Source organism: Camarhynchus parvulus, chromosome 2 (assembly GCF_901933205.1).
Source record: "Camarhynchus parvulus chromosome 2, STF_HiC, whole genome shotgun sequence".
In the NCBI taxonomy this organism is placed as follows: Eukaryota; Metazoa; Chordata; class Aves; order Passeriformes; family Thraupidae; genus Camarhynchus; species Camarhynchus parvulus.
The window spans coordinates 120,613,744-120,685,832 of NC_044572.1; the positions used below are offsets into that span (position 1 = coordinate 120,613,744).

The window sequence follows — 72,089 nt, forward strand, 5'->3', positions numbered from 1 at the left end:
CTTTCATATAAAAATCCTTTCCTATTTTCAGTTTTGGAAAATTTTTTTTAGGACGTTATATTTAAGTGGCTGTAATCAGCAGCTCTGATTACTTGAAATTGTCCCTTCCACTATCACTGACCCTGAATTTTTTTTCCAACATTAACATATCACTGAATTGCCAAATTACCCATATATCTTAGTTTCTGTAACAGTGCTCATAGTAAATCATATAATCTGCATAATTTCCATTTTGCTTAGTAAGGTCTTAATGAATTTTAGAAATTATGTAGTCAGGTCTGATCATGTAGGAGAAAAAGCATCAATTATGTGAAAAATTCTGAAATTTAATATGGAAAAAAAAAAAAAAAAAAAAAAACAACAAGGAAAGAATTCATAGATTATGCAGTTTGAATTCTGTGCTACAAGCTCATGATCCCCACCAAAATCTCAGGGACAATCTTGCCCAAGGCAAGACAAGGCCCTAAAATGCTGTTGCTGTAAGAGATATATTAACTATCTCCATTCAGGCATGATTTCTTTAAGAATACTTGCAGATAATCCATGGTAGTCTGTGGAGGACAAGCTGGAAATGTTACAAAACTAGTGTCTTTTCTCAGGGAAAATAGTGAAAGTAGCTCAGGTGCTAAATTCATACCCATGGGATTTGCTAAACATTATCAGGCTACTCCAGAGAGGGAAGACCTAATGAGGACCCTGACAATGAAAGGGATATATCTTTACCCTTACACATAAAACTAGAATGGCTGTTTCTCTTTATCTATGTTATCTAATCAGTTATTGCCAGCAAGCATTTGGGCTGCTATGCAGTATCTGTGAAATTATCCATAAATTTCAAAAGTTCACAGTGGAAGTACATTATTATTGGTTTGCATTCATGTTGAGCATCTATTTAAAATGTTTGTTATCCATTTAATCAGGAAGCAAACCTCCCTCCTGATCTGTGAATTACTCATTGGTCAAATGCCAAATCACCATCAAGAGCCAACAGCAAATAATCTACATTATTATCTTTTAGCATTTCAGGGAGTGGGTTTTGATCTCAAACAGTGAGTGCCATATGGCTCACTGCCTTGTTGTACGATTCCTGGAGTGCTTTTCAGAAATTAGCATTACATTATATTTTTATGAGACAATTACTTTCTCTATTTTTTTTTCTCCTAATTCTTAGGTATCTAAACATTATTGCATACTATGCAGAACATAAAGAACAGAGAGATAGATCTACTTCATTGCTACCTCTCTGTAAATAGCCAGCATGGGTGCTTCAGGAGGAACAAAAGAGCAAGGCACCTGTATATACTTCTGAATATAATTTCCCAGGTTTTGGCCACCTGTATCTCATGGGGTTCCACAGACATGAGAGATGTATTAGCATTTGATCTCTTTTGATATTATTTTCCTCTGTGAATTTGTCAACTCTTTTTTTGAGCCCATAACAGCACTTGTCTGGAGGTGTTAAATTTTTTTTTTTTTTTTTTTTTTTTTATGATGATGATGATGATGGTGATGATTATCCAGGGTGGAGTGTGCCATTTCCTTCGGATCATAAAGAAACTACATATATATATAAATTCAGCTTGAGTGAATGCTGTACAGGTTGAGAAAAAAATATATAAATCAGAGAGAGGTATGTCTTTATCAAAACATAAAAAATAACTAGTTTGAACTAAGCTTAAAAAGTCCTAGCTGTATCAGCGACTAAGAAAATTTGGTTAAAGAATAACAGTAAATCTATTGCTCAATAGTTCTGCTAAAGGAACATTTAAAGTCCTTTCAAAACTGATGTAATTCTATATTTGCATTTGCAGTTTTATCAAGAAATTAATAAATGGAAATACTATTTTGGTGCAATACATTTTCCCTTTGCAGAATCTAGAAGTTTAACACTGTGCTTTGAGTTTTCTTGGTTACAGATGCTGATGTACACAAGTAAAATGTAACCTCTGTATATGTATTTTTACTTCACTACCCTCCATGTTCCCATCCCACCCACACAACAACTCTTAAAGCTCAGGCTAAATGCCTTGTATATTTACAGACTAAGTAACCAAAACATCAAAATAATACAGGAAAATGTTCTTAGCAAAAAATAATTTTTGTAACCACAAATTAAAACAGAAGAGTAGAAATAAGGCTCAAAATCTATATCAATTTAGTAGGCTTTTCCCCAAAGGCTTATTGCTCTACTCCTTTGTCAGAAATTCTCTACATGGAGATATATATATATATATATATATATATTAGAGAGAAAAAAAGACAGTAAGAAATCTTAAATCTTATTTCCTTATGTGATGACTATACAACATGTTTTGGGCATGAGAAAAAATTACACTGAAAAATTAACGGTTATGTTTAAAAATATGTCTTATATTGCCTTCTTGAAAAGCAGATGATGCTGTGGTAATGGACAAAATAATGAAAACCACTGATTTTTGGTGTGAGAAACACCTGTCTGATTTTCTTCTCATGTTTATCTTCTATGATGACATTCTACATTGGATACTGTATCGCCAATTCTTCTCTCATCCCCAATAGCACATCCCTGTGCAGGTGGTGCCTGGATGGGTCAGTCACCCAGCTGTAATTCTGTCCCAGAGACAGTGTCTCAGGATAAGAGACAATGTGATGCTAAAACATGCCTGACATTATACACAGCCAAGGAACTTGGAGGATCCTGTGTTCCTGTCATTGTAACTGATACACCACCCAGCGTGCCCAGTCTTATACATAGGAACCTCTGGGAAAGTGAGAACACTACAGAATAAATAAGTAAAGTGCAGATGCTTCTCTGGGAAACTTTGTTTTTCTCAGACACAGCAATTAAATACCACTCGTCTTCTCAATATTCCGTTTTCTACATCTGTCTTTGAGTGAATGTCAATGGGGCTGTCCTCTGACGCTGTAGGCCATAAAATGTCATGTCATCACAGTATTTTATCTGCAGAGATATCGCTGCTACCTCCTGTGGAACCAGGGTGAAAATGTGCTCTTACTTATATTTAACAACTCCATCTGAAAAGTCTTTTTTTCCAGTGTAGGCAGCTTTTTGTATATAGTTCCTTATTTTATGAATGCTAGTTTTGTGGTTGTGCCACTGTGGGGCTGTGGCTGCTGTGGTGATGCCTGTTTGTCCTCAGTGTCCTGTGTGTCTACTTTACCACTTACACAGGCAGCCTGATGTTGTGGTGGGGATAGCAGCCAAAGGCTGGTGTGTGACATCCAGTACACAGAGGGCAATTCTGTGTAACTGCTCCTTAACGTATTAACCTATAATTAGTCCAGAGCCAGTAAGCTACAGAAGAAGAGAAGCTTGAAACAGAGCATTGAGTCAGATGGAAAGGATAGTTCAAAGCTCCAATAACCTCTCTGGAAAAGTTCATCTTTCCCTTCATGCAAGCACTGAAATAGTTTGTTTTCCAAATAATTTCCTTTTGTATACCCATCCACTTACTACTCAGCAATTTTTCACTGGTGTGAGCTACTTTTACACTTCACTCTACAGACTGTTTTGGTTTGGATTACAACTGTAAAGCTGCTGATGGTACCTGAGCTCAGTGTTTGTTTGGCAGAAGTGTGTCTATGCCTTCCACACAGAGCCCTTCAGGCTTGTGTTGCAGCCTCTTTGAAAGCAAGAGATTCTTACTTGTAAATTACCTTGAGTGCTCTCCTTCCTTTCAGACTGATGTTACCCAGCAAGCCACGGTGATCCTGGCAGCCATTGGAATCATAGCTTATCAGTAGTCATGTGACAGATGATAGCCTCCAAGATTTCCTGTAACCTTAACTAGGCCACATGACTGAAGCCAAGTCATCTTTTACTTTTACTCTTCTTTATCATGGCATAATGAAGAACTAGAAGTAAGCTGTCTTTGCCAATACCAAAAAGAAGAAATGATGTTGCTTAAATTGCTCACTGCATGCAGCAGCTATCAGAAAACCAAAGGAAGTATACAAAATAGAGGTGCTTTCACATTTTATTTGTTAAATGTTTTCTGAAGGAAATTGTAGATAATATAATCTACTGTTATTTATAAGGGTAAGAGTGAAAGTGCTAGAAATTAGTCCACTGGCCAGAAGATAAGAAAGAAGAAATAGAAGACAAGAAGATAAGAAATCAAGGCAAAGAACAAAAAATGAGTCTTTTCTTCTTACTCGTGAAGGCAAATTTACAAGAAATGTAGCAGCCAGTACAAAATATGGATTGAGGTTTAAAGATAACAGAAGTTTGGAAGTATCACCATAAAACTACTCCATGAGAACATGGCTAAAAGAAGAAATATAAAGTGTCTTTGTCAATACTTTGTTAAATGAGATTTGGAGATTTGCAGAGACATGGAGAAGAGGTTATTTGCACTGCCTGACTTCAGGCACCTAGATTAGAAGTCTGAGCTCCTGTAGAGTCAGTGTAGGCTGCTTTAGAGGGCTGGCCAGAATGAGAAGGTTAACTTTGATGTTTAAAGTTTCCTTCACAATGGATATATAGGAAGACCATCTTTACTAAGCTACCTACCTCAAGTGCTCCTAGCAAGAAGTTGTAAATAATTTCTATCAGACGCTGTCACATTATTAGTCAGCACATTTGCTAATGAAGCAGAAGCCACATTCCAGGTATGACCATTTGACCTTGTGTTAGGAATATGTGTTCTGAAATTGTCACTTCAGCTCACATAATTAACAAATGGATTATTTGTGTTATTGCTGATAACTAGGTCTAAATAAGGTTATTGAAATAAATTGACTCTGCTGTGTGAGGAGAGTAAAAATGATGCTTGCCAGTGAAAACATTAATAAGTAATGAAAGAACAGAATAAGATTTAATTAAAAAGGCATATAAAAGAAGCCAGAATAAAAGGACAGAGAAGTAGCACTAACTAATAAATACAAATGAGGTGTTGTATTCAGCAGTCCAGGAAGGAAAAGAGACAGACAGAGACAAGAGTGTTTCACTTACTTTCAACGACAAAGAATTACCAACTATAGTACAGCCCTGACATGGAGTAAAATATTTTTTGTTGTAGGTAAGATGATGATGCAAATCAGGGTTCTCCATTAAATTGGTTAAAAATTGGCAAACTGTAAGTCCAGATTCTCTTAATAGTTTTCTGATATGTCCAATTAATTCCCAAAAATCAAGTATCTGTCTAAAACTAGATCTGCAGAGACCTAGGATAGTCTTTAAGTAAGAGGATTATTTTGCTAACATAATATTATTATAGATTTTCTTTTAATGGGGAAAGGCAATGAGGTTCATTAAAATCACTTTCCTCATGTGGAGATCTTGGGTTACAAATCATGTAATTTTATTGGGTTTATGGGTTGTTATCATCAACTTCTTTTTCATTAGCTCATGAATTTACCTGTGCCACATAGGCATTTCTTTTAGTGGATTGAAATGCTTACCAAAGAATTTCTTTTTTTATCAATCATGTTTTTAGAGCCCGATAAGACATCTAGGGATTTTCTTCAAAAAAAAAATCAGATTTGAAATGGTTGCAATTAAATGGCATACCTGGAACTCAAAACAGTAGAAATGTTATATATATAACAAGCATATTAGTTTGTAACTTTCTGTGTATGATAACTGAAGATACTTTCAGACAATGAAGAGAAAACATGAGAAAAACCAAGGTAGACTACATTTTCCAGCTCCTTACAGAGAAGTTAAATGCTTGCTGTAGTTCTTGAATCCCTGATATTCCATAGTATGTTTAATAACCACAAGTTAACTAATTAATCAATAAATCAGTCAATCAATCAAGGACATTGAAGTTAGGGGGTGGGTCATGCTTTCCGAATATCCTTTTTTTTGTTTGGTCTGTGAGCATCCCAGGAAAGCTGAGACCTTAGTGGCTGACCAGTCTGTCTGTGTCCCACTAAAGGCACACTGCTGGTGGATCAGAGGGTGGTTTGACTAATATGTTCAGAGTCACAGCATAAGAGGCACCCCTATGGTCCCCACTCTTTGTTGAGTGTGTCACCCACTGCCAGCGACTGCCGTGAACACTCAGTGTGTGTGGAATAACACACTTTATTTATATACACACTGTTAACAGGAAAGTGTGACAGGTTAAGGTTTGAAAATTTTAAAATCTGAAAATCTGGAAAGGCTTGAATAGGTTTGAAAAGGTGATAGTATCTGACTGCAAAAATGTATTCAAAGACATGCTGTAATCACCAATAAAAGTTAGCTCAAGGTAATAATTTAGCAAGCACAGAATATGGTTCTTACTCAATAGGCATCCCAGTAAGGGGGAAGACAGGTTCAGCCCATCAACTGATCCCAGAAGTTACAAGGGAGTCTTCCCTAACTTCTCCCCATTCTTAACTTACTCTTATACTATGTTTTTATGTTTAGTTGGAAGTTGAGTGGCTCTAGTCATGCATACCTTTGTTAATGATGGTTGTAAAATCCTCTCGCTTCACTATTAAAATGATAATCAATAAAATATAGAGCACTTGCTCAGTGAAATGTGGTTGTACCTCCAAGACATGTCATTTGGGATGTGTGTTAGTTTAACAATTAGATTATAATGAACCTAGTTCATCCAAGGAGAGCCATATCACCCTAGTTGCTGGTTCAGCTCCATACCCTCCCTACATGCTATGCAGCTTCTACTTCTTCTCTATTAACTATTTTGTAGCACTGATATTAAATTGATATTGTACTGCATTGCTACTCGAAGGGTAAAGATAAAAGCAGACGGAAAAAAGAAAATATACTTGCCATTTAATAATCAAACTTTTTCTGAAAATCTGATCTGTGCAACAGGACCCAGCTGTCTTCTATTATTGCTGTATTTGGCATTTATAGCAAGAGAAGACAGATTTTCCTATGTCTCATCCAATGGTATAGCCTGACCTACCATATCAGGCTGGTGGAGTATGAGGAAAAGACAGATGGAGAGAAGATGAAAAAATGAATTCAAAGAAAGGGAAAACAACTGTTGAGGAGTTGATGGAATAGAGACAAAGAAACAGATGTCTGCTCTGTTCCAAGAATGAAAAGAAAAAGACAGTGAACATAAGAAAGGTGACAGGGAAGAGTTCAGGCTTGTAAAACAAACTGTGGAATGAAAGAGACTGAGAAAAATCATTCTAGCAGGCAAGAACTGGCTGGAACAATATTGTGGTGAGCAAAGAGTGGGAAATATTTTAAAAGGGCTAACTGGAGAAAAATATGGAATGTGAACAAAAATGGTTGTAAGTGCACAAAGTATAGGGTATAGTGTTGAATGTTGCACACACAAAACAATCAATACATTCCGGTAAAACCCAGTGGATTCTTTGTATTCAGTAGATGGTATGTAGGTGTTTATGAGTTATTTATACAAGCCCTCTGGAAAGGCTTCAAAATGTATTAGTCCTGATTAGACTTATTTTAGGCTCTATCAAGGACAGATGGTTGTCCACAAGACCGGAACTGGCAGCTGGCCTTCCTGGGGGTTCTCCAGGACAACCTGATACTTTCTGCTTTCCTAGGAAATGCAGTTGCTGGAGGCAGTGTGCAGCTTGCCTTGTCTTGTGTTAACAAATGTACCCTGAGATCAGGGAAAATGTTGAACCACCACAGATCCAAAGCATGGTTTGAAGAATATCTGCAGTCCAAGGAGGAATCAAGGCTTCCCAAAGAGATTTGGGAGCAGCATCTCATGCAGAAGAAAAGGCTGGGTGCAGACATGGAGGTATTTCTATGATCTGACAAAGGCACTGTACTGAGAGCAGCAGCCTGGAAGGGTATGAAAGTTGAATAAGGAGTTGGTTGTGGGAAATGTGAAAAAATAATAGAAATATTTTCACTGTGATATTTTAAATAACTCTTCTACACAAGAAAATATATACATTATAATTAAAGCTACTTATTATGAGCTTTATAATTAGGAGGATTTTGGGCTTTAGTTTCCTTACAGAAATCCCTATAGACATTACCATTCCAAAACACCTTTCTGCACTTAATGCTGTTTACATTACGTGCCTTTGTACCTTAAATCGTCTTAAATGTTGGAAGAAATTGCTTTCTTAGCATTTTTTAAAGAAGCATGATATTTGTTATACATCTGGAAATAATGCATTATATAGCTCCCTCAGAACATTTTTTCTAAAGTGTATTTTGGGAACCTTAGAAATTTCAGTTATTTTTATCATTATTAGTTAAGTATAGATGTTGAGTCTTGCTGACAGGTCATTTTTCAAAACCTTATCATATGTCAATGAGTGGGTGGTCCCAATGTCAGGAAGTGATTGTGGAGGGAAAAGTGGCTGAGGTGAGAAACATGTAGAGTTAAAATCTGCCCAGAGGCAGGTGGGTCACCACATTTATGCTGTATGACCTTTTATTATGACAGTAATATTTTGAGTACATGATACACTATCATTCATATATAGTAATTCCATTGAAAATTCAAGTGATATGAAATATTCAGGAGAAAAAAGGCCACAATACATAAATATCATCCACAAGTTTTCACCAAAACCACAAGGATCAGTTTTCACAATCTTCTGAAAAAACTTTCAGCTTCTGAGAATTTTCTGAGAAGTATTTACCCCAGGCATAAGCACCTTTTAAGAAAACCTTCTTAATATGCACCCTGACAACTTTGCACATAAGTGGCAGCATATTACCATTTCTACTGTTTTTCAAAGTGTTATGATGAGACTTAAAAAAACATAAGCCCAAACCAAACTGCTGCACACCTCTTGCAGAATATAGTACAAACTCCCAAGTATTAAAATGTCGCTTTCCTTATAACAGATCAGAGACCAGAAATTTTGTGCTATCTTATTATGAGACTGACAAGCAATACCAAAGGACAAACACAGCAGTATTTTGATTTTCTAGCTGCAAAGGACATACAGACTATCAACAATATGTGAAGGATAGCTCCTTTTTCCCCTCCATTACTGAGTCAATATGATTTGCACAGAGGAAATGAAGAAATCAAACTTTCCCCCTTTAGCCATGCACTCATATGTGGGGAAGTTGCACATCTGGTGATAACAGCAACAGACAGTGATATCTTTCCCAAGCAGCCCAAATGTCCCACTCCATGACATTTCCAGGTACACATCTCCGTAGCACAATCATACTGTGACAGCCACAGGCACATCAGCATCCCCTTTGATATGTGCCAAAAGGATGATGTGAAAAAACCTTTCAAACACCTGCAAGACGCAGACCATAAGTCCTACTGCAGTTTGAACAATTCACACCTCCTCTCTCAAATAATACAAACTAATTAAAATAAAGCCACATCAAATTTCTTTCCCAAAGGAAACAGGCTTCGAGTAAATGTTGTTAGGTTGCTTCCACTTGGCTGCACTGAATTTTCTATCATCCTTAGGAGGATCATTTGCAAAAGACCACATGGCTCACAAAGTTTTTCCTCAGATTGGTCAGGTACTACTGCAAAGATGCCAATATCCCAAAACTCTCCTCATCAGGAAAGACCTGTCCCTTTTCCCCTTTTTCAGGGCAAGAAGGATCTGTGGTGTGTAAATATTGCAGTCCATACCCTCTGTAACACGTCTTGTTTGCACATATGAATACTGCTTCTTTAAGAAAAACGGACACTGGCAGCAGTGTAAGAATGTATGTTTTAATACTTGCACAAATACAGATATCGGTCTGTTTAGAGCAAAAAGGCTGAAGAACAGGCACACACAACTGGCACAAAAGGGGAGCTGACCTTTCAGTGTTTACCCTGGTGGTGTTTGCAGTGGCACCTACCGGGCTGACGTTGGCGACGCCGTTTTGGAAAGCGCCAATCTACTTTGCAAACCTGAAAGCTTCTTTGCAAAGCTTGTACTCCACTGCTTGCTTGAACTTCCTCTGCTGGGGCCCCACATTCTGTAAGCAACTAATTATGTTTTATAACATAAACAGGTCAGTATTTTGATGTGTATATCCTGCACTCCTTTAAAGGTTCTATTCCTTCAAAGCAGCAACTCAAATCCTCACATACCCTCTTGTTGCTGTAGCAGTAGCTGTGTGAATTTGCCTTCCACTGCAGCCACTGTGGATGCAGCATTTTCCCCAATCGTGGAAATGATGGCTGTGGTGCTCTGTTTTAACAGTGGGTTTGAGGAAAGAGGAAGTTTGGATTATGGGATGCAGAACATCAGAATATGGAAGACTGATGAAATGGGAGATTCCTAGCAAAAAGCAGCTCTGTAATAAACATCCCTTTATATTTTTCAGCCATCTGTATACCCAGGCCCATATCGTTTCTGAATGTAGGATTTTTTAATGCACAGACTTGCTATGCAGGCAAAAAAGGTGGTAAATAAATGACATATCTATTTAGAAATGTGCACAGTTATTCTGAGTGGTGAGGTAGGAAGTTAAGGAACTGTAAAGACATTGCTCCTGAGGAGTAGTCCGATTTCCCAATATGAGGCAGGTAAGTAAATGCAGTAACAAAGTTGAAGAGGCATAAAACAAGGGACTGAGTCTTGTTGTGAGAGTACAGAATCTGGTTGCTTGTAGGTGGAAGACACAGCACACCTGTGGAGGGAGGGGGAAGTGTGGGACTGGGACAGAAGGAAGTAGAGTGGAGGACTGGCTGATTTCCTTCTATTAACATTTGACACTGTTTAGTTTAAAGGATAAATGAGGGAAATTCTTCCTGCACCACCTGCACTAGAGGCACAGAGCTGAAAGTTGCTGCCAAGGGTTGCAGCCCATCCACATCATGGTATCCTTGCAATGGTTTTAGTCTTCTATGTTCATATCTGTATCTCCTTGAGACAACCAAATGTGCCACATGGATCAATTCCCAAAGCCATCATTGCCTCAAAAAAGGCACTGCAGCAGACAATTTTTCCTGATGCTGGAAAATAATTTAGCCGGCATGAGGAATGAGTATTTAGAGGTGCTAACAGTCAAGGCTACGCACTGAATTGTAAATGACTGGCAAATAAGCTATTAATTAAAATAGAAATTGATTCCATCTTGTGGGATTTAAGGAGAAATAAGATTCTCACAAGGTCTCTTTTGAGTGCTCTTTTAGTACAGCTGAAGGCAGTATTTTAATTTTCAAATAATCCAACCCCATAATTAAAGTTACATTTTTTGCCACAAATTTTAAAATATTAATGAAACTTGAATAAGTCTGGCTGAAGTGCTCCCAGGCAAAATATACAAATATGCTAATGACCACCTTCTTCAAAGATGTGCTTTGAAAGAGCCATATTCCTTTATGAAAGAGCCATATGCCTACTGACAAAGTTCATTGCTTTCATTGTCCTTCATAATTCTAATTAAAACTTCCTTTATGAATCAATTTTTAAACCATTCTTTCCTTTCATGAGCTTTTGGAAACTTATATTTAATTATACTTATCCGGAAATTTACAGGGAATACAATAATAGCAAAGATTAATAATATTAAAATCTTTGTTTTAAACATTGTGTTGATATTTTGTCATTTAGAATGAGTTGGTATTGAAAACTGAGGTGATATGTAGGATGACATAAATTAATTCTTAATAGGTTGACCATAACTGCTCATACTGGTATAATTTATAAAGACCCTGTTTTGCACAGCAGGGTATGAGTGCTTTATATATATATATATAAAGGATTACTAACAACCCATAATAGTAGAATTAGCCTGCTTATTCTTGCCCAGATTGAAAAGATGTGGTTAAGACCAAGCAAGGCTTGAGACTTGTAAATCATACTGGTTTTTACTGCCTGATCTGACGATGAATATCTGCACCTACAGAAATGTGCTGGATGTATGAGATCTCTAGAAGGCTGCTGCCAAACAGACACTTACTAGGGTGGCCTGGATGGTGTGAGATGTCACAGGTGCTAATGCAGATGGTTCTGTATTGGCATCTGAACAAGTTTCCCACATGAAGAGCCTCTGCTGGTGTCACTGTCAGCCTAGTTTGCTGTTCTCTTTCAGTGGTATGAAGTTTGACCTAAGCAAGTAGGCTGGCTCTTCTCCACTTCCCATCCTCACCATGGCGCACAGATTTTAAGAACCAGGATGATGAAGATGAATCCAAGATCAGGGCACAGACATGGCAGAGTCTCTCCTAGGGAAAAAATGTGTTCTTTAGAGAAAGATTACTCCTGACTAGTCAAGACATCTAAAATCCTCTGATTATGCTGCAGGAAATTGCAAGTAAAGAAGAGCAGACCATGTAGAAGCAGTTCCCCAGGTCCTTTTCCATATGTGTTTGATTTTAAAACCAAACAAATGACACTTAGGGACATGTTCTAGTGGTGGACTTGGCAGTGCAACATTAACAGTTGGCTCAATGATCATAAGAATCTTCCCCAACCAATTCCATGATTCTATAAATGTGTACATAACAGGCACAAGACAGACCCAAGTATTTCTGCCAGCAGGAAACATTTATGCCTTGAACAGTTTTTAGCTCTGGAGCTGGGCAGTGCTATTTCCTATACGTCTCATCACCTCACCCATGCATCTCTCCCAGCTTACGTACAAGAGCTCTGAACCTGCAGGGTTTGGAGCACTGATATCAGTTCAAGGTACCTCACAGTGCTGGTCCTTCCAGTGCTGTGTAACCGCTGCTTTTGCCAGAGACAGGGTGATAATGCTGCTGAAATCTGACAAATTCACATGAAGTTATACTTTGTAACCATCTGCCTTACTGCTACCATGAAGGACAAAGCACACACAAAAAAAATAAAAGGACATCAAGTCTGACAATGCATCTTCACCTTCCTTCCAGATAGCAAAATGCATAATTCACATGCAGTTGCACAGTAAAGGACAGCCTGGAATTTGCTGGCAATATAATATTTGGAATCCTAAGATAGTGGCTTCTAGATATCCACAGCATCTTCCTCACCGTCAGTGGGGACCTCTGATTTGTTCAGTGGTTGAAGCAGCTCAGCACAGATGCCGGTATAATTTTTCCCACACAGTAAAGATCACCAGCCATTTTTCCTCCAACATTCCCAACCATTTTCAACATGGAGTAGAGATGAGGTGTAACACCTGTGAGGTGTTACATCACCATGGGTAACGTGTGAGGCTGATACTTGCAGGCTGTGTGTGCCACAGCTGTGCACAGTTTGAGCTGTAGAGGTCATGCTGGAAGTCTCCCCAAAGAGGCCACATCTCTCCCTGGCAAGTTGCTCTTGCAGAACTGCTCACTGGGTTGAGCGCTAGCTCCCTTCACAGGTAATATAAAATATAAGGAAAATAATGAAATCTGATACTAGGTTTTGTTCCAAACTTATCCTGACAAAACTTCTCTCTTGAAGTACAAGTTAGTTTTGGGCAAAATGCTCAAGTCTTGTCTCTGCAGCAACACTGTACACAAGAGCAACACTTAATTCAGTTAATTTTACAGTACAAATAGCTGGAGACAATAACCTCCAACAAAGTTCTCAGTTGTATTCCAAATCAATCACTGGCAAAGGGATTTAGAACAAAGTGTTTCTGCGCTTAAGGCTTGAATTTATTGGAGCTGTCTGGGTATATCTGTCTGGGCAGAAAAAACAACATGCTTATAAGTACCCTATTCCCCCAAAACAAAAAAAGCATATGGTTGTGAGCTTGAGAGTAAGCATAAATGTGAGACTACATCAATAAGAATATATATGGTACCATAAACCTGCCACAATTAGTTCTTTATTTCACATAGATTAAATGTAAATATTGGTTTTCTGTGTGACTCATCACTCGGTTACAGAAATGTTACTACACATCCTTCTGGCTCAAAGTATACTTGATTATTTTGTGAAATAGAAGTGACAGAGAGAATGTGGTTCTGACTCACTCTAATGTACAGGTTGGGGAAATTAATCATGGGCAATCAGGCTCAAATTCCTTTAGAGAGGGGTGGAAATGGAAACCTATTCCTTCAGATGCTGGCTGATTATGTCTTGTGATGTTGTGCAAAGGAAAAGGCAGTATGTGTCTTCTGTTTTATTTTACAAACAGCCATATTGAAATAATGATTCTGTGTACTAAAATCTAACGTCAGAGACTATTTCGAAGGAGTCCAATTGTTCTTTATTTCAAGAGCTTTTTGTTTGGTAAACAAAATACTTTTTGATCTTGGTGCACTTAAGAGGCAAATGGAATAAATTAACCAGTTACATAATAAACTACAGTTCAGAAATCAGAACAATTTCCTGTATCTTTCTTTTAAAATGTATCTTCAGAGTAATTTAAATTATGACATTTTTCTTTTTAATGATATCCTGCCTTCCATTCACACCAGCTCCCCAGTGGCCTGCAGCTCTGACATTTCCTCATTGGTTAAAATCTTTATTGGATTTCATACCAGTTGAAGAATGTTAATTGATGATAACTTTTGTTCATTGTTGATCTCAAACAAAATCAAACTACAAAAATAAACAGTTCTTAGTCTCAATTAGAAGCAGAGTAGAAGCTCCCCTTAGTAGAAATAATTGCTTCCAATCCCTGTAAATACACAAGAATGCCTTTTTTAAAGTAATACAATGATATAAAATAATAGTTCTGTCCTCAAGCAATCACTGTATTAAAATTTTAAAATGAAATTTTTTAAGCTAGTAACAAAAAAGTAAAAGCTTAATTCCATCTATTCATAACAAGTATAAAAACTTATGTTCCACTAATTGCTCTAGGAATCATTGCATGACTTTATTTCATAGATTTATATATCTTTATATAGCAATCTATATTGATATATATATTTCTATAGCAATTTATACTTGACTATTTACAGACTTTCATTATTACTTTTTCAGTTACTTCTGTGAAATAGCTAGTGAGGGTGGTGCAGAAAAACATTTCTGCCAATCTTGCTCTTTATCTTAGCAATGGATAGTACATAATACCAGACATGGCTACTTTTCCTGAAGGCCAGGAACTGTGATGTGGTACAACTATCTGTTAGATGCTGTTCTTTTAAATATTTTTCTGAGATATGGATGGTAAATATGATCTTTGGGAACTCTGCTCGTATACCACCAAAAGCAATGGATAAAAATTTTTCTCTATGATGCTACAATGTCTAAAGATGATCAACACTTGAACGAACATCATGTAGCACAAACTTCACTAGGGAATGTACAGTAGTACCGAAAGAAAAGGCATGGATGATAAAGAAAAATAAATGGAAATGCTCCCTGGTAAATGCAATTTGTCCAGGTACAACTGCTGATAGGTTGTGCAGGATCTTAATGAATCTTTTTCTCTGGTAAATCTAGCCGAAGGAAAGCTATTCCTCATTGTTTCGTTGTGGTTGTTTTGGTTGTTTTTTTTCTCTCTGTGTGGATGTGTGTGTGTGGTTTTTCCCCCTGAGTTGTGTCTCTGAATTACCAGTAAAGCTGTGCTTCTCAAGGAGAAGTCAGTTCACAAAGTCCTCAACAATGATGTGTCCAAGATATTTGTGGCTGAAATAATCCATCTATCAAAAGATTTTGCAGCACTGCTATAATCTTGCACAGTATTATAACCACCCCCAGAAGAGTAGGGATACTGACACCCATCATCTCTTTTGGTTATTTGTTGTCCTCCCAAGAAGACTTTTGCTTTTTCTTTTTTTTTATATAATCTGAGCAGAAAGAAAAAAACAAAAAAACCAACCAACCAAACAAACAAACCGCCCACAAAAACAACAAAACAAAACAATTTTGGACAGTTTGGGTAAAACCTTAAAGCAAGGCTTTAAGCAGAGTTCATCCATTTCAGTCAGCAACTTTCTCATGGATATATTTACCTTCTCTAGCTCTATGTATTGTGAAAAATTGTGAAAAAAAAAAAAAAGAACAGATTAAACAAGAGTTACCAAAATCAAAGTCAATTCAGACCACTCAGCAACATATTAGATCTCAGCAAAGGCAGGCACATTAGATCTCAGCAAAGGAGCATTCAAGAACCTGCTCCACATTAGGAAGAGACTAAATCTGAAAACTGGTCTCTCACTGTACAGACATCTCTCTTGAAATGTGTCCTGCTTGGCCATTTTTGTGTGAGTCTGAAACAATTGGCCACATTCTTAGTACAGACAGGCAGATGAGGATCCTGATTTGGGAGTCACTGGAGTTTATGTGTCTGACAGCAGGTTTGTGATAAACTCAGTAATGTACACCTCCAGGGGTTAAACTTCAGGTGTACAGCAGGTCTTTCTGGCAAAAAAAAATGTTCCTGTGATTATTAGTTGCCTTTTTAGTCACCGTCAGGATCAGGTAACAACTAAACACTGTTTTTGTGAGTCTAATTTTTGGGTAAAAAACAAGATGTTCCCAAATTGCTGTAACGGATCAGACTTTTTAATGGCTATTTTAGTCAATACAGTGCTGTGATGTTATAACATCAAGCAGAAAATCACAAGGTGGATTAACTAAAAACACTTAAAATCAACCGAAAAATGGCCTGGATTTGGATTCTTCCTTGTGTTTTAAATTAAATTCCAGCTCTTATAATTCAGCATATTTGTTAAATATTCTTTATATGTATCACAGTCTTTCCTTGTCTTCCTTAATTGGCAGTGTCACTCTTTCTTGGCCCAATTATCCATATTTGCATACTCCATGTATTCTTCTATTAGGAACGCAAATTGATGGTGAAGAAAAGTATCTTTTATTCATACCCTTGTTTATTTACAATGACTGCTGGAACTTGCTGTCATCAAATGCAGGCAGATTCAGTCAGCAGAAGATACATTTTCCCTCTCACACTTTAAATCTCTTTTAGCCAAAGTTCAGGCTAAAATCTCCCTTTCCAGAATTTTCTTAGTGCCATATTGTCTGTGTTTGTGCAGCATGTACCTGGTGATCTCTTACTAAATTCTTTCAAGTGGGCTTTTGGTTGCAATTTTTGTTGTTGCTGTTACAGCAATTCAGAAAACAGTCAGTCCATCTGTTTGCATATGCACTGTCTGCATGTGCCTTTGGTAAGGAAAGATACTTACTTTTAGTTTCAAGAGATGTAATGATGCTTAACTGTTTATTATAATAATTTTAAATTGGAGGTGGCAGTTATGTATCCAGTGACAGAGGTTTAAAAAAAAAAAAAAAAAGAGAAAAAGGCACTCCCATTCTGATTAAGAAAAGAGATCCAGCAATGTTTAATTATATTATACACAAAAATTAGTGGATGTGTCAAAATATTGTTTGTCAAAATCATAATACTTTTATGTGGCCACATACCATACAACCATAAATCACACCCAGAGGGCCCAGTCATGGGTTTAATCATTTGTTGAAAAATTGATAACCAAAAAAAACCCCAAAATCCCTCAATTTCAATGAGGCTGATCTCTTTTTTGCATTAGTATTGATTTTAATGAACCTGAAACGTGCATCATAAAACAATATCTTCAATTTGATAAAAACCAAATATGATCAAGTGCTTTCAGGAAAAGTATGGTGAATAACCAAATATGATCAAGTGCTTTCAGGAAAAGTATGGTGAATACTCAAAATCAAAGACAGTAAGTGATATTTGATCTATATTCTGTTTGAAACCCAGCAAGTATCCAGTGATGATGGAAAGGGGTGACTACTGCAATTTACAGGTGATGTGAACCTCATAAATATCCTCACTCTCTTAAAATTTTTCAGTTTCTTATGTGCAAGCATTACCGGGTCTAATAATACAGCTTTTCTGCTGCTTTATAATGAAATAATACTTGTGCCAGTACACAGAACAGAATCTGCATCCTGGCCTCCAGAGACCTAAAGAGGATGGAAACAAGATATAGAAATACAAAAGTGATGTGAATGTTAAAAAAAAAATCCAGATGTGACATATAGACTCCAGCAAATGCTTCTAATATTTTGTTTCCTTCCTGTTTCTTTAAACTCTTCTGCATGGCCAGAAGTAAGTATGTAAGTATGTAAGTAAGTATTTGGCTCATTCTGTAAGTATGGTTAATTCTTCTGTACCCAAAATGACAAGTGATAAGTAATCCTGGTACATAAACACTGAAAAATCTTGCATCTAGTCTGTGTATGCAGCTGCAGAGTGGCGATTTTACCTCACACAGTTCTGCTATAAAAAAAGTTTAGAGCCCAATACTTGAGCACAGAAATCCAATTCCAGGATTGCAAGAAAAAAAAGGTATAGAGATCAACCAATATGGAGCATAAGAACTTTTGAATGTGTCTGTAAGTGTACAAGTAAAAGTGTGTAAGTAAAAGACTACTTATAGCATCCTGCACTTCGTTCCAAAGTCCTTAGGGAAATTAAAACTGAGAGAGCACAAGAAGGAGTGTGTTATTTGCATGCCATTGTTTCTCTTGGGCCCATGAAATTTGGAAGCATTTATAGACCTGGTCAGAAGCCAGTTGGATTCTGATGAATTTTAACCTCAGCCTCTCAGTTTCTGAAAATGAAAATACAGAAAAGTTTTGGAAGCTGATACAGCAGTCCTGTGAAGACTGGAAGTTGGTCAATCCGGCCGTTAGCTCAATGTAACAAATTATACTAAGTAAATGAAATGTCAACCCCATCAGTATGTATCTAATGCCTATTCTTGCTTGGCACAGAAATGAGTGCTTAAAAACTTTTGAATTCTACTTCATAAAGAGAAGTCTCATGTGGCTGGTTTGAATCCACAATAAAATTCCTGTCCTGATACCTCCAGCCATATTCACATGTTCTGGACTTCTGTGGAGCTCACAGCCTTTACTCTTTCCTGTGCCTCAGCAGGAGCAGGCCGACTTAGCATCCTCTTTGCCTGCTGCCAAGGATGGAGGCGGCTGGGGACGGGGCCCCTCTCGACTTTTCTGGGCGACCGCTTTTGCAGGACCGCGGCCAGCTTCTGCTTGAGGCTGCGGTGCCAGCCAGCCAGCCCTTGCTGCCCGCCGGACTCCAGGAATCGCCCCGGGAGCTGTTGCGGGTTCCGCCGCCCCCGGGTGCCGATGCCGATGCCGGTGCCGGGGTGCGGGGGCCGGGGCCGGGGGCGGGCGCGGTGCCCGGAGCGCGGCCGTCCCGCCCCGCGGGATGCCGGGGAGGGGTGTCCGCCGCACGTCACCGCCGCCTGCGATAAATGCCCGGCGGGGCGGGAGCCGTGGGGAGAAGCGTGGAGCGACTCGGGGCGGTGGTGGCGACCCGGAGGCGGGCGGGGGAGGCTGCGGCGGCGGCTGAGCTCGGCGGCTGCCCCGCGCCGCGGCTCCGCTGCTGGACACGTCCGCGCCCGCCGCGCCGCTCTCAGCGCCGCTCCGCCGCAGCCGGCGGGGCGAGGCCGTGCCCGCGCCCCCCGGCCCCAGGCGGGCGTGGCGAGGAGGCGGCGGCGGAGCGAAGCTGGCTGCGGGGAGAGCAGGCAGCCGCCGCCGGAGCGGTAAGGGCACTGGCGGGGGGCAGCATCCTCCCCGCAGCATCCTCCCGCGGCGGCGGCAGGCCCGGCGGCCGGGGCGCTCCGGCCGGGTCGGCTGCCCCGCCGAGAGCGGGGCCGGGCGCGGGCGGCGCTGGGGAGCGCTCGGCTCTGCCCGGGCGCCTCTTTGTGTTTCCCTCCCGTCCGCCGGGTCCGGTGTGGCGGGATTCGCGCGTGCTCGCCCAGGGAGAACGAGCGACCTCGGATTTGCTGCCTAAAGCACTCAGCCGTGTAGTAGGCGTTGTTAGAATGTCGCATTCTTGGAAGTCGTGCTACTTTTTCTGCGAGTTTTCAGTCCTTCCTTATGCTTGGTGACTAGAAAAATGCCGTCTCCCCCGTTTTCGTGTCCGAGTTGAATACCTTTAGTTTCATTAGGGTTTTGGAAATCGTAAAGCAAAAGCTTTAATCGATGTCATATTTTGAAATGCACTAAGAGGGGATACTTTGTATCAAGTTAATTGTGGATTTCAGTTTACGCTTTGGCAATGACTGCAAGCCTTTAACCTTTTGTTAAGTTCCAATACTGGAAGACCTTATCTACAGTCTAATCTTCATTGATGTCCGGCTCCTTTCAAGTAAATATGAAAAGCATGCTTTTTGCATGCAGGCACTGAAATGTGCATGTCAATGTAATATATAAAACCACTTGAACAAACTGAAGTTCATAAGGCTGAAGATAAGCTTTCTTCCCAAATCAACAGTGTGAACTTTTAGAGTAAAAAATGCAGCATCCTGCCTTCTCTCCCTAGAACAACACTTACAAAATCTGTACAAACTAAAGATTTTGTTACTTAATAAGTCCATACAGTCCAGTCCTTCAGTCTACAAATTATATTACTCTCTCTTATGCATTTACAGCCAGCAAACCTGGAAGAAAGACTTTGTCTTGGAGCTAACTCCTGAGCATTTTGAGATCATTCATCATGAAGTATGTAATACAGGAATGGCTCAGAGTAACTACCTTGCTATTCATAGCTCAAGCAGTTTCTGCAATGGTTCTTCCCAATGCCACGCTCTTAGAGGAACTTTTGGAAAAGTACATGGATGAAGATGGTGAGTGGTGGATCGCCAAGCAGAGAGGGAAAAGGGCTATCACAGACAGTGATATGCAAAGTATCTTGGATCTTCATAATAAATTACGGGGTCAGGTGTATCCACCAGCTTCCAATATGGAATATATGGTAAGGAAAAACAGATAGTGATGTGCAGAAAAAAATTTTTTTAGAATAGTTGCTATCACTTTATAAAACAGCATACTTTCAGTCTTAGCTTGCTTGTTTTCTCATTTAAAGTACTTGTCACTTGTTTGTCTTTATTTTTTTTTGTACAGGTATGAATTGTGAGATAAAAATGCCTGTTAGTGGATCAAGTGTCATGCTCTACTTACATTAATGTGTTTAATCTCTCATAGCTCTGCTAAATTTAAGTGGCAGTTCCTCAGTGTTAGGGGCCAATTTCCAAAATTGCAGTACTCTAATAAAGTTGATTGTAATTGTGGCCTAAAAAGTTAGGATCTGAGAAGAGTACTGAGCAATGAAGTTTCAAGATAGCATGCATGTATTCTTTCCCATGCTTCTAGGTTGGATGGCATTTCTGAACAAAATGAGGACCTTACAACAAGAAAGTCTTCTATTTAAGTTGGCACCTGTTACTGGAGGGCTGTATATTTCTGTGTTCAAGTTAATAATGTAATTTCTGTTTATTTTTTTTTTCCTTCAGAAGCCTCTATATTTGGACTATTATTAGTAGCAGTAAGTTTCATGTTTCTGAACTTTGTTTTTATGCCATAGTTCAAGGCTAATTCTATCTCTCCTTGCTAAGTAGATGAAATCAGGTCATTAGAGCTTTTAAGAAGTCTAGAGCTTTAACAAAAATGGGCAACTTTTCTTTTTTTCTGCACCTTTTTCCTGTGTCCACATGGTATATTGTTGACTTATCTGTTCATGCACCAGAGAAAGAGCATTGGTATGGGTTGAGTTGTTTATATCATATATTTTACAGATTTGTTGTCACTTTCCATGACAGAGGTTTATATTAACACATTTCCAGATAAAAATATCTTTCCTAGACTGGAGTGGCGTCTTTCAGGTTGGAGATCTGTTTGAACTGAGTAAATATGGGTCCTGTAGAAGCCATGCTTGCTTAAACCATCAGTAGAATCATAGGATGGTTTGGGCTGGAGGAGACCTTTAAATGTTCTCTGGTCCATTCCCCATTAAAGTCAGTTTAACTTAAGTTTACCTATGTGAATGTTATTGTATTAGACTAAGAGCCATCAGGAATGGAATCACAGGATATACTGCCACATATCATCTCCAAACAAAGGGATGATAATACCTGAAACCCCTTTAACCCATTGAGTTACAATTGTCTGCACATATTCATAAACTTTGTTTTCTGTTGCGACTTTTCCAGACCTTGCTATAATAGAGGTTAACATTTTGCTCCCAGTCACTCAGGCCAACTTTTTTTCTGGAAAGCTCAAAAACAAGCTATTAAGTTTTTTTTGCAAAAGAAGAATTGGGAAGACTGTTGCTTTCCCTTGTTAAAATACTGCAAGCGTTTTTCTTGAGATTCTCTGAAAGCATAGGTATTTGTAGTTATGTGGCTTTTTCCATTCCTAATGCCATACTACATTTGCCTGTCTTATATATCTTGGAAAGGACAATTTGGATATAACTCACAGAAGTAAGGTTTTTGACAGCTTTATTCAAAGATTCCTCCAGCACTGCACACACTTGGGCTTAAACTCTGTGTTGGGTCTACATCTGGAACAAGTTTTTCTGGTTTTGTTGTTTTTTCTGTGCTCTCCAATGATGTCTGTGCCAGAGAGTACAACTAGCATGGAAAAGCAATTACCCAGTTTTGACATCAAGGATGTTACTCTGAACAGGGCAGCAGCTTTCAAGAGAGTGGGATTCAATTTTGGCATAATATCCTAGGGAATGAGGGATTAGGATAGACAAGGGTTAGAGACCTGTGAAAGGGTCTGTGTAAAGTGTGTGGTCAGAGGGATAGATACCTGTGGAGGGTATGAGAAGGGTGTGGAGAGAGCCTGAGTGATCAAGCAGATGTTGAGAAATCATTGTAATGGAGAGAAAGATTAACCATATCCATTCCTCAAATGCTCTAAGACCTGTGACTGTGATTTGGATCAGAAGTTTATGGAAGGAGGTTAAGAGCACAGACATTTGCTAAGAGAGGCTATTTGAAAAGTCTAAACCTATTAGTAAGTGGGGAGGAGGATTGCATCTGGAGGAAACAGGTGAGAGTTGATATTGGGAATGGGGACAAGAGGGTTCAGAAGACAGTGGGAACCACATGTTGCTTGAGCAGAATGAGGAAAGGACAGGACTGCTGATTGTTTGCACATATATATTTTTATGGTACTCTTAGAGATTTTCCTCTCAATGTCTTAACAAAGATAATTATTAGTGCTCCAGAAGAGGGAAACCATCCATCTAAATGCTTGCCTGATGTTTAGCAAGATAAATGAGTGCAGCTGAAATACTTTTTGTGTACTTTTGGTGTGGTTTATTAATATAGACATGCTGGCAAACATGTCTCCTGCTATTGGCACACTCGTGTCCCTGTAAACTGCCCTTTGTATTAGCAAAGCCTCTCCTTGTGAATAGAGCTAGTTCTGCTTGGGGGAGTGAAGTTTTATGTCTCACTGAACCTGAATGGAGATGAGCAAGGTCCAGGTGCCACCCTGATAAACTTGTATCTCTATAAATGTGTGGTAATAATTGAGAAATTTAAGATATCCAAGAGTGCTTGGAGCTGGGAGAAGTATGTGGGGGCTGCATGCTCTCACTGGACTGTTAGGTTACCTGAGATGTTCCAGACTAAAAGGCAGCTCTGGGTGAAGTGCCTCTGTCCTGTTCCTACCAGTGGAATGCACCTGAGTTGATGATGAGACTGATCCAAGTACTTAAAGAATCAGATTTAATTTAAAAAAATGTAATTTTAAGGGTTTTTATTCACTCTCAGTCATGACACTATCTCCCTGTGGGGCAGAATCAGATGAGTACCAGTGCTGATAAAAGAGCATTGGAATGAATAACTAAGGAACGGGTGGGATTGAGAACCACGTTGGGTAGGAGGTATTGGTTTTTTTACTCATTTACAAAGTCCAGCTTTACCTTTGAGATAAGGCGTGCAGCATAAGATCTTGGTTCTATTACAAACAAAACAAACCAAACAAAAAAAAAAACCAAAAAAAACAACAAAAAAATCCCCCAAAAAACCCCCAACAAACAAACCCAAAAAAAAAAAAACCAAAAAAAACCCCAAGAAACAAAAAATCCCATGGAAAATGAAAAAGTTGCATTACTGAACTGTACACTCTTTCCATATGCTTTGAAAAAGCAAACATTACTGGGCTGTCATAGTTCAGAGACCTAAAGTTACAGTGCAGGAAGATTCACAGCAGCTAGGTCTAATGAACAAAGTGTTCTCATGGTTGTCTGGCTGAACTTACTGGATGAAAAGTTCATCTTCCCAAGTACTGTGGCTTTGGTGGTGAGCAGTAATGGATTCCTAAGATAAGAGGATAAGAATAAAGCATGTGAAAAGAGAAAATTCTGCAATGAAGCGTCCCAGCTTCCAGCAAACAGCAGCTTAGAGACTTCCTCAATCTGCTGTTGTACTTTTTGCATCAGGTGGAATAGTCTCACTTGGAATTTTCTTTATTAATCTGAAAGCTTCTGATTCCACTTGAATTTTTTGAATCCATGGCATCAATTTGCAGAGCTCTATAAATTTAATTATGTAGTGGGTGAAAAAGTACATTTGTTTTCCTTTAAACTTCTTCTATTTTATGCCTTACTTTTCTTTATTGTGAGAAATAGTAATTTCCTCAGTGATCACAAGGCTTTCAGCTGAAGAATCCTAATTCCTTTACTTGAAAACTGTTCTATGTGAAAAGCTGTTCCATTTTGCAATGGTTGTCCTGTTTTCCTTCTAATGCAAAAGGGACAAACCAAACTGTGGATAGTTATGGCATACTGCAAATTGTTATAGTTGTATTTATTTTCTTCACTTCCTAATAATTTCTAACATTCTTTTACTTTTTGACTTAGTGTCCTACAGCTGGCATGTTTCATAGAGCTATTCACAATGACTTCAAGATCTTTCTAATGTGCTAAGAGGTCATCTCTACACCACTGTGTATATACAGTTGGCTGTTATCTCCAGCAATGTCCTTATTACTTTGTATTCATTCACATTGAATGCTATACATCATTTTGTTGTCCAATCACTTAGCATTAATGAGTCTTCTGTCTTTATCTTTTATTTTTCCTATCCTGTTTTTACCTATCTTAAATAGTGAACACTATATTGCGGTCTCTTGGGCTTTTGTGGAGAAGATGCGCTGCAGAGACCATGAACACATCTTGCGGGGAATCTGAAAATTATTTTGTATTCTTAAATCCCTTCTCTGTCATTTTTTTTACTTCTTCCTTTTCCTTATGATAACTTAATTTTGTTTATTTGTTATTTTTAAGTAACTTAGGAACTCTGTGGAAAACTTCACTGCACTTACATGTCTGTGGTTTCTCAGGACCTTCTACAACCTTTTTAAAATATTATCAACCATGTGCTGGTTTTTGTTAATGTGGTAACAAGAGAGATAATATACTGCACAGTAATCAGAAGTTTAATGAGCAAGTTCTTCCAGGTTCTTGAGGGATATTGTTTGGTCCTGGCAATTTGATGCCGTCAGTATTTTCAGTTTTGGCTATTGTTTCTTAAGGCTGATTTGGATCCTCCATCTCACCTTCTGTCTCTTTTCCCGTATGGAAGAATTCTGGTGTGGGAATGTGCATGAGCTCCTCTGTAGGGAACAGTATTGCAAAAATTCATTAAACTCCTCTGCAGTGGCCTTATATGACCTTATGACTGCATGTTAGATCATTCTTTCCTAGACCTCCTCCTTCAAAGCTTAGAGTTTTTGGGTTGTTGACATTATGACTTAAATAGAAAAAGAAAAATCTTTTTTTGAGGTTATGATGAACAGTGTGTTATGAAAATGCATGGCAAATGCATGTTGTATATTTTTTTATTTGGATTGCTTCCTTTTAAAGAAAGGTGTAAGGAACATTTTCTCTTTGCTGCGCACATGAATTTAACAGCACTGGAAAGAGAGGAGAGAGGAATGAGGTTTCCCTGTTCCCCTTCTAAAGCACCTGAACAGACCTTAGAGCATTGTGTCATGCTTTCAGCATGTCCCACCTGGGCTGTTGCCACCAGTGTGGCCTTCACACCATGTGTGCACTTGGGGTACATCCGTGTGGAAGAGGCACTTGAGCGAGTACTGGGAGCTGTGGCCAAGAGATGCTGGCCTTGTTCAGTCTGACCAGAGCAGGGGGGCGGTGGCTCTGCTCCTCTGCAGTGCTCAGGTGCCCTTGCCTGGTCCTCTGCTGTGCTGGAGCTGCCTGTCCCTGCCCAGCCTCTCTTGCCAAAGGCATATCCTTTCAGGAAAAAATGGGAACCATCATGCTTTGTTATATGGTTTGTTGTGGATTCACGTGAAGTAGTCCTCTTATTCAGTTAGAAAGGGTTTGCTGCATATTAATAAATTCTTACTAGTTTGTAAAGGCTTAATAAAAAGGTAAAAAACTTCCTGAACTCCTAATATATATTTTTTGGAAGCATTAGTTGTGTATCATGAACTGAAATTGGGAAAAATCTTTTCCCAATAATTCATTGGTAACCTTGCACCTTATTAAATCTATTAATGAAAACTGATTTCCTTCATGATTATTGCAGTCAAGACTATAAAAATAGTCATTATTATTTGGATAGTGGAAGTTTTTAATTCCTCTATATTCCAAACAGTTGTAGTTTGCAAAATAAAATAAATCACCAAGAATAATATTCACAAAAGTCGTTTTGGTTAATGAATTTATATGCACTATATTTTAAACCATTCTTTTAGTATTCATTCCTTTGATTTCATACATATTTTCCCAAAGAAAGAAGTCAAATGATTAATGTGAGATCCTCATTCCAATCATGTGCCTTTGCTGTACTTGAAGAGTATTCAGGTTTCAGCTTGATAGAGAGCAGAGCATTTCAACCTGGTATTTCTTGGCCCCGAGCCATGCACTGCATTTTGTAATTACTGTAATTGGAGACACCAGTGTCTTCTAGGGCAAGGAAGTCTTTGCTTATTTCGTTATCTCTAGTCTTTTGGCCAGATCCTGCCGATAAATACCAGGGATGTCATTGCAAAGCCCATAACTTAGTTCTATAAAGTTTTACTTTGGACGACTTGTGAGGAAAGTACAATGTTCTAGAGGTGCTTTTAAAACAGTTCAGATTAGAATATTTTTTTTTGTGTATAGCTGTACCATATAGTTGTGTGGTTCTTCAGGAAAATTCTGGACGTGTACCTGGCAGCAGTATTGGGGTCATATTTTGTTCACAGAGGGGGAAAAAAAGAAATATTTTTTCTTAGTTTGGTATAATGTTTGATGTAATATTTCTGTAGGTCTTAGTTTGAAAACCTTGGTAGTGATGTGTTGAAAGTGCTAATACCATATAATTCCTTTTAAAACCATGACTAATTCATGACTTCTATGAAGGGCTTTTTATTTTGGGAGGTTTGAAGACTTGCCTCCCTTTCAGTAGCTTCAGGAAGACTTCAGAAGAAAAAAAGTTAGGAAATCTTGCTTATTTAGATTTTTTTAAAAATTTTCCTGTAGGCAATCTTCTGTTATAGTTAAATAGAAACCATTGGACTTTGGGTAAATATGAACCCACTAGTGCATAGAGCTCTTGCATAATAGTAAAAGATTATTCATGGCATCATAGGCACTGAATAGGGATCAAAATAAACTTTCTTGCTATTTTGTGATGCATTTAGGTTTTATGATCAGTTTAATCAGGGAGCAGCAACTTCTTTCTATGTGTATCTGTAAGTTCCTAGATGAGATTTTTTTATTCTTGTAGTATATCTAGGAGAATTGAAACAGCATTAGAAAACATAAAGGAAGACCTTGCAATGCATATACATGTTTTGGTGAATTTTTCTGTTCTGAAGTGCTCTTTTAAATTTCCTAGACCTTTCTGACAAAACATTTTGATGTCTCTGTTTAGTGTATCTTACTCATCTTGCCAAAACTCTTCAGGGATGCTTGATTAAAAACAATTCCTGTTCCTTTTGAGCAAAGGGCTTTGGTTTGTGGAATTGCCTAAGTGGCTGAAGAGCACTTTAGGTGCCAAGAACAGAGCAGCTCTATTCAGAGTGAACCTGCCCTCTTTCCCTCTGGTTTTCCACTTTTCTGCTTCACTTCAAAGATTGGTGGAAGTGCTTCAGCTCCTTTGCCTGTGCTCAAAGGCTACTGACTCTGCATCAAAGAACACAGTGACGTTGACTTATCCTCTTATTCTCCGCAGCAGTTTTAGCAAAGGATTGTGCAATGTGAAGTGGCCAAGGAAAAAAAGTGGTATGACTTCTATTGATGTAATGCCAACAACAACTAAGCAACTCCAAGTAAAGAAACTGAAAGTGGAAAGTAGCAAAAAGGCTCACTGTCTCAAAGTTTAAGGCAGTTCTCCCAAAATAAAAAAAATTAGCAGCACAGGACAGACACTGTTCATCTTTTACTTTTGCTTTTGAGAAGTTTTTTGTCCCCAAATTAAAGAAGATCATTACATATTTATCAGTACTAGCAGAATCTAAGCTGAAGTATAACATATGAACAGAACACAGAAAGGATCAATGAAATCTATGAAAGTAGCTCCCTGTTGCCTGCCATTTTCATGATATTTGCCTCGGAATCTTCCTCAACTATTTTTTTTCTTTTTAATTGAGGAAAAAACAAAACTTATTTCCTAACATTATTTCATTGAAATGCTAGATATGAAGTTATCCTGTTCTATGTAAATATAATCAGCCTTAGATTTGGCGTGAGTCACTATCATAAAAAAAGTGTGATTCAAGCAAGACTATCGTCTAGTAATATAAAGATGGACAAATTTCACTTTATTATGAAAGAAAACAGCAGTTTCTTCAAATGAAGCTGTTAAATCCCAAATTTGGCTGCCTGATACATATCACAATAGATTTGTCCTGAATTCCCTGTTGAATTTTCAAGTGGTCAGGGATTCCTTTAATATATTTTCCAATGTCTTTTTGAGATTTTATTTGAAAATATTTCTGAAAGTAATTCCAGGTCACATATAATCAATGAATGCTTTCTGGCAGTAAGTGCAATTCACTTAGGTCAAAACACAGTGGTCATCTTTTAAAAGCATTTGCTTTGACACATATTTGAAATACCATAGCTAATTCCTGTTCAAAGTCCAGGAAATTCTGTAACATGTCTAAAACTGCTGTATGAAAGCAATCAGTTACAGTGAGTTTAACCTGGTAATCACTACTAGGATTTGAGGTAAGGACCTGTGCTCTGGTCAGTTTGTGATTAGCTATAAATATTCATGAATACTATTTGTAATGAATGTGTGCAATTCATAATTTGACAATGGACAAACTAGAGAAATCAAGATCAGCTTTCATGCTGTTGCTTCTCTTCTATTCCTGTTAGAATATAGAAATGAATAGATGATTTTTTGTCATGTCCTAATAGACAGTCTCAATTTAAAAAGTAGCAAAGAAAATGCAACTATTTCAGAACACCTTGGAAAGCTGAATATTCCAGCATGGTTTTTTTAACATGCTTAGAGTACACAGAGAATTAAACGTGATTAGTCATGTCTGCTGGTTCCTATTCCTGGTTTTACTTCTTCAACACCAGGAGCTCAAACACATGAAGCTTTAATAAGGAGATACTTCTAAATATTGGTGCAATTTTTTCAGTGTTTGGGAACAATATTTTTGGCCATATACCACTTTCCTGTTTCCAGGCAAAAGCCACAGTTTTCCTGCTTTTTACTTTTTTCCAAAAGAGTAGCTGAAACCTCAAGGTCTATTCAGGGATCTCTGCCCAGTTTAAAGCTCTATAAACTCCAGTTTGCCACATGGTAGCATGTAAGTTCCTTACATTTCACTTCTAGCCAGGTAGTAGTTTTCCAGCAGAAAATGCCTGTCTTAACTTTCTTGGTAGAGGAAAGTTTGGCAGTTTTAGCTATTCTTTCTTTGTGCTTAAAGAATATACCAGTACTAGTTAGTGGTGTTGAGTTTTTATTTTCAAAGGAAATCTTGCCTGGTTTTTTTTGCCTGAGTTTTTGTGGTCATTCTGCATAAGGGACCTCAGGCTGTGGGGAGACCACATTTTTTTTTCTGACTCAAATGACTGGAGGTAAGCATTGAGTGAAAATTATTTGCTTTTCAGATGTGCTAATTAATTATGATTAATTTTCATGGACTTCCTTCAGTATTTTTGTACTGATGAAATTGTCTCACTGAAGCATGACTCAAAGACAAGCTGATGAAAACTGCCAATGCCTGTTCATCAAGAAGAGATCATGTTAAACCAATCCAGTTTTACTCTTTTAATCAACCAGTAGTTTGGGAAGTAGTAGGTGCCATATTTTGACTCTGGAAAGTTCTTGGTACTCTATACCCTGATGTTTTTGTGAGAGAAAATTGACAGAATCTCCTTTTAAACAGGCAGAAGATTGAAGGTGTTGGAGCCTCTTCTGTTTTGGTTGAACACTTATGACATGTGTGAGCAAGGAGTACACCTGAAAACTGCAGTGTGTGTGTACATATATATACACACACATATATCTATATATGTATGTATATATATATATATATGTTCTGGGCACAGGATGGGGTTGTTTTAAAGAACATGATTAAATTTAGAACTTGAGAAGTAGAAGTAATGGCTGGGGATGAACATGCTGACACAACTGCAAGGTATGGAACGAGGAAAAAATCAAACTGGAGAAGTACAAGGGATAAAATGTAGAGGTAAAACTGCAACATAAAGATGCAGGAGTTGCGCTGACTTAAAAAATAATATGTGGCACCAATCTGTAAAGGGAATTGTCCATGTGTGAAACTGATGAGAATTTGTCTGGAATGGAAATGTCCATTTCTGGTCTACCCATTCTAGAGACAATAAAAGAGATTAATCAGATTGATTACGAAGACAGAATATGTGATTTATGAGATGATTGAAGGAATGAAGCAGCTGAATTTGGTTAATCAGGGAGATAAATAAATAAATAAAGGTAGTTACAGGAAAGAGAGAGATTTCTTTTTATGTGACAATAAAACATCAGCTAGCATTGCAGGGCAGGAGGTTTAGGTTGCATACCAAGGAGATCCTCTTTACTCTTACAATCAAAAATCCAGAGGGAAATAAAAGTCAATATTATTCTGAAAGTACTGTTACTATTTTAAATTATAAAAATGTGGATAATACACATATATTTGGCTCAGTGGAAAAGCCTAGATAGACTACAGTCAGGATCAGTGTCTTGAAGTAATTTTTAGGTGTACCTTTCTGTTTTTCTGTGTTGGTGCCATGCAGGTGATTTCTAGTTTTCAACTGTATTTCTGGCATATTTGCTCATGGCATTTCTCATTCTATGTTTCATCTTTACTTTTTTTTCCTTCTCAGTGTCATTAGTCTTAATACAGTGGATTCCTTTAAAAAGTAAATAAATACCCATACTGTACCGTGGTATTTACTTTACCACTCTTTCCCTATATTTAGAATGTATACAGCAATGGGGTATTTATACTATGCCATGGTAAATGTTTACTTTCAGTGGTGCCCACTGTACTTACTTTTCCATCTTTACTGAGCTTGAATTTTAGCTCTTCTTTAATTTCCGTATAGTCCCAGTCCATATGATTTTTTCTACCTTCCAACATATGTGAAAATATAGCCAATTAAAATGTCACCACTGTTGAAGGTTTTTTAAAAATTATTTTTGCTGGAAAATGTTGTTTGAGCTACTGGCAATACTTTTTGGTGTAATAGGTAGACTCCTGCCGGTGTGCCTTGGATGACAATGTACATTTTTGATTTAACACTCATGCAACACAAATGGTGGGATTCATCTCACAAAGCTTTTGATGTCTGTGGTGTAGATGTCTGCATTTGGGCCAGTCCCCTTTAATTAGTAGAGAAAAATGAGAACCTCCAACACACAATTTATCTCAGTTAAAAGTGGGCGGCTAAAATTATCTCCTTCTATAGATGCTTATTTGTCTATGTAACTGCAAAAGTTATTTAGATAATTAGCTCAGATGTAGGTATCTGCTTTGAGGCTGTTTAAACTCAGGGTGCATTAATCCCATCTCATTTTGTTTGGCTGTTGATGACTTTTAATTTACGATGTAGTAGTCTCACTGAAACAGCAGCTCCTCTAATAAGCAGAACATAGGTTTCAGTCCACACTGTACCTAAATCCTGTGTTGACAGAGGTTAAATTTCAAAATTTGTAGTCCAGTATGTAAAGCTAAACTGGCTTTAGTTGTGGTTTATTTAAATGTGATATGGTATAAACCAGAAGCAGTCATAAGATCCATATTTTCTGCAACATCCCTGCTGCAAAATGTGGTGCAATCTTCTGGGGTAGAAGAAGAGTCAGCAGCTGGACGCAGTAACTGCTGCTACCATTTAGTTTAACCTGCCCAGCTGGGTTTTGGCTTCAGACAGAGTAGTGTTTGAAAACATTTGTGAAACACTGATAGTGCCATATCTCTGTGTCTTTGATGGTGAACTAGTTTTAACAGGATACTGATGAAAGAAATGCCTGTGTTGACAACTGTTGTGGTGCCATTCAAGCAGATTTGTAGAGCAAAAGAATTGATGCTGAGAACCTGACATTCATGCTAATTGCATTTCAGGGTTTGTTTTTTTCTGCTCTGTCTCTCTGTGTGGAATGAATACCCATGAACAACTTCAAAGCGCACTCTAGCAGTGTTATGCAAAACAAAAGGAATAGTTTCAAGGAGGTTCATACTGCCGAGCAATTTATGATATTTTCAGTGTGTGCCTATCTCACTGTAGAAGGCAACCCTGATGATGATACCTTATCCAAAAGATAAATCTTGTGGTAGTTTTCTGGCAAAGTGAGCAATACTTATTCTTGATAAACAAGTTGAATTACCTTGCATGTAGTACCAAACGATTCCCAGTCAAAGTGCTGGGAATCAGCTGCCTTGATGCACTTCCACCTTCTTGTGCTCCCTTCAGTACCCTGCATTTACCAAGGAATTTTCATAGAGCAGTCATTGAAACCTGGTCACATCAGAGCATGGATGAGGGAACTACTGAATGAGAAATCAGGTGCTGTGAACACCTGTTTTTCAAAAAATTATAGTCTCCCTTTTTATGGAAATTTCCTATATTTTTAAGTAACGGTGTTTGAAGATTTAATTCATCATTTGGCAAGCAAAAGGATCCTTGTCTATAGCTATGCAGAGATTTCTTTTCAACTTTACAATTTCTTTCCAAGATTTAAGTTGTTTTAAAAATGTCCTTAGTTTAAATCTGTAAAATACTGACTGTTTCTGAGTATTGTGGAAGAACTTCTTGAATCAAGTTTAAAGCTTAATTCAGGTCAGGTCAATTTTTATTCCAGTAGCCAGATTTTAATATCACTAATGACATTGTGGTTAAAATTTGAGAAATGTTTACTTCTGGTAGGATGTAAAATAAATAGATTGCTGTGACTCTTCATATTCTTCCATTTTTATTCTGGCTTCTTTTAAAATCCCAAGCATCTTGGCATTTTAAAGATCACTAATTAGTTTTGTATTTGAACTTATTCATTGTGTTATTTGATCTGAATGAACATGAAAACTTAGGTGTTTATCTTTGTATATGGAGATGCTTTCATTGTTTGAAGCCCAAAGCTTGCCATCATGTAAGTGAAATAAGGGAATGCTATTAAAAGCACAAGAATAAAATTTGTATTCCATTAAAGAGGTATATTTTAAATACTTAGGGATATTCTTTTACCTGTTTGTTTCATTTAGCCTACTTTGTGCATGAAATGCATTATATTTAGAACTAATCTGACAGGATTAGTATGAAAATACTTTAAAATAAACAGTCTTTTATCCTTAGAATTAAGATGCACAGCTTTTCTTCATGTAACTTCAATTAGAATAATTAGTTGAGGAAAGAAATTTGGATCTCTTATTTTAATTACTGAATGAGAAGAAGAAAATTCAAGGTAGCATCAAAAATGTAAAGCAGCTAGCTCCTTTCTGTTCTTGATCCCATCTCTGAAACATGTTTATAATTCAGTGGGAAATCTTCAGAATTCTTCAAATTCCACCTACATGTAACTGTAGAATTGGCCTTTAAAAATACCTTTAAGCTAATTTCTAGGCGTAAATTGTGATATGGCATTGCAGTCTTACAGATTTCTTCTACAAGTTTTTAATTTTTTTTCAGAAATTTCATACGAATTCATGTTACTAGCACCTGTGTATAATTTTTGCATTATTGGAGTAGTCAGATATAAATTAAAGATAGTTTTCCAAGTGGTTGCATCAGGGATTAGGATACTATTTATAGAATCACAGATTTGGTAAAGGTGGAGGGGACCACTGTGGGTCACCTGGTCCAACCTCCCTACTCAAGCAGGATTATTCTAGATCACATGGCAAAGGACAGCACCCAGATGATTCTTGAATATCTCCAGTGAGGAGGACTGAGCAACATCTCTGGGCAACCTGTTCCAATGCTCAGTCACCCACACAGTAAAGTTCTTCCTCATGTTTGGGTGGAACATCCTGTGCATCAGTTTCTGCCCATTGCCTCTTGTCCTATTGCCTGGCCCTCCCAAGAAGAGCCTGGCTCCAGTCTCTTGGCACCCTCATACCTGGGGTTTTTCCTCCCCAGGTTCAGGACCCTGCATTTGCCTTTTCTGAATTTCAGATGGTTCTTCTCTGCTCATCTCTTCACCCTATCAGGATCCTTCTGAAGGGCTGCACAACTCTCTGGGCTATTGCTTGCTTCTCCCAGCTTTGTGTCATCAACGAAACTCCTGAGGAGTCATCTGCCCCTTCATCAAAGTAATTCATAAAAAAGTTAAACAATGTTTGGTCCATTATTAAGCCCTGGGGTACACCACTAGGGACAGGCCTCCAAATAGACCCTGCGCCACTGCTTACAACCCTCAGAGATCTGCTGCTCAGCCAGGTCTCAACCTCCCTCACTGATCACTCAAGTCCGCAGTTTCTGAGTTTTCCTGTGAGGATGTTTTGTGAGACAGTGTAAAGAGCCTTGCTGAAGGCAAGATGCTCTTTACACTCTTTTGCTCATGGTAGATGATATCACTGCTCTCCCTCATTCAGCCAGGTAGAGGGAAATCGAGTTGGTCAAGCATGATTTGACTTCTGTGAATCTGTGCATACTACTCCTGATCACCTTGTCCTTCACATTGGTAGAGATGGCCACCAAAATGGGGTGCTCCATTGCCTTTCAAGGGATTGAGGTGAGGCTGACTCTGTGGTATTTCCTGGGTCCTCATTCTTGTGCTTTTTGAAGACTGGGCTTACATTTGCATTTTTTCAGTCCTCAGGCATCACTCTGATCTCCACCAGCTTTCAGACATGATTGTGAGCAGCCTCACTATTGTGTCTGCCAGGTCTCAGCACTTTTGGATGTATCCTGTTAGGGCCCATAGGCTTGTTGATCTCAAGTTTGGATAAGTGTTCTCTGACCCAATCTTACTTGACAGAGGGAAAGTCTTCCTGCTATCATTCCATTACTCTGGTCTCCTAAATCAGGGATCCCTGAGGGCTGGTCTTGTCAGTAAAACCCAATGCAAAGAAGGTGTTCAGTAACTGCCTTCTCTGTGTCCTGATGCCAGGGCTCCCTCCATTTAGTAACAGGCCCACAGTATGCTTAGTTTTTCCTTTGTTATTAATGTATTTGAACAAGTCCTTTGTTTTGTCCTTGTCCTTGACCAGATTCTTGAAGGGCCTTGGCCCTCCTTCTTTCATTTTTATTTACTCTGACAACCTCTCCATATTCTTTCCAAGTGGCCTGACCTTGCTTCCATCTCCTGTGTATTTCCTGGCTATAGTTGAGTAATGACAGGAGCTCTTTATTCATCCACACAGGTCTCTTGCTCCCTTTGCCTGATTTCTTGCTCATGAGGATGCCTCATTCTTGAGCCTGGAGAAAATGGTCCTTGAATATCTTTCCCTCTTTTTATTAAAGGTCATTATAGTGATCCTGGAGATTGGGAAACCTTTTCATTTCTACATTGATTTCTGGATTTATGTTTTATGGCTTCTGTCTTAGTAGGTCTTGGAGACATAAGTAACTATGACTTCTAGCACTCATATCTCTTTTTTTTGTCTACTGGCTGTAGGAGATTAGTGATGTTTTATTCATGTTTTTTCTTTGAAGTCCCTGGTAATCAAGAAAGTGACTCTAATCTCTAGGAAATTCTTTGGAACTGAGACATTTGGACATTTTTCCAGAATGTTTTATAAAATTTATTTTCCTTAGTAGAGAGGTGGATTTTCTTTTTGTTTTTTCTAAATTTTAACTTCTATTGAAGCCATTTCAGTAAGTGGAAGCTTTGATGAGAAAATGAGCCCATAGAACAATGAACATTGCACTTAATGAGTTCTTTCTCCCTGTAGTGCAATTTACACTTGACTGATTTTTTTAATATCTGAATATGTAACACTTTTGATATTTACTCCATCGCATCTCAAAATATACTTAAGTGTTTAAATGAGAAGGAAATTAAGTTATGTCTTGGTACTCATAAATGAAGCTGTTTCAAGTAAAGTGCATTATGATGAGGCCTAGAAAGCAGGAAGTGTGCTTATCTCTGGCTAGGTCAGGTAAATGGAGTAAAGATAATATCTTGTATTGTGGACGAAGGCAGAGAAACAGTTAAAGAAGATGGAACTTTTTTTCAAGACCATATCCAATTTCAACAGTATTTGGAGTGTGGGTGTTCATCTGTCAGGAGGATTAACGATGAATTTCAGTTTTTCATCAAAAAGCTGTACTTTTTGAGTTCTGGATGACTCTATCATGCATAGCTTTCATCACTCTGTAAAGAAAATTTTGTTAAATGTAATTACTTCACAGGCTTGAAGAGCTGATTCAGGCAACTACTATTGATTGCCTAGCTCTAAACTTTAAAAAAAAGTATAATTATTTCAGTTAAAATAGCTGCATAAAATATTTTTAAACTTGTGTGATGAGAAAAATAGAACAATAGTACAATTCCTTTAACTATGACTGATGTTTTAAAAGTGGAAAATGTGGGAGGATGCTTTACAAGAGAATATCTTCTGGCTTTCTGAAGGTTGTAACAGCTATAAGAAATTGTAGCTAGCCTTGGAGGTAGGAAGGTCTAAAACTGAGCAGGTGCCGAAATTTTTGCTCTATTGTAAGTCTAATTTATTCTAAATTTGTACTTCAGAGTCCAGTTGGCAAAACCATTCTTAATAGCAATTATTCAGGAAATATATTAACTTTATGATTCGTTCATCCTAAGAACTAAATCTCCATATTATAAGATTTTTAGGTGACAATACAATATATGCAAAGACAAATTGTAGTGGCTTTTATTTTAAAATATTATGGTCTTGTGATTTTGTGGTAGAAGATGAAGCAACCCTACTACAGCCTATAAGAACAAAGTATTTATGTGGAGGAAGTGTGATAATCATAATGTGTTTTTACAATGATTACAATAGGGAGAAGAACATTTTGTGGTGGTGTGACAACTAAAGGTAGGGGAAAAGAATTATGCAAACTGTCACTTCATGATTTAAAATCAGAACACTTATTTCTGGAGGTTAAATGTTGTGGTTTATGACACAGATATAATGGCCTAGGAGAGTAAGTGGAAAATTCATACAGCTTTCTAAAGTCAGTGGTCTTTGTATACATAGGTAGGTTAAAAGATTTATTCTGTCATTATTATACTATTTGAGTATTTCTGTCAAAATAAATGTTGCATTTTGGGAGTCAAAATATACCCTGCAAATTGTTTACTTGCTGATAATATTAATAATAACAGGCAAAATTCCATCCAATACATTACAGATTTCTGAAGAAGAGAAGCAAGAACAGTGCTTCTTGAGTGAATAAAGTCTTTACATAATTATGGTCTTACATAACCAAGAACATACTTGTTTTTGATGAGTTATCTGATTAATAATTTGAAAACTGCATATCAAAATCCATAGAAAAATAAATTTTAGCATGCGGAATTTGTCTGTTATATTTGTGCAATCTTTGGCTCTGTTAACGAGTTTTCTGCCTTTTATCTGTGCCAAAAATTAGTAGACACGATCTCCAGTGTCTGCATGGGAATTTGGATCTGGAAATACTGGATTACTGTTATTTAAATAGCATAGTCTCACTTAATGAAATTTAGTCTGAACGTATGATGAAATACTTCAGGTTCTATCAACATGTTTTTCTTTCCTGGAGGCATTCTAGTTTCCTAACCTGAGTGTTGGTATTAGTCAGGTATCTAGAAACTATTTCTACAGCTATCAGGAAATTCCAAAAGCCAAGCAAAATTATGGATTCTTTGCACTAGGGCGATGGACCACTTTGAGCAAACCCCAGCTTAGTGTAGTAAAAACTATTCTGCACTATATCCACAATATAGTTTGACTTTTTTCAAGGAGAGTATGTCTTAGTCTGCTTTTGAAAGAAAGAAACTTGGGTTTGCCTTTCAGTTGCAAGCTTATTCTTCCATCTCCCTTAAAGAATAAAAATTAAGGATAAACAACAATTCATAATCTTTTTCTTTACTTCTTCTAAGTATGCCTCTTTACTATCATGAATGCCCCTTTTTTTGCTAACCTATCCATAAAATCAATGAATGATAACTTTACTCTAGTTTTCATAATTTGCATTGGAATTGTGTGGTATTTCAACAAAAGGTTGTTATAGAAAAGGAAGAGGAAATATCATTCATTTCACATAAACTATTTGTTTAGAGGAAACAGTCTTGTTTAAAAGCAGGTTGGATAATACCCCTTCAGTTAAGAAAAACGCCCATTACTGAAAAACAATCTCACAAGACAAAAAATGCACTTAATTTAGCTTGGAAAGTTAAACTAAGCCTTTCAGTTTCATATTTGTGCTTTATTCACTGCAGCATGGCTGCACGTGGTTTCTAAAGGTAATGCTGAGTGGGGATTAAAACTTTTTTTCCTCTTGGTGAAAGCATTTTTCTTTCTTGTGAAACACAAATGCAGTGTACATTTTTCAATTCTTACTTTTCAGTCTTCTGCCTCAGCAAAAGAAACTTCAAAAATTAAAAAAATAACAATTTTTCTTTTTTTCTTTTTTTTTAAAGAATAAGATACACACCAAATATTTTTAAGAAGATTTCCCTTTGTTTTCCTTTATATTTCAGACATGGGACACAGAACTGGAGAGATCTGCAGAGTCATGGGCTGAAACCTGTCTGTGGGAGCATGGACCAGCAAGCCTTCTTCCATCAATTGGACAAAACCTGGGAGCACATTGGGGAAGGTAGTTTAAGATACTATTTTGTGCAATATATGAGATTTTAAAAAATCTAACAAAATTTGCTTGTTAATAAAAGGAAAAAAAATGGCAGAAGCTACAACTTTTGAATGATCTAATACAGTGCTACTGGCTTTCCTAGGTACAGACCTCCAACATTTCATGTCCAAGCATGGTATGATGAAGTGAGAGATTTCACATATCCCCATCCTCATGAATGCAATCCATATTGTCCATATAGATGCTCTGGTCCTGTTTGTACACATTACACTCAGGTATGTAGGTGTGCTTGATTTTAATCACTTATGGAAAAGAGTGGCAGAGACTTCCAGCTACGTTGTGGTCTGACAGAGCACACTAAACCTGCAGCGCATTCCACAGCGCATTAGCACAAAAAGGGTTTGTTCAGACTCCATAATTAAAAGCCCTGGGTATCAATGACAAAGTAAGGTTGTCGTACAAATCTTTAGATTTCATCCTCGTAAATGTCAGCAGGATTGAGGAAAAAGCTCATGAGTCCCAGTGTTAAACTGAGTATATTACTGCTCAGTGCATTTTGCATATTTTGGATAGCTCTTCTTATAATATGTTGAAGAAACAGCTTATTTTAAAAACAAAAAGTTTTCTTAGGTGAATTCCTTAGATCAAACGGTAGTCTTAAAGACCTTGTTTTGACTTCAAAAAGATTTTAAAATTAGTGATAATTTACTTCCTATACCTGAAATCTGTGTATCTAGCCTGAATTTTTGTTGAGGGGTACCAGTCATGCTTTCAATGAATGGGAAATACACGATCTTCTTTATATGGTCCACATATAATTTTTGATATAACATTGGAAAACTTAAAAATTATTAATTTTTAAACAATTTTTTTGCTTTGCTAGCATAATTTACAATTGTATATAATTTTAAAATAAAGTTACCGCTATATTCTTATTTGCTGTATCTCTAACCTGTAATTACATTTACTATTACATGCACGATCGATACATATATATAGCTTTTTTGTGATACTAGCTCTTCACAATAGTTATATCTTAAATCCTGCTGGATCTACAGATTTGGCTTACCTTGAATAAATAGATTTTCAACACCTGTCATATTTTTATCATTTGAAAATTCCTGACTTTCTAATTTTCATTTTTTTGAGATCTGCAATGAAAGATGAATATAGGAGCACAGCCACCTTAGTTTGCAATGACATAAAACCATATTCATTTAAAATCCATTACTTGGGTCTATTCAGTGTATGAGTATTTTTGTTAATGATTTTATCCTTTCTTACCTCCTTTTACTGCTGAAAAATATCTGTTGTCTCAGTCCAACCAATCCAAACCCCTCTGGGTCTTTAGGTTGTACTGGGAACTCCAGCACACAGGACTGTAACTTCCAGCTCACAATTATCAATTAATTGTGATTCCAAGAATCAGATCTTCAGATCATGTTTTGTAAATGTTTTGCTACACTTTCAAATATATGCTTAGAGCGTTTGTATAAAATTAGAGGCATATCTTTACCAGCAAAGTAAAACTTTTCTCTCTGGTAAGGGTATAACTGAATGGCCTTTGACACCTGTAATTAGGCCACTTCAAGCCATTTATAACAGAGGGGAATACATCACTTTGGTAATTTGAGTTTTTGTATATTGGAGATAGTTTTGATTTTAAGTTGATCATCTTTGGTTTTCCTTTTTTCTTTCCCATAGGTTGTTTGGGCTACAAGTAGCAGAATCGGTTGTGCAATTAATTTGTGTCATAACATGAACATCTGGGGGCAGATTTGGCCAAAAGCAGTTTATCTTGTATGCAATTATTCTCCTAAGTAAGTAGATTGATGCCCAAAAATATCTTGAGGGGGCAAGATACTTTATAATAGTCCAGGAAATAATCTGCAAGGAAATCAGTCTGGATTTTCTGGTTTTTGTACTGTTACAATATAGAGCATTGTTCCCAAACAGCCTTTGGCTGCACAAATACTCTTGTGAGTTTTCTGGTGCTTCAGTTTTCTGGCCTGTGTTTTAGTACATATACAGCATCAGAGACATTTATTATAGTGTGATATTTTTCTGAAAAATAAATGTATCTCCCCACTGTGACTTAAAGGAATGTGTAAAAGGAAGCCCTTGGTTAAGATCAAATTTTGTAGGATATTCCATCTAGGAGAGAGTGAAGCCCATTCTCATGAAGTGTAGGAATTTAGTCTTATGGTGCTATGCCAGTCTGAAAAGATCCTACAGTGATTTATGTCAGTTCTTAATTTTTTTTCTTCATGGACTTTTCAACTAGATCCTGTGTATTTGGTGTAGAATCATAGAATCATTTGGATTGTGAAAAACCATTAAGACCATTGACTCCAGCCAGTAACCTAACGCTAGCAAGTCCACCACTAAACCGTGTCCCTGAGTGCCACATCTACACACCTTTGAAATACCTCCAGGGATGGTGACTCTACCACTTCCCTGGACAGCCTGTTCCAGTGCTTGGCAACCCCTTCAGTGAAAAATGCTTCTTAATATCCAATCTAAACCTCCCCTAGTGCAACTTTAGGCCATTTCCTCTCATCCTATTGCTTGTAACTTGGGAATATCAGAAGAATGTTATAATCTATGTGCCTGCTGGTTTTCATTATTTATTTCTTGATATATTAGGTGCTGTTTAATATTAACACGTTAATATGCTCATTGTTTAAGGCATTTTTTGCTATTTTTTTCTGTAAAGGGGTAACTGGTGGGGCCATGCTCCCTATAAACCCGGCCGCCCCTGTTCTGCATGTCCCCCTAGTTTTGGAGGAGGTTGTAGAGAAAATCTTTGTTATAGAGGTATGTACTATTTCACCATTACAGCTATAAACAGGAATAGAAATGTAACTTTCCTTTTGATTTCTTTTCTCACTGTACTTTAACATAGTGGAATAAAATGTATTACGTGTGTGCCCAAAGACAAGTTAGGCCCTACATTACTATGCTGGATGGGAATATGTACTTGTGATACGTGAGGCTGAGTTTTACCAGAGGGAATGGAGTGCACTGAACTCCTGCTGATATGTGCTAATTCAGGGGTTTATGTAGACAAAGATGGAGACTCATTGTGTGCCCTCTATATGCCTTTCTGTAATTACACTGGAAGTCTGTGCAGTAATTTGTTTATAGGGAAAAAATATCTCAGTGACACAGACATGTGATGTATGTAAAAAACCAAGAACAAAGCTAGAAGACATTAGTAATTAAAGAAAATGTCAGCTAGGATGATTATTAACTTACAATTTTTGGAATAGCATTTATAGCACTGAAACTCAGTGTATTATGAAGCTGCTACTTCTTTTTGTTCTACTCTGTGAACAGGTCATTTAGCAATTTTTGTTAATAACTTCTGAGATTTCATATGGACCATATGAAAGCTGCATATGTGTGCCCAAATAGCTTTCTTATGGTTCTAAGTAAGAAATATAGATACAATTATGAGTGTTTCAGAATTATTTTCACTATGTGTGAATAGAAGAGCCTGGTTTTCAGGAGAATGTTACTATGAAATAAGCTTTAATTGCATGCTGTCTATGAACTTGGTAAAACTTTGCCCATGTGTAACAGAGATTGTCCTTGTCCAGTTGGTTTTCTGATGGCATGAAAATATGAAAACAGGAGTGTTAAGAGCAGTTTCATACTTCAATTGTGCTACACATGCTGGGAAAAAAAAAAGTATATATATTTTCTCACTATCACAAACATACTTGAGGTGTTCTATTAATCTTGAGTTCTCCATCTTATGAAGCAGTGGAGACTTTTCCTTGCTTTCTTCCTTTTGTCCACTATTTTATGAGAGCAAAGCTAGTTTACTGAAACATGGTAAGGGATTTACATTCCACACTGATTGTATTTTTCTTCTAAGAGATTTTTTTCTTTTTTGCCTATTTTCTGAAACAGAGGATTCAGAAAGACCTTATTCCCCCCGTGAACCAGAAGAGGAAACCAATGAGATTGAACGTCAGCGATCCAAAGCCCAGGATGCCACTGTGCAAAGCCGGCCAAGAACACATCAACCTTCAGCCTCCACAGGCACAGATGACAGTGAGAAAAATGAAGTGATAAGCACGCAGCAAATGTGTAAGGAATTTACCTGATTTGCAAGTGGTCAACAAAATTGAATTTTCTGGTATCAAAATCATTACAGCAAATTTGCTTTTTGTTTGTTTTAGCTCAGATTGTTTCATGTGAAGTAAGGCTAAGAGATCAGTGCAAAGGAACAACTTGCAATAGGTATGGTAAATTTTACAGTTGTCATTTTGAGATTTTTCTGAAAGGCTATATTTGTACATGAGCTGGAATATTTTCCCTTTTTGTAATCCCAGGATTTAAAACCAAGTTGTATTTAATTCTCTTAGGTATGAATGTCCTGCTGGCTGTTTGGATAGCAAAGCCAAAGTTATTGGAAGTGTACATTATGAAATGGTAAATACTTTTAAATTAGATTTTGTACCAGTAGAGTGTTTGATAAAATGTCTTTTCTGTTGGCATACTAGTTAAAAATGTATTAAGAATGGATTTGGAGTATGTCAGCATTCACCGAAACTAAAAGCTTACACCAAATGTTTAAGAAAGCATCAGATGACATAAATTGACATCTGCTATTCTGTGTGTACTGTGCAAATGCACTTCATACTTATACATACACAGAAGTAGAATTTTTGTGTCCACATATTTACATGCAAATATGTGAAGGTGGGACTAAAGGAGGAGTACAGCAATTTGTGGGTATGCTTGTATGAATTGTTTCAATAAGATGGACCTGCTTGTGTGTCACCTGAATACTAGCTAAGAGTTTATCATTTATTCTGTAGAACAGGAAAACAGTATAGGAAATGACATGTACTGTGAACAAGTGTACTGTAAATGAGAATAATTTATCTCTGAGTTAGGCAAAGTGATGGTTATTTTGCTTGAAATAGCACCTACATGGAATAAGTCAAACATAAAAGACTCTCTTCCAAGTTTTTAATGACACATTGTAATTAAAACCTGCTTTTTGTCTGACATGGATCTGCTCTTTCTGCTCTGTTTTTCAGCAATCCAGTATTTGTAAAGCTGCCATACATTATGGCATCCTAGACAATGAAGGTGGCTGGGTTGATGTGACTAGGCAAGGGAGGAAAAATTACTTTATCAAGTCTTACAGAAATGGTGTTCAGTCAATTGGGTAAGTTTTTCTTAAAATTAAAATGTATGAAAAGGTTTTCATCTGTTTGTTTTTGTTTCATATTAAATACATCAAATTTTAAAAAATATTTTGCTATGCTTTTTGTCATAAAGAATATGAAAATGCTATAAAAAGGCGTGTGGGTATAGAGATATTGTATCCATTCTGAAACTTTAGCCAGTGTTTAATGGTGGACAGAGAGTTGGCACAATAATAATGTGAAAGAAGGTTAAATAATTTACAGAATGACTTGGGCAGTAAGTTAGTGTTTCTAATTAAATAATGTTGAGAGTATTCAGTTAATTAATTGGTAAGAATATATATATTTATTGTCAAAAACTAGCATACTGGCAGATTATTTTATGTGTTTTGGCCATGGACAGAGTAATCTATGGCAGTTAGCAAAGCAATAATATTACAAGTTCATGTTTGTAAATAACCCTCTTGTAGTGTGCATATGGAAAAATAAGAAAATATATCTCTTCCTGGATGCTTTGGTAATTTCATCACAGTTCCACAGTTTACATATGACATTTTTCACAAATATTTTGTACGATTTCTACATTGGCCAGTGATGGAATAATATGCCATACTGGAAACTTAGTTTGGAGGTGTACTGCACTGCTGAGGTGCCTTCCCTAAGACTGGTATGTGAAAACAGCTCCAAATACTTGTAGACATGCTAAAGAAAAACCCAGAAAAGCAACACATAGAAGTGGAGAATGCTTGGCTGTTTCATATACAATTATCCAAGGATAGAAAAACACCAGTATTAATATATTTGAATCTAAGGTGTTACTGGTGTTTGCAAATTATACTCCACTATATCATAATGTATTCTTCAGAGCTTTACATTGATGTCCTTATTTCTGTCTATATTTAGTATATGTGTAATAGTGGTATGTGTGTAGGTCAAAGGGTTGATATTGAGCTGAAAGAAAACAGAATTTTTCTGAGTTATATATTTGGCTCACATGCAAACCCAAGAGTCAAGGAGATAGGTAATCATCAGTGGCTGTACTCTCACTCTGTGCTGTGCAAGCAAATGATACACGCTATGACATCTGTCATCATTTCACTTTTCAACAGATATGTCTAAGGCAGAATAGAGAGGGGCATTGACATGGTAGACCAAATTCAGTGGCCTATAATTTGGACTACCTGGGTAGCACTTAAGTCATTGATACCAATCAGTTTCTCTGGGTCATGTGATGACTGGACTTTGGTTTGATTTACCTGCATAAAAATGAAGATTTGACAAACATTTCTCTTTTTTTACTTGCTTTGATACAAAGAGAGAAATAGATCTTGATTATATCAATACTAACATATGAGGAGGCAGCTTGCTTAGAAATGTAGCAGTAGTTAAGCTGTAAAAAACTCTTTAAACTGGAACCAATTGATTTCCCATCAGTTGAAATCTCTGAGTTTCTTTGCTATATGAGAAAAAACTGTATGATTGTCCAGCCTACAGAGTGTATTTAGCACCTATCCTCTGAGAATTGGAACTCAGGGGAAGTTATTTTGGCTGTGGGATAAATAAAGATTATTTGTCAAAGTTTCAAACCTTCAAAAGGCCCATCAATAAGGCAGGGGATGCCTTGCAGCTACCTGACTCTCACCAGTGTCTGTAGATGGAGTCTTGCATAAACTGCTATTTAATCTATTCAAGAATAGATGAAATAAAGTGGATCTCACCTCTACTGTTTGTTTCAAAACAGAATAAAGGATACAGAAAAGTAAGTGTCAGGGCAGTATACAGCAAGTGTCCTAATCTTCGACTCCGGTGATTTCTTATCAGGATAGTTATTACCAATGGTTTTTCAGCTGTTGGATTTTCTTAGGGTAGGGTCCTGTTCTGAGTATCTCAACAAGCTAGTGAACAATAGAATACATATTCCTACATCAGAGTTTGACAGTGCTAGGACAACAGAAGAATGAGCTACATCAGTGAAAGCTAATTGGAATCCAATAAATGAGCAATGTGCAATTGATGGATCATACAAGTAAATAAACTGATGCCGGCAAACAGTTAGGTCCACAGGAGCAATTTGCTCTAAAGGTGAATAGGGAATAATTTCCTTGGTTTGTTGTTGGTTTGTTTGTTTGTTATTTTTTTAATAAGTAACTTTATGGGTGCCAAAGACATCCTCAGCTTCTTTGTTACAGATGAAAAACACCACAATCAGAGGTATATCCCAGGAGTCGAAAGAGAAGGAAAATAGAAGATGAGAGGAATAAAATAGAAATGTTCATCAATTTGTAATGAAACAACATAATCCACGTAGCTGTTTTTTTATGACAAGAGGAAGCAGATGCATCTGAGTGCCATATAATTACTGGCACTCAAAAAGAAGAAAAAGAACTCTTGCATGTTATACTAGGTTTTTAATGATGCTTATGATAACAGGAGATGCAAGATCCAAGAGTAAAATTTAATGAAACATTTCAGGAAGGCTGGAGGAGAAACTCTTCTCGGTGTCGGAATTGTTGATAGGAACGAACCTTTAGCAAAAGGTGAATGAGCTCTTCTGGTAGATGAAAGCTTCTAAGCAACCACATGCTACATTATGAGGGACCAATATATTGCTTAATTGGTTCCTATCACAAGTGCCCTTTGCAAATTACACTCCTGAAAGAGTTTTACAAACATTCCTGTTTTTGAAACAGTTTTACTGGGAGTACAAAGTAGATGTGTCATTGCAATGAATATATTTCCAACTGGGGAGAAGGGGGTGCAGTGAGTAAAAACTGTTTGGGATATTCTCTTGGGTTTACTTCCATATTTTCTAATAAAAATAATACTAGCTAAAAGAAATCACTGAAATATGTTATTTACTGATAATTTCTAATATTTCTTCTTCAGAAAATACCAATCTGCCAACTCCTTCACTGTCTCTAAAGTAACAGGTTAGTATTTATTTCTTACAAGCTCAGTACTACTCTGTTTTTTCTAAGTAGTAAACATTTACTTTTTTGTGTTTTATTTTCTTCAGTTCAGGCTATCACCTGTGAAACCACAGTGGAACAACTGTGCCCATTTCAAAAACCAGCCTCACACTGTCCGAGGTAAAGTTCATAAAATGTTATTAAAGTGCTGCTCTATTTTCTGCCATTTACTAATTATTTTAGGTTATCTTAAGTTGTTGAGAAAGGTGACAACAATAGATGTAAAAATGAAGTCCAAAATGTTCAAGTGATATTTTAGTCTTTGGTCTCAGTAGAAGGCAAGGTAGGTAAAGATGATCTGCAGGATTTTTCATTAGGAAAATCTCTTTTTCTTTCACTCATTAAGATCCTGTTGCTAATCTTAGTGAAATCCTTACACTAAAGACTGCGAATAAAAGTACATTTTTATTTTTCATTGTCCATTATTATATATATGCACCTTGGGCAAAGTACACTTTATTTCAATTTATTCACCTGTAAAACAGATACAATAGAAGGATTAAATGCAGATAATTATCATAGAAGTTACCTATTTGCTTGGGAGTTCTGGAGAAACTGGATTTTAAAACAATTTTGAAATATATCTGGTTAAGGTAAGGCCTGGCCTGCAGCTTTGCTTTAAATATCTGTGCCATTTCTTTGAAGCCCGTGTTTTAACTCTTCGAAAGGCGCCTCTACCGCAATATTTTGACAAAGGAGTTTGGTAACAGTTGTTAAAACCATAGATGAGTCAAAGGTAAATACACTGCAGCATGATTTACCACAAATTAAGCTGGAGATATCCACAGGATTACTTTCATAGCAATCCTACAGCCAACACAGGAAACAAGTACAAAGCCAAAACTGCTAGGAAAACATCCCTTCATGTAGCACTTGGGCCCATGGACTTACTTGGTGTTTGGCTATGACTCCTGGCTTTCTAGCTGGAAGATGTGGAGAAGTAAGCTAAGGACTGGAACCCAGGAATGGATGGGTACAATCTCCTATCTGTTTCTTTTTCTCTTCATTATTCAAAACTAAAGCTAGCTTCATTAACAGAAAAACAGGTTTTGTCTTTAGGAAAATTAAAAAATAAGTACAAAGTTTAAAATGACATAATTCTGATGTGTCAACTTAAGGAGCTTCACAACAGCAATGATTCATTCAAGATTCCATGCATGCTTTTAATTCTGAAAATGTAGTCTTGGGAATTACAAGCAGTAGTCAGCCATGACATTGATTACACAACCTCATTTTTCCCTCTTACTCCCAACTCATATATCAGCAAGCCTTCAACAGGCATCTTCAACTTCTTGCTTCCTTCTGACAAAAATATCTTTCCTGACTCTTAACAGCATGTTTTAGTTACCCATCTGGCAAGACTCTAGCATGCCCAAGTGATTTGACTTCCCAAATATTGATTGGAGCCTGGATAATATTTTAGAGAAGGTCATTTGCCTAGGGCTGCCCCATGTAGGGTGGCTCAATTTTTCAAATGAAATAGCTCAGAGTAGACCTAGAGTCAGCTGATGGCTCTTACTTGTAGCATATCACAGTTAGCAAATAAAATGCTGACACCTTTTGTACTTTACTTAGGTTCCCACATGTTTCCTTGTGCATTTTGAAGGTATAGAAGACATGAATCACAGAGAAAATTTTCCTCAAATGTTAACAAAATGCAGTTAATAAAGACAGTGTTTGTTTTAGTAGGTTTCTCACCTCCCATAATCAGCTAGGAGTCTCACTGCTTTCCAAGGTTTTTCATTCTAGCCACATATGTCAATGCTTAGCTTCATTATAAGTTGCTAAATTGGCTTCTGTCACCATGTCATCAGTATCAAAGCAGGTCCTCAGTCAGATCTGCCTCTTCTGAGACTGTACATTTTGATAGGGCACTTAGAATAGGATAAATTATAGAATAATGAACAGGCTGCCTCCTCACTGACTTTTCTACTTGCCTCACATATGTTGAACAAGAACACCATCTACTTATCCAAAGGAAAGAAGACCAGACATGTTAAAGTATGATTTTAAGCACTTCATTATGAACTTCAACACATCAGCAATGCTTTCAGTTGTATGGTCAAAACCTCAAAAACTGACAGATGTAAACTAAGATTATGGACCCATATGTATAGACAATCAACTTGAATTTTACTTAATTATGCTATCAGTGAACATGATATATAAATCCTCTGATACTCTTCCTAACTGTTTCTGGTTTTGTTTTTGGTCTTTCAGGGTGTATTGTCCTCACAACTGTATGCAGGCAAATCCACACTACGCTCGTGTAGTTGGTACACGGATTTATTCTGATGTAAGTACAGGGATTTACATTGTGTTATAAAATGAGACATAAAATTCTATGAAAAAAATTATAATGTAACGATCAGATAGAATATTGATACACAGTTTTCCTCCATATGATGATTTTTTACAAAAAAAAAACCCCTTTCTTTTCAAAAAATCTTTTACAGAGGCTTCCATTTAAGGTAGCAGTAGTCAGATGCTGAAGATATAGAAAATTATTTGGAAATTCATTGTAGTCTTCACTAGGCTCTGAACCCATACTTCAGGTTTTTTTATCAAAATTCCCACTGCTCAACATTTGTCCAACATTACCAGTGTATACTCATTTAAACCCTTGCACTTTAAATCCTGATGCAACCATAACTTCTGTCAGACTATACAAAAAATATTGCTCTTAAAATAAATGTCTACAGTCTCATTATTTTGAGTATTTCTTATCTGTGTGAATAGCTAAGTATTTGCGACAGAGTTTTGATATATTTGTGTAAAGTATCTCACACTGTCATATTCTTTTAACAGACTTTTTTTGTCATTCTGTTTGCTAGTAAAATTTTTCCCTGTCTTTTCTACAGCATGTTTAGTTCTGAGGTGGGTGGAAAGTCTGAAAAGAGGTTTGTAATTTATGCCTCTCCTTTGTCATGTCTCTATGAAGAAGCCAGGATGTAGCGGCAGAGAAAGCAGTTTGTATTTTTGGCAGTAAACTCTAGTTTAACTGTCCTATGGATGTCAAAAAGGGTAGTATGGCAACCAGCTGGGTCAGATGTTAATTTTCACTACTTTCCAGTTCTTTGAAATGTGTGAAATATTTATTCCTCAGCATTATGAAACTAACTGATGTCCATTGGATTACCTGAGTGTCTTGCCCTGAAAACACTCTTGTCCATAAGTAGTGTCATGGATGTGAATGGTATTTCCAGTTCAGAAAGATAATTGATTTGTGAACTGGATCCTTAATGTGCATAAAAGGGGCAGTGGAAATAGATTCAATGCAAGTCCAGTTTGTGGAAGATGATTTTCTTTCAGCTCTGTGGTTGCAGTTAAGGGCTACAGACAAAGTTTTCCAGCGTGTTAGAAGAGACTATTGTAGGAGAAAGAAGACATGCTTGTGTTTATCCTTCACAGGGGAAATCTCATAATATGTATTTTCTTTGGCTGGACAAGTCCCATATGACTTTAATTAGTGTAACGATTTAAAATTATTTTAGGTGTACTATCTCATTATTCATCTCCATTATATAGCAACACGTGCAGCCATACTGCTTTTAGGAAAAAATGGATGTAAATACAGGTGAAAAACCAGAGATGGGAGTCTTCTTATCAACTTCAGATGCTGTCAGGGTAGACATTTACACTGAAGGTGATGTTCTAGATTATGTTTTCAGTAGTTTTTAGTACAGAGAGTATAGTGGTACAGGAGACAAATAGGTATCTGCAGAGCAGAAGTATTTTGAATTTTTCAGTGTGTCTACCTTACTTCTTCCAGGGGCTGGAGACCAGGAAATATCCTTTATCTAAAGAGTTTGATGGAGTTGTAAAATTTTCTAGCATTTGAAGGCTTTGATGATACAAATTTTTGTTTCAGTAACCATGTATAGAAATATTCCCTGAAACTTTTGCAAAAGTATTCATAATTCTCTGCTATTGTAAAATATAGAGAATATGATGTAGAAGGATATTAAATAGGTCCATATTCCTGTGATGGTATGTTAAAGACACTTGTGGTTTAAATGTCTTTGTAGAGTAGTGCTATGCTGTGGTAGATACTGGTATTTGTTGAGTATCTGAAGAAGGAAAATAATTAGCCTGGTATTCAGATCCCATGACCTGTTAAAAATACTAACAAGCTTAGGAGTGTTCACAACACAGTAATAAAGCAAAGCCATATAATTCTGTATGAAGTGCTCATACTAGCTTTAAAATACTGTCTTATGGATCCTTTGGAATTTCTTCATCAAAATTAAAGAAACAAACACAAATCTTTGAAGTTTCCAGGAAAGACACAGGGATGCTGATGTAAACCACAAATAATATGCTGAAATTTGTGATAGACATAGTGAAATCCTGTTTTGCTTAAATCAACAGGAAGCTTGCCTTACTGGTTCAAGGAAGTGTGATCTGCATAACATAATACTGAGCACAGGAAATCGTGTGACATCACTACTGGAATCTGATTCCATTTAGATGCATTCTAATAGTCTCATTCCAAGACAATGAGAAGTTATTGAGAGATAAGGACAGATAATACTTTGTAAAAAAAGATGTTCTGTATAGGTTTATAAAACTATATGCATCTATTTGTAGCTATTCCTACAAACTAGTTCATAATTATGAATTTATACTCATGTAATTGTTCATTTATTCAAGAACTATGTGAATATGTTCTCCAGTCTCATCTGGAATGTAGCACCAGAATATCAGTTTATTTTCATCTGAAAATTGCCTCTGAGCTGGCTTCATGAACCCCAGTCTTCTGACGTCTCCTTTTTCACATTTTCCATTCAAGCATCTTGCCTTCACCTTTGAAATGTTGTGCATTAGCCCAGCCATACTTGATTGGTCCAGGTGTGGTGCCAGCCCTAACAATGACCGCATCCTTTGCTGGACATTGTTTCCAACAAGCAGTTAGCCTGCTCTGTCAAAATCTCCATCCCTTGAATTTTCCTTTCCTTTTTACTTGACTAGAAACTTCCAAATAGTGTTGGAACAGCCAGCACATCTTAGCCATCCTCAAATGTAATTATGAAAGTATACCCTTATGTCATGGTATAAAGGGTAAGGGTACATTTTGGTTACTATTACAGAGGTGAAAAAGCTGATCTTTCTTTTCCCCAGTTGTACCTCCAGCCTTTTTTTATATCTCCAGGGGGAACTGAAAACAGAGTTACTGCTGTGTTATTGTACTAGGAATGAATAGAATGGTTTTCTTCTAGTTCTTCAGTGTAGTTAATTGCTTGTAAATATCTTTTATTTCTTCTGACTGTAATCCTGTATTGCAGAGGCCATTATTCCCCCTGGGTATTTGAAATTGCACATGATCAGTCTACTCTTTAGTTACTCGACAGTATGGATAAGTAAGGCATGCTATAATCTTAACAATAAGGCATCTCTTGGTGTTCAGGATATAAAAAATATTTTGCAACCTTGGGAGGAGGAAAAGTACAGAGGGGTATAAATGGCATCTTTTCTGGCATGTTCAAAAACTGCACCCAGCCGTGTGGAAAGAAAAACTCTAAAGCATCTTTGCAGAAGATTATTTGCATAAATTATTTCAGATCTTTACTGCTTTAAATAGTGTAACGTTAAAAGACAACCTATATATGAGTGAACATGGCAAGTCCTGTGCTTAGAATAAAAGTAGGAAAATCACTGCTATTTTAAATTCTTGATTTTAGATAGCATTGAGATTGAAAATGGTTATGATAACATATATAAATTATTCCAATTATAACTGGAACAAATGCAGTTTTTAGTTTAAATTGTGCCCTGTTTCACCAGCTATTTATATTTGCTAAATTTTTAGAGGTTGTTTGTGGAGAAACCTATTGCATTGAAAACTTTTCCCACCAAAAAACCTTGTTTTTAAGTGGAGATACACTGAAGCTGGAGCTGCACTTTGCTATGCTATGTTTTAAAGATTGGGTCCTACCTTCTGGAATATCTAAGTTTCATTCTTCCGATAATTATTAAAATGCTGAAAGAGTAATAGACTAGTGGAAGTTTAAATCAATTATTTAAATTAAAGTTATCAAGAATGTCACTGAGAAATCCTTCTGTGTATATTGTTTATTCCTCATGAGTTCACAAGGGGAATTTGTGACCAGAAAATAGACGTTTCAAGCAGCTGTAAGTGCTGTAAACTTAACAGAGAACTTTCATTTTAGACCTCTATCTTCTGTCTGATGCTCCCATTATATTCTTCATCAAATTAGCTTTTAATATTTACCCATGCCTGGATAGAAAACTGCGATGCTCCCTTTAATTATGGATCATTTCACTAATATTTGAGGCTTTGGCTGATAGATCCTTTCATTTTGAAAGTCTGAAGTATTCAAACATCTTCCTGATCTTTGAACTGAAATAGCCTGAAATAAATTATTTTTGCACCATGGTGAAAATGATCTTAAATCTCTTTCTGAATTCCTATAAAATGGCCTAATTCCTAATGAAGCTGATTTAAATATCGTAAGACTAATAAAAATAGTCATGCAATAATTGTAGTTATTTTATGTTTCCTAGACTTGGTTTAAATACCTGTATTTGTCTTTCTCTAAAAAATGGTGATATAAAAGGATGAGTGCAAAGCTAATCTGTGTCTTCCCTCCTCAGATCTCCAGCATCTGCCGGGCAGCAGTGCATGCAGGGGTGGTCCGCAACCAGGGCGGCTACGTTGATGTGATGCCAGTGGACCAAAGAAAGGTCTATGTGGCCTCCTTTCAGAATGGGATATATTCAGAAAGGTACAGAGCCCATCTGCAAAGGTTACACTTTACTCGTGGCCTTGATAAGGTCCACAGTCTGGCATTGTGTCTGCTTGTAGCTGGGGCAGTGCTGGAAGCCAAACAAACAGGCCACCAGGGGTGATTTACAGAGCTTGTGTAACAGCAGCTGCGGTGACTTTGGAGGAGCTGTGCTGGTGGAGCTGCCTGCCTCCTCTAAGCTCATACAACATTACCCTGAAAAGCTGCTTATAAAATAAAGTAAACCTCTTGTTTGCTTTGCTGGTTCTGTTGCAGCTAACACAATATTGGATAAGAAAATTACAGTTACTCCTTTAAGGATTTTTTAAAAATTAACATTAATGGTGCAGGTTCATTGGTTCCTGATGAACTGTTCATTAGTGATTTACATGGTATCGCACCAGTGATGCTGAATCATACTTAATACTCACAAACATTAAAATTCACAATAATTTAACATATTTTTGATGTTCTTTTTTTAAATAATTTGTTGTTAACAGTGTTTTTGTGAAAGACATGGAGATGCTGTGAATGTTCACTACTTTTGTTGGGTGTATTTATACATTGTGTGATGATAACACATGACTATGTGTTGTAGATTTAATTTAATCCCTGAGAGGGTTCTCCAGGTTCCAAAGGAAGAAAGAGAAATTATTTTAAAAACATTGTACCACTCTTTTTGTCCTGTAAAGCTTAGAATGTTTCTTAGACTAAAAATGATGGCTGCCTAACTAGATTATAGTCTTTCTGAGAAATTTAAGTGGGAAAAAACCTCAAAAGGTTTCTGTAGAAAACTCAGAAGTAAGAAAATATTGAATATTTTTGTCTTGTTTTTAATAGTGGGTAGAAGAATGTCTTCTCCCTTTCTCTCAGACCTCTCAACAGTTCTGGAAGCTTGTAAAATACAGATTTTCTTTGCTCAGTGGATGACTTATTTTACATATTTTTGACTTTTCTCTGTGATCATCCAATTCCCTTAGAGTGCTTCCTTACTGACACTTTCGCTGTCCATATAAATTTTCTTGAGTAGAGGCAGACAGGAAGAATGTTGCAAATTTGATCATTACTTATACTTCAATATATGTATTAGATACTATCTATAAATATAAATTTAAAATATGTATAAATACACATATATTTACATATTAATCATATTGGTAAAGTTTGGGAGGTCAGAAGTTTGGAAGAGAGTCGCATACAAGTTTTCTGTGAAGCAGAAGAATTCTAATGCTGTTGAAGCCAACCTCTTCTATTGTGCCTTTTCTTGCTTCCACCTCCATTTCTCTTTCCTTCCCAGATAATCTTCAGGCTGGGTTGGCTAAAGAAAAAACAATGGACCAATAAATAAGACATGCTGGTCCATGGTCCAATTTTTAAGGCAAAAATATTTATTCTATCAACATTTCATTGGAATTGGGTATTTTTTTTTCTTTTCTTTTGAAGCCAGATACTTATCCATTTAGAAGGCATTCCCTTTGGTTTTGTTAGACATTAGGTCTGTGTAGAAATCTGTTATTCATTGTATAAGCAATTAACAAACGAGTGATCTCCTAGGTCTGCAAGTTCTCTCCAAATACATTTGCTAGAAGAGTAAGCATAAGATATATGTTTTCTCTATTTCCAAAACTCTTTTAGCATTTTGCTTCAATTCTTTAAACCACTATCCCTCATCACAAAGGATTACTTGAATTTTTCTATGTTGTATTTTGTTCCTATTAAGCTGTTTCGGAAAAAAAATCTGAAATTTATGTAGTTTTTATTTGTAGCAGTTTTAAAAAATCCTAGATAGATAAATTGAGGAGTTGTCAGAAGAAGTGCTGCAGGATACTAGAATTAACAATTGAAATTTTTTAAAAAGTTGTTACTGGAGTGTTATGGTCTCAAAAATAACATAAAAACTGGTTTTATGTTTCAGTTTACAGAATCCACCAGGAAGCAAGGCTTTCAGAGTATTTGCTGTTGTTTGAATCTAGCAAGTAAAACATGTAACAGGCAAGTGAAACCAGAGCACTTGGAAAAGATTAATACAGACCATTTCTTGTGATGCCTAAAATTTGTATAAAGCTGTAACATTATTGTACAGAAGATGTATACTGCTTTCCACCAAAAAAATTTAAGTTGCATATAAATCTTAATGAAAAAAATCTGTAAAAATAAACATGGGAGAAAAATTCACTTGAAAATCTATAATGATATATAACATTCCTTTGAATCCTGTGTTAAATATTGCTATATTTTCTTAGCAGTTACTCCTATACAGTTAATTCAAAGCTCATAAATATTCTTTGTTTTCTTCATCTGAATATATTATTATATGGTGCTTTATATATGCCACTAACAGTAACCTTAAAACTATACCAGAGGGAGGCCTGAGTTTTTATTTTCAATGTACATAAAAGAAGTCATCCCAGTATTTTGATAAAATAAATCATGCCTTAAAGTAAAATAAATACATATATAACTTTTTGATGATTTAAAGTAGCATTAGCCATGAAAGCATCAATGAAGAGCTAGATTGTTCTCAATTTCACACTAATCATAACAAGTACAAATACCTATTTTGAAATAAATTGGGATAAATTCCTATAAAATATAGGAAGAAGCCCTAGGTCATGCTAACATGTTTTCCTTTAAAAAATATTCTTAAGAGACTGGGACATTCATGTCTATTATTTTTAAAATAGATTAATAAAATATTTATTGGATGCTGCTAAGCTCTTTCCTTCAAATAGCCATAATTCATTATGGCCCAATCCTTCACAGACATTCCACTGTGTTGGGATGGGTGTGTGAAACAGACAAATATAACCTTGAAGGATCTCATAAAATCTTTGTATTAAGAAGTGCAGTAAGGAATTAAGGAATTCCTTAAGTGCAGTAAAATTAAGGAATAAGCCTGAAGTTCTGCACAAACACATGCTTTATTTTTGCCACGTGATTCCTTCAATTTACCTAAATTTGGGTTCAGAGAAAATGTAGAATTGTACACATTCAAAAAAATTTGCAAGTTTACAGCCTTGAGCTGTGCATGCTATCAATATGCTAAACATTAATATGGGATTAAATGTTAAAAAAAACCCAAAGAAAATGGTAACAAAGGCTAACCTTGCTCCTTGTGACCTGGCAAATACTCCTGCAGGCCAGGAAGTATAGTGGTACGAAGCTCAGTGACAATTTATGTCATTTGTTGCTTCACAATTTTAAAGAATTCATTTATGGTGAACAGCTTGATACATTAATTTTACCATATTATGGTATATGAAGAACATGTAGTGGTGATACTATGTTTCTTTCTATGAAAAGTGTATTGGTGCTTTAAGACTGAAAAGCTGTTAAACTTTATTTTTGGTATATTTTGTTTCTGTTGTTGAATTTATTTCACTCCAACTTGTAAACTTATTCATATTCTTCATATTTCAGAATACTATATTCTGCCTTCTCTTTTGCTACATGTACTACCTCATGTAGTTAGGCAAGCTTTGTTAGTTTTTTCAATCTGTTTTGAATAAAATTAATTTACATTGTAAGAATACCTTTCACTGATTTTTTTTTTTTTGGTCCTGATTCAATAGAAAGAATGTAATAGCCACCCTAAATATATGCCTTTGTTTGTTTTTCTGACCTAAACATTGCAAGCAGCCATAATCTGAGGTTCTAAAACTCTAAAGGCAATTTAGACCCAAACCTTTCACTAATTGCATCAGAAGTCCTATGGGTAAATCTCCTTTTTTCAAGTTTTGACCAGGGTCAAATTGATGAGGGAGACTAAGAGTCTTTCATGTACAACCCTATTTTTTTCTGCAAGTGGTGGCCATTGAAAGAAGCTTTTATACAGATTTTGTAATACTGGCATTAACCATTTTTCAGGATTGAAACCAAAGTGCAAATCCCTCTGCAGTCGGGCAGGGGTGGACCCTTGGGGCCATAACAATAAAATTAGTGCTTGGTGGGAGGAGAGAGAGAGATAGCTCCAACATTCCATGGGTGAATATTTGCTGTGAGCAACTCTACTGATCAACAGAGCGACAAGAAGAAAGTTACTCACCCCCCTTTCTCCTCACATATTCCATTGCCCAAATTTTTTGGAGTTCTGTTGCTTTCCCCCATGCAATGACTATCTTGCTCTTATCTAAATATTCCAGCTAACACCAGCTTTTTGAGAAACTTTCTTCTGTCTTTACTGTAAGTAATAAGTCAATGAGCAGACATTTCCAGAAAGTTGTAAAGTGGGAGGTACACTTTGGTGTTTCTTTCTGCAGCAGAAGCAATTGTAGGCCAGATGCTCCACTAATTCACACAAAGCCTAGAAGAATAACTAACAGTATTAGAAAACTTGGCTGATGAAAAAAACATACAGAAAAGTCAATTTTCAGCTTTAGTGAACTTGGGACATACTCATAGTACTAGCTGGACATAAACTAAGGAGAGTTAATGAGCATTTCCTAAAATGTGGATGCTGAGGAATTTTTATTAAAGGGTTCACAGACTTTGTTGTGTCTTGATTCCTGCATGGAGGACTATCTGATCAAAAAATTTTGCATAAAATGATTTTGAAACCAAACCTGAAACACAGGTTGGGAGAACCTTTCTGTAAGTTAACAGATTTTAAACTGAAGAAATTGATTCATGTTGTATGTAAATGTCAAGAGTGTCAGTTGTCTATGGATTCTCAGTGGAAAGAGGAAAATAACATCAGCTTTTTTTGCATGTATTGATAGTTATGTTCAGGACAATGCATGACTCTTTATTTCATATAGCAGAGAAGTAACCAAGCTAATCACATTAAGAGTGTCTTCTGTGTGTCAATTGCTTTTGAAGTATGTTTTGAATTTGGATTAAAAGCCAGATAACCCAGATTCATGTGAATACATAAGGGAGGGTTTATTTCCTGCAATTTCTGCAGTCATATAAAGGGCAAGATTTAGAAACATAAATATTTGGAAGTTACAAAGGTTATTCATACAGTGCAATATTCTGTTCAGAAATGTATATAAATGCTGTATGAAATACTGTACAGTCACACTTCTATGGCTTAAGGGTTTTTATAGCATCTGTGGAACTCTAGGGAATTATACAAGGAGTGAAAAGCCTGAAGATTTTTGTTTCATTCAGTGTATAATATGTATCTTAGAGAGTTTTGGATATACAAATGACAGCATACTTTAACACTCAGAAAATTGCATATGGTTTTATAAAAACATGCATTGTGAATATAGGAAAAGAATCCATGCTGTCAATCTTAGCTTTATCCTGTCTTTACTCTCAGAAATAAATGATGGTGATAGTATCTTATATATGGTCACTATTTATACTATTGATATTATTCTTAGCAAAGCAGAAGTCCTTGACATGACAAGTGAAAATACAATAAAATGTGATTCCTGCTCCATGTTAGCATAGGATGATAATGTGACACCTGAAATTTGCCATCGGCTGTTCAATGATCTGTGCTGTCTTGTTTGCTGGGAGACAGATCCCTACATCATTAAACCATCATAGTATTTTTTAAAAAGTGCTAATAATGAGTGTTAAATATTCAGAAGCCAGCAAAGCCCCCCAGTCAGACCAGCTTGGTATGGTAAGGCACAGGAAAATAGAAGAGACAGAAGGAGGAAAATCAAGAACATGCAACCAAAATGGCCATGAGCTCATGTGTGTTACTATCTGCATCAATTACTGCAGTAATCACCCCAGTTATTCAATTCAATATCTGCCCCCAGTGCTCTATCCAATATTGGTTTTGTCTTTGCTAACAATGGGGTTAGTCACTGAGGGCTGGCAGCAAAGCTGTTGGTTAAAAACTGAGATACACTGGCCAAACAACACTTTGTCTTAGTAGGTACAGAAAAGACTTCAGTTGTCAATATCAGTAACTCTCGGGCTTTTAGATCTCCAAATTTAATTTAAAGCATAAGCATTTATAACAATATTAACAATAATATTGAAATTTAATATGAAGTATGGTTATGCAATTTAAAAACTTTATTTGATGTGTTTGCAGTTACTTCTGAATGAATGATTTTCTATGACAATATCCATATTAAGTGTATGATATTAAAATAAATACAAGAACTTCCCTTTAGATTTGCTTACATGTCTGCAGGCTGAGAAACTCATAAGACTTTGTAGTAATACTAATTATTTTCAGGATCCTCAAGAAATTAGAAGTGCTAGGAGGTAGTAGGTCTTCCAAACAGCCTACACAGTTTGAAAAACAAGTACTTCAGTGGCCTAATTATTCACTTAGGCTTGTTTATATGCAATGTAAATAGCAAGCTGGCTCTGACTTATAAATTGCTGCTACTGTACATCTCAAAGATAAATTGGAAACAGTTGCTAAATAAATCTCCCTGTAGTCAGTTCAATCTTTATTCCATATTTATCTGTTGAAATCCATCTGTTTCTTGTTGGTGGTTGTTTGCCTACTGAAGATCATGTCCTCTAAATAAGTATTTCTTTCATTGTGTCAGAACAACTCCAAGGCCTTTGAGGCTGCAGGCTGCACTGAACACAGAAACAGAGCAATCATTTTATGCAAAAGGACTTAGTTTCAGATTTTGGATTTAGCTCAGTTCAGTACACAAAGAAGTGCATTGTATGAATTGATTTAGTGCTTACTGTATGGGAGGTGATAGTCCTATTTCAGCACAGCTATAAAACTGAGCCAAGGAATAATTTTGTGAAATACTCTGAGCCCTTCTCTCTTATCCAATAAGAGCTGCAGGGTAAAGTAGATCAGTTTGCCTTTTTAAATAACAGGAATAGCTAGACAGATGGGTTAGCTGGCTTATTAATAAAGACATGCCCTTCTGGCAGCAATTGAAGGTTTATGCATGTTATAGCAAATACGTTCAGTGACATGCAGATGGTGCAGATGCTGTGATTTTTTTTGCTTGACACTAATATTAAAAGGATTTAAATTTGGACACTTCTCTGGTAGCTTTTAAAGCATTTTAAAGCAGTTTTCTAAAGTTATAAGGCAATTAGTTTCTAATTTGTTATTGTTTTGTAATATGTAAAGATTTGTGCTAGAAATAAGGAAGTCCCACCTTGACTGAGATGCACTGTTGCATCTACTACACGATAAGAATATTGTTCTTTCTTTTCTGCTAATGCTTCAATTCAATTTGTAGTTTTCATTACAAGTCCTGGAGAAGTACAGTCCAATCAAAACACCTAAATGTACTTGAGGAAAGTCATCATCTCTACCAAAGTGTCTCAGGAGATACTAAGCTCTTATTTCTCTCACATCAGTACAGCACCCAAACAGTAACTCAGAACCACTCCTATAAAAATGTCAGTCTGTGGCCTCTGAGAAGGCTGAGATTCCAACCCAGCTTCTGATTTAACATAAGTCAAAGGCATGGAAAAAGGTTTAACAGGAAACGTGAGACAAATTTGCAGTAAAAGGAAGAATAGCTGAGATATTAGAGAATATGAGAAATGCCTCTTAAGGAAAGCAGGGCACTTTGATGTATTAGGAGACGAACCTATGTGCTTGTATCACACGACCCGTGAGTAGAACTGGTAGATACTATTATAAAACAAAGTAAATATTAATAAAGATTGATCTCAAACCTTGAAACTGTCTGTTTACTACCCCAAACCAAATAACCTTTAAGCAACATCTGAAAGCTCATTAGGTTTTTATGTTTTAGTTTGTAAAATTAGGCAAATACTGAGGTCAGGGGCCTGAGAATGAGAATATTTCTGGAGTTTGACTGGTAGGGGGATAAGAACTTGGGGAGGTATACTGATGCACAGAAGTCTGATGCAAATTTTCTAGTTCACTCACAAGTACTCAAACTCTCAGGAAACAGTTTTCCTGTGAGCTTTATTCTTTCTGCCAACAAAACACTTAAATGGGTATCCATTTGAGTTACATTCCCATGTTTTGTAGGACTGGCAGAAGAAATTGATTTGCAATTAGTTTTAGCAAATGTAGGTCTGAAGTTATTTAGTGATAGCTGTAAGATGAAATAAGAAATATCCCTCATTGTATTTCAGAAATACTTCTTAATGCCTTGAAACTGCTTATAATACAGAGCTACAGCTCTCAGTGTTCTCTGATGAAATAAAGACTATTGTGGATCTTCCACCTTTAAGAACTATTCTGAGTCAGGAGGTGATGGATGTGGAAGATGAGGTGGGGGAGTTGTTTGTTTTATAATTTTGCCATAATAGGTTTCCCAAATTGCTTAGATTAGTTAGCAAGTACATCTTCCTGTCTTCTAAACTGAACAATCTCCTAATTTCTAGAGTAAGGTATTTAATTGTTTAAATTTGTAAATACAGAGGGGCCAACTTGTAATTTTATTTTAAGTAATTTACAAGAGCTTAAAACTGAATTTATATTCCTGTAGTCTGTTCAACTCAAGACTCTTCTCTTTGCCTGTTGTTTCCAATCTTTAGCTCACCGTGTATCTCTGCCAGTTTGGCCAGTAATACTCTCCTGATAAATACATTTCTAGGCAGCAGTGTGTTAGGAGTGAAAATCCAGAGAATATGCATTGGTATAAGGTTGTAAAAGTTGTAATAATATGTGAGTTATCCTCACAGCGCAAGGAAAGTAATCTGCTCGTGTGGAATGCAGGTTTTTTTCCCCAAAAGCCAGTGTAAAGGAAATAGCATCTTTCAACCTACTGCCTAACTGATATGTGTTAGTGAAGGACTTGTTATTCAGTAAAACTTCTGGGGTTGACCCCAGAGTTACAAAAAGTATCTGCACAGTTAAGTTGCTACCCAGCTATCATAACTCATGCCTAGTGACAGAAGTGACTGTGAAATAGAGGCAGTGTCTCTCCTCCCACCTAACCCAGCTGCTTTGTGTCTCAGCAAGAGCATAAATGCCTCTTTTCCTTCCTAGTCAAAGGTGTGAGTTTCAAAAGAAGAGAAAATCTTGAGAGGATGTCTGTGGTGCTATCACTCTGCACAGCAGGGCTAGAGGGATGGCAGGCTCCTTGCAGGGCTCTGTTGCTGGAAATGCTCATGTGAAATCACAGAGAGAGGAAAAGAGAGAGAGGGAGGGAGGGAAGGAGTCCTGCCATAGCAGGAGCATGTACAAGAAGCATGATAACAAAGGCATCTTCAACATTGTAATAATAATGACAACAGACAGGTTTTTGAGCAATAGGAAATTTAACAAAAAGTATTATGAAGCAATCAAGCTCTTTATTGCTCAATATAATGGTGCAAATTTGATAAATGAGAGGTTGGATTTTCTTCTTAATTAAACTGGTATAAGTAATTTGACAGAATAATCACACCAATATCTGTGAAATGCTCAAAAACTGAATCAGGGTAGCTTTTCTTTCCCTAAAAATAATAATACTTCAGCTGTTAGCCAAAGTTTTATGATGATGTCATGATTTTTATGTTGGTGTTTTAAATGTTTTTAGTGGAAGAAGGGCCAACATTGCCTGTTCTGAATGATGTCTTATGTTGGTACTAGGTGTTTTAATATGAAGAGACCTTTATAAAGGTAGCTAATCCACTTCATTGGGACATTCAAGTGGAGCATGATCACAGAATCACAGAATGGCTGAGATGGGAGGGTACCTCTTGAGATCATCCAGTTCAGCCTCCCTGCTCTAGCAGGGCCACCTAGAGCTGGTTGCCCACAGCCATGTCCAGACAGTTTTTGAGTGTCCCCAAGGAGCCTCCATGGGCACCCTGTGCCAGTTCTCAGTCATCCTCACAATAAAAATTTGTTTACTGGTGTTCAGAGGAAACCTCTTGTTTCAGTGTGTGCCCATTAACTTTGATCCTGTCACAGGCACCACTGAAAATAGCCTGGCTCTGTCCTCTTATCATCCTCCTTTCAGGTATTTATGGACATTGACAAGATGCTTCTGAGCCTTCTCTTCTCCAGGCTGCACAGTCCCAGGTCTCTCAGCCCTTCCTCATTGGAGAGAAGCTCCAGTGCCTTAATCATCTGTGTGGCTTCTTTCTGGACTTTCTTTAGTGTGTCTGTGTCTCTCCTATGATGAGCGGCCCAGAACTGGACCCATCGCTCCAGGTGGGGCTTCTCCAGGGCTGAGTGGAGGGTCAGGATCACCTCCCTCCATCTGCTGCCAGCATTCCTCCTAGTGCAGCCTAGGAGAACACCATTGGCCTTTGCTGCCAGGGCACACTGCTGGCTCATGTCCCACTTGGTGTCCTCCAGAGCACCCAGGTTCTCTTCTTCAGTGGTGCTTTCCAACTGGGTGTCCCCCAGTATATACTGGTGCACAGAGTTGCTCCACTTCAGTTGCAGGACTGTGACATATGACCTGGCACTTCAGCCACCCCTCCCAGTTTGTGTCATCAGCAAACTCTCTGAGAATATGCTGTCGACCCTTCATCTGTTAATGAAGATGTTAAGCAGGCTTGGACCCAGTGCAGGTGCCTGGAGAGCACAGGCCTCCAATGAGACTTTGTGCCACCGATCATGACTCTCTGGGTGCTGCTGTTCATCCAGGTTTTAATCTACCTCGCTCTCTGCTCATCAAGGCCATAATTCATTAATCATCTCTGCAAGGGTCTTAAGGGAAACAGTGTTGCTCTATTGACAGAAAGTATCCTCTTTATGCCTTGCCTCTTGTGCTTTTTAGTAGTCTGCAATTAATCTGCTCAACCAGTGGCTGCAGGATCAGGAAGTTTAATGCAGGGATTAGTAGGGATTAGTTGATGCTTTTCATTCTTTAGGTGGGGGCAGTCTACAGACACTGGCAAACACTATTCTTAATATATATGTATGCAGTCATATTTTCATATTATTTTCCAAAAAAAACCTTTTCAGTCTCATCATATGACTCTTCAAGCTGAATGTATGTCTGTGGCCTTCATCTAGTTCTAAGCAGAACCCCAAATTTCCACTGTCAGGAGCCCAAAATACCATCCCCAGAACATGCCTTTTACAAAATGGAACAGTAGGATGAAAGTGATGACCAGTTTTGCTGTTTCAGGTGGCTTGTACTCAGTCTTGAAATCACTGACAGATATATTCAAACTTAAAGCATTGTGTCAGTCTATTCATGTGTATCTGCATCAGCTAGAGGCACAACTCAGAAGTCAATTTAAAAGTGGGAAGTGTTGCAGTGCCATGAGATATGACAAAACTCTGTAAAAAGCAAATTTTTTTTCTACATTATGTCCATAAACAAAGCAGAGAGATTTGACTGTGATGAATGAACTGATTTCAAAAATGTTTTATTTGTCTGATTTCACCAGAACAGCTCTATGGGGAAAAGAAGAAGTGAAGCACTTTGGTTTAGAAATGTTTGAGGAAATAGCATGAATTATAGAACATTCAAAACAGTATGAAATTATTTCAGAGGGGGGAAAAATGCTAACAAAGAAGTGTACAAGTTATTTGGAATGCTTTGCTTCTCTATCACATAAGAATGACTGACTGATTTTACTTCAGGCAGCCTGAGTTGAAGTGTTTATTGTTCCAAGCAGAGGCTTAATCTTAGATCTCGCTCCTTTCTCTCTGCTACACACATTTCTTCAGCAGCCTTATCCCTGCATGTCTCTTTGGGGTGCTGTGCTATTATCCAGTTGGGTGTATCTCTCTGTATGCCAGCTTTTTTGCACAGCACGCTGACTAATCTTGTTACCCTCTACTACTGTGAACAAGAATAGTGCACAGAGACACAAGAAGATGTTCTTCCAAGCAAGGCACAATTTACTTTGACCAAAGGAATGAAACAGGAATGGTCTCATTGCTAGAGGCCTTTCTGCCCCAGATAAGCCTTGAGCTTTCCCTCTCTTCTCTTATGTGGGCTGGTCTCAAACATGGTATGCCAAGTTTGGAGATGAAGTTACAGTTCTTTTGACTTTCAGACAATCTCTGTGCCTGACACAGCTGACAGCTCCCTTGATCTCTTTCTGCTAGGGCATAAATGCCCTGGCGTAATGAACAGGATTTATTGGTTTAAAGGACACAGATTTAGTAAAAAAAAAATCATCCAACTTTACTGTCATGTGGAAGAAGTAACCGCCTGCAATGGCCCATTGTCCCAGCTGTCTTTGAGCTGCATAGCTGAAACTCTTCTAGCCCTGAAGCTTTTGCTTCATTTTCCACTTTGGCAAACAATCTTAGTCAAGAAAAACAACACCAACATTTTTTCAAAGTGATTGTTAAAAGCTCAAGCCAAATTTTCAGCTGGTGTCAGTCAGGCCAGCGATCTTGACTTCAAGGAAAATTTGCTAATTTACACGAGCTGATGGTATAGTTTAGAATTCTAAAGCTAGTCTTCAAAAACTCACAGAAAATAAACATTGGCAAGGCTTTTCAAAAGGACATCTAAATTAGTTTCATAGTCTGTCACCTCCATAAATTTATACAACAGAGCATGCATGATTTCCTGTTCCCAGGCTCATTTCCTGGTCAACAACACAAAATGGTAATGCAGGGAAACAAACAAAGCTCTCTTTAAATTGATGGTGTTTTTAAAAAGTTACTGCTTTTGAAATAAATGTTTCATAAATAAATGGTTATACAGTGGAGTATATCTCTTCCAGCATAAAGGTTTCAGGAAATAAAGCAGGAGAGAATTGGATTTGTTGCATGGATGGGACAGAAACTCCAGCTTGCACCATGAAGTAATTTTACTGTCATTAATTTTCTTTGACTGAGAGAGAGTCTCTTTTGGCAACCCCTGCAGAGCCCCCAACTCACAACCTATTTATTCAAGCTGAACTCAGAGTCAGAGTTTAAGCTAAGCACAGTGAAAATAATGGGTAATGTTTGGAGGTGTTTGGAGCAGTCTCATACAAACTAATAGGTATTTGTTTCTATAGGTGTGTCCTGGCGAGCCAGTTCTAGATGATATTTTGCCAGACCCCAAAATGCGCCAAATCCCGGGGGAGTGCTCTGATTTTTTCCTCTGCATCTAGTGAATATTTAGGGTGACTGAACAAGAAGCTCTTTAAATTAGTTTTGTGGATTTAGTCTTTGCTATTATTTGGTGGAATATAGATTACATCCTATGAATATGTATGGTATTGCAGAACCCAAACCTCTGTTCCTTAGCATTGCTTCAGGAACACTCAGAGGGAAAAATACACACACCTCTTGTTTTCTATTAATCAGGACAAAAATCTAATGATACAAACAGTCCTAATTGAACCCAAATGAAGTAACAATTGCAGGTTTTTATTTAATATATACATATATGGGTATTCATATATGCTTGTTGGTACACAACCTGTACATTTATGGACAATTTTTTTTAAAAAATCTGATTTCTGGAGTACAGGGTTAGAAACTACAAGTAGGTACATAAAATCAGAGTAAAATAGTACTAAATTCACCTAGTCCTTTGAAAAATCTCTCTGTAGAAGGCACTTGTAGATAAGATTAGAGGTATTTTGAAAACCTAAACATTTTAGTACATGATTTTGGGGAAAAATAGCTACTAAATCATGAACATATTTAAATTCCATTATGAAACCATGTGATATTAATATTTTTTCTTGTTTGTTTCCATCAGCCTTTTAGAAAACCAATGTATGTGTGTGTATATATATATGTAAATACGCAGAAAGTATTAAGGAGTAGGGAAAGGAAGAGAATAAGAGAAAAGAAAAAAAAGGAAATATCTCTTTTATAGATTGGAAGAATTATTTCTATCTTAAAATAGGTGTGGCAATATTTGCATTCTGTTGGAATGGATAAGCAGAGCCATTTTCTAACCAGATAGTAAGTAAAATGTGCTAACAATTGGCTTGGCATTTACTTGTTTGAAATCAAACAATTTGAAATCTGGAAAAATATTATACCATCATCTGCCAAGATGGCTGTCAAATTTCAGTAATAACTTTTTACATGGAATACTATAATTTGTATGAGCACAATTAATGTCACATTTCACAGAATCACAGAAGGCTGAGCTGAGAAGGAATCTCTTCAGGTGTTCTGGTCCCCTTCTCAAGCAGGGCTGTCTAGAACCTGTTGGCCAGGACCATGATAGCTTTTGAATATTTCCAAGGATGGAGGCTCCACAACCTCTGAGAGCAACCTGTGCCACTGCTCCATCATATAATGCAGACATAGGATGGAAAACAGTGTATGCTGCATACCACCACTTTCAAGGGGCAAAACCAAAAATTGTCCTGCTTGAGAAATAAGTAGGAGTTCATAATCAGTTTTGAAATAAAATTTTCTTATTTCATTTTCCATTACTGACTATACTCCCATGCCAACTTTTGCTTTTTCTAAAATGTCATCGCTCACACAGTCTTTTGTCCACATATTATTGGCATAATTAAAATTACCTCAAATAACTTCAAAAACAATACCTTTAAAGAAGCTTGGGCAGGGATAATATGTCCATCAGGTGTGTCATTTGAAGACATTACTCCTCCACTTAGAAACGGTATCGCACGCTGGTGGTGGATCAAAAGACTGCCACTGGTGTTCACCATTCCCTTTTATCCAACTCCCTGGAAATCATCCACTTCTGGACTTTCGGACTGTTGGCCACCCGTGAGCCACAAGATTCAGGGGGCTGAGAGCTGTGGGGACTCCCTGGAGGGGCAGGGCAGGGTCTGGAAACCCATCCAGGATCAGAGCATTATCAGGCTGGGCATGGTGACAGTGGGGCTGCAAAGTTTCTTGCACCATGCCAGATTTCATCCCCTATGCTCAGACCACAGGTGTAATGATCTTGAAGCTGTCTATGAAAGGATCTCAGCTGTTCCCTAGAGACTCTGCTAATATGGAGGCCCACTAAAAGGGAACAAGCTCATGGGTAGCTGCAGCAGTTTCAAAATACATCAATTCTAAAACTGATTTTTTTTCCTTGCCATAAGGAATTTCCTAGTAAAGATTATTCAGTAAAAGTAAGTGCTTTGCTTTTGGAGATATAATTTTCCCATTCTATCTGCTACAACTTCTACAGGATATAATTTTCCAACAGAATCCCTTGAAAAGTGCTTTAGTTCTGAAACTGAAACAAGTCTGTTATTAATATTTACCTTCTACTATCTTCTTGTACTTCATGCAAGACTAGGAAACTTGTTCCATATATAAATCTATGCTTCCTTCCTTTCTCTCTACTTCATTCTATCTACACTCAAGGGTCCTGTGACTTAAACATTAAAGAAAAGGGAGGATATGTATGACATAGAGTCAGGTTTTGCAGAATGCATTATGCTATGAGAGATGCAGTCACTTCTTGGAATGTGGAAATGTTAAGTATTCAACCAGGCCCTTCTTCAAGAGAACCAGTTTCAGTGCCATGTTCAGCTAGCAGAAGAGGTGGACTTTTTAAAACGCTTGTTTAGTTCTCACTGAATGTAAATTTTCTCAAAAAAAATTTATGTTCTGGTCCTTAAAACCCCTCTAATCCTGATGAAACTTCAGTAAATAAATAAAACCATCAAATTGCACTGAAGTGGTGAAGTAACTAGCAGACAGATTTGACACTACTACTAGTTTTTCTTTTCCCCTCTTTGGTACTTTAACCCATAAGGTTGGAGAGTGTGCATTGAGCAGGCATTCAGTTGTGTTCAGCTCTATTGCTTTGCACTTCTGAACAAGCCAGCTACTGGAAAATCATTGAAATTCCTCTCAGATCCATAGACCTTTACAGATGTGGGGCTGTACTCTATTTAACATGATCTTTGAGAAAGAAGAGTCAATAATATTGTCATATACATTCATTTAGTTGTAGTAGATTTGGCTATCACCCATGAAACATGTAATTAAGAACCATTTTTCATAAGTAAGTCTCCTTGCAGCCCAGCAAATAAGGATACTTACTGACTACTGTGTCAGTGCCTGTTTCAGAGATCTTTTAGAGACAAATGCCAAACATGCAATACCTTATAGTAAGACCTGTTTGTGATATAAGTTTACTTAAAAGTCATGAACAGGTTTCTTGTTTAACAGACAAGGTATTCAGAGTTAGTTCATAGTGTGACATTTACTGCCTTTAGTTCAAATATTTTTGAGTGGTCTGAGGTGGCAGTCACATTACTAAACTGGGCTTTTAAACAGTAATGTGAATACTTGGCATGGGGGCAATTGTGGCGAGTTGCCTTTCTTAGATTTTAGTTAGCACTAGTTAATGGAAAAGCACCAGCTGATCATTGCTTTTGAGCAAGACATTGACCTCACTTTAAACTCTTAAAGTAAGACACAGAAATTCACATTTTCTAAAAGAAATGTTGAAAATTACACATTTGAATCAATACGTGGGCAATTGAGTGATTTACTCAACATTCACTGCTTTTGAGCACTGGGGGTTTTTGTTAATTTAAATTTTTATGGGAACACAAATAAAAGTAAGCAAATCTAAATAAACATTTATTTTTCTTTGATTTTTTTTAAATTTACATTTGTGTATGTTGTGTTTAACTCCAGTAGGCAGCTATAGCACCACACAGCCACTTACTCACTCCCCTGCAGTGGAATTAAGGACAGAATCCGAAAAGCAAAAGTGAGACAACTTGAGGGTTGAGATAAAGACATTTTAGTAAGGACAGCAAAAGCCGCACAAGAAAGCAAACCAAAACAAGGAATTAATTCACCACTTTGATCTCCATCAGTTATGTTGATCACTTGGGACAGGAGAGGTGATATGTTGCTCTAAAGTTATTGGGCAATAAAACCAGTTCTGGTCAGGCCGCGGCTGCTCTTGCACTGCTTCACATGAAGCACATTCTCCATTGTTGCTCACTATGTTCTGTCCACCAAAATAGAAAGCACTAGAATTTCACAAAAAACCCCAGAATTCCTGGCCAGGAGACAGTAGTTCTTGACCACAATAGATTTAGTCTGTATCCATGCAAAAAGGTCAAATACACGCTGTTAATCTCTAAAAATTATTTTTCACACTTGGAGTTGATTATAGAAGAATAATGGCTCTTTAGAAATAGAGTGAATTGTTTAGGCAATATATAAATTGAGTTTTTATAAAATGAATGTTCACAAAGAGCACACCTATATTAGTGACAGAGTGCAGAGAAGTGTTATTTCTGGTGTGAATTTTCCTTATAGCTCCACTTGGAGTCTTTCTGTATACTCTGAAGTGTGTTACTGTAGCTCTGAAGATGAACATTTTGATGGAAACAAGGTTGAAGCCATCTACCCATCTAGAATACCTTGTTTCCAATGTGTGCATAAAGTTTTTAATAAATTTTCTCATTATTAATATATGGGAAGAAATAGAACTAGGAACTAGCAGAAAATTCCCTGCAGGCAAAAATGTGATACAGACATTTGATTTGAAACTATAACAGTTCACAGATCACAGATCACTGTTGTCTGCACCATTTGCAAAGGGAAACATCCAAAGAGTACCAGTGGGGAACTTCTCCATTTGGTTCAATTGATCATGAACTGCTGGTACAAAGTTCCATCATATTGGACTGATATACTAAATCAAATGACCACTTTCAAAGATAAAGTGAATTTTGGCATTAAATTACCAATCAACAAAGCAGAAGGAAGATCAATGGAGAGTGTGCTCAAGATTCAAGATCAAAGGAGAGCATGCTTAGATTGTCTTTTTGAGCGGCCAATTCTTTGTCATCCTGTGAAACAGGACAGTTTCCCATTACTGCTGCTCTGAAAAGTATTACAGAATCCAGGAAAATGAACTCCAGGTATAAAGGCTTTAGGATTTGGAAAACTCCAGTTATTGTGAATGCTGCTATGCATAAATCATTGAAGAATACAGAAGGTGCATTGTATTCATCCTCTTCCTATACTGTTTGCTGTGCTTTTAATCAGTTTTATAGAACACCGTATTTACACGTTTGTCTGTAAACTGAGAAAATTTCCCCTGGAAAGTGAAAGGCACTTACAAAGCACACCAAAACATAAAATGCTTCTCTTGCAAACTCTACTTCTCTCTCTAAGGAGAATCCCAGAACTGTAGAATCATTCATGTTGGAAAAGACATCCAAGATCATCAAGTCTGACCCTTTATAAAAGATAAAATGACACAAACCAGAAATTTCTGATAGCAGATATTAATTGTATCACCTAATGCTCAACTGGAAGATACTCAGATACAACGAGCAGGGTATCATTTTAGAACCTGTTTGAAACAGAACAGAAATATAATTAATCATGTAGAATTCACATTTCTTAGCTGCACAGAGAAGATGACTTTGAAAAATTCCTTATTTTGTGGATTTTGTGCAATTTTATCCAGAAACCACCCTTGAACACTAACCATCACTGTTTATGACTCACACTTTGCCGTGTAATTTTTAATAGCCTCTGTTCTTGTCAACAGCTTCATTTAGTAACTGCCTCATTACTTTTCAAATTACAGGAGAAAGTAATTCAATTTAATGAAAGCTACTATCACTTTGAAGTCAATATTGATGTAAAGCTGCAGGGGAAAAGTAGCTAAATTTAATAAAAGCAGCAGTTTCTAAATTAAGCTCTGTGGCATCTATGCTTTTAAATTGTGTTATGCTTATTGTAGATGTAAAATCAAAGATATTTTTCAAGTACACACCTGGATGCCAGCTCTGGAATGCAAAAATT

General features: G+C 37.1%; 1 protein-coding gene across 4 annotated transcripts; it reads left to right on the forward strand.

Moving 5' to 3' along the window:
* The first annotated feature begins 19,165 nt into the window (after nt 1–19,165).
* CRISPLD1 (cysteine rich secretory protein LCCL domain containing 1) lies at nt 19,166–55,698 on the forward strand. Of its 4 annotated transcripts, XM_030969834.1 has the most exons (15): nt 19,190–19,265; nt 20,157–20,479; nt 38,601–38,719; nt 38,856–38,988; nt 40,418–40,533; nt 41,430–41,530; nt 42,632–42,811; nt 42,904–42,964; nt 43,090–43,156; nt 43,771–43,901; nt 46,768–46,811; nt 46,898–46,970; nt 49,071–49,146; nt 53,466–53,596; nt 55,512–55,698. In XM_030969834.1, the coding sequence occupies exons 2-15, from the start codon at nt 20,222–20,224 to the stop codon at nt 55,561–55,563; spliced, it is 1,542 nt and encodes a 513-aa protein (XP_030825694.1). In that variant the 5' UTR covers nt 19,190–19,265; nt 20,157–20,221; the 3' UTR covers nt 55,564–55,698. The 4 variants fall into 4 exon arrangements, with proteins under 4 accessions (XP_030825701.1, XP_030825694.1, XP_030825689.1 ...); XM_030969841.1 differs by lacking the exon at nt 55,512–55,698 and having other exon boundaries at nt 19,166–19,265; nt 20,157–20,226; nt 53,466–53,852; XM_030969829.1 differs by lacking the exon at nt 55,512–55,698 and having other exon boundaries at nt 53,466–53,852.
* Nucleotides 55,699–72,089: the final 16,391 nt, after the last annotated feature.

Bases quoted from the DNA above. Each gene is read 5' to 3' on its own strand.
- CRISPLD1 (XM_030969829.1), top strand. From the start codon at position 20,222: ATGAAGTATGTAATACAGGAATGGCTCAGAGTAACTACCTTGCTATTC. The intron at 42,965-43,089 runs GTATGGTAAATT...TAATTCTCTTAG, and splicing joins AAAGGAACAACTTGCAATAG to GTATGAATGTCCTGCTGGCT. The intron at 46,812-46,897 runs GTTAGTATTTAT...TATTTTCTTCAG, and splicing joins CACTGTCTCTAAAGTAACAG to TTCAGGCTATCACCTGTGAA.